The 72,089-nt window shown below is 34.6% G+C and overlaps 3 protein-coding genes across 11 annotated transcripts; 1 reads left to right on the top strand and 2 right to left on the bottom strand.

Moving 5' to 3' along the window:
* Nucleotides 1–20,032: 20,032 nt before the first annotated feature.
* LOC128203537 (uncharacterized) lies at nucleotides 20,033–58,742 on the bottom strand. 8 transcript variants are annotated; one of them, XM_052904985.1, is made up of 14 exons: nucleotides 45,048–45,253; nucleotides 43,582–43,625; nucleotides 28,492–28,641; nucleotides 28,133–28,190; nucleotides 25,230–25,506; nucleotides 24,666–24,950; nucleotides 24,286–24,399; nucleotides 24,067–24,124; nucleotides 23,817–23,836; nucleotides 23,502–23,581; nucleotides 22,896–23,044; nucleotides 22,281–22,315; nucleotides 21,693–21,730; nucleotides 20,034–21,365 (listed from the first exon to the last, which is right to left on the bottom strand). In XM_052904985.1, exons 6-14 carry the CDS (start codon nucleotides 24,832–24,834, stop codon nucleotides 21,195–21,197), a joined length of 834 nt encoding a protein of 277 aa, XP_052760945.1. In that variant the 5' UTR covers nucleotides 24,835–24,950; nucleotides 25,230–25,506; nucleotides 28,133–28,190; nucleotides 28,492–28,641; nucleotides 43,582–43,625; nucleotides 45,048–45,253; the 3' UTR covers nucleotides 20,034–21,194. The 8 variants fall into 8 exon arrangements, with proteins under 8 accessions (XP_052760943.1, XP_052760942.1, XP_052760945.1 ...); XM_052904983.1 differs by lacking the exon at nucleotides 25,230–25,506 and having other exon boundaries at nucleotides 20,033–21,365; XM_052904982.1 differs by lacking the exon at nucleotides 25,230–25,506 and having other exon boundaries at nucleotides 20,033–21,365; nucleotides 25,805–28,190.
* Nucleotides 35,952–41,702, top strand: LOC128245790 (heat shock 70 kDa protein 12A-like). Its single transcript, XM_052964020.1, has 8 exons — nucleotides 35,952–35,978; nucleotides 37,088–37,183; nucleotides 37,424–37,516; nucleotides 37,694–37,909; nucleotides 38,098–38,257; nucleotides 38,609–39,220; nucleotides 39,513–39,575; nucleotides 40,014–41,702. The coding sequence occupies exons 1-8, from the start codon at nucleotides 35,952–35,954 to the stop codon at nucleotides 40,418–40,420; spliced, it is 1,674 nt and encodes a 557-aa protein (XP_052819980.1). The 3' UTR covers nucleotides 40,421–41,702.
* LOC128203539 (heat shock 70 kDa protein 12B-like) lies at nucleotides 52,234–57,299 on the bottom strand. Of its 2 annotated transcripts, XM_052904992.1 has the most exons (6): nucleotides 56,157–57,299; nucleotides 55,904–55,997; nucleotides 55,440–55,630; nucleotides 54,933–55,092; nucleotides 52,686–53,298; nucleotides 52,234–52,313 (listed from the first exon to the last, which is right to left on the bottom strand). In XM_052904992.1, the coding sequence occupies exons 3-5, from the start codon at nucleotides 55,608–55,610 to the stop codon at nucleotides 52,862–52,864; spliced, it is 768 nt and encodes a 255-aa protein (XP_052760952.1). In that variant the 5' UTR covers nucleotides 55,611–55,630; nucleotides 55,904–55,997; nucleotides 56,157–57,299; the 3' UTR covers nucleotides 52,234–52,313; nucleotides 52,686–52,861. The 2 variants fall into 2 exon arrangements, with proteins under 2 accessions (XP_052760952.1, XP_052760951.1); XM_052904991.1 differs by having other exon boundaries at nucleotides 55,440–55,627; nucleotides 55,904–57,299.
* Nucleotides 58,743–72,089: the final 13,347 nt, after the last annotated feature.

Raw genomic sequence — 72,089 nt, forward strand, 5'->3', positions numbered from 1 at the left:
TGTTGATGTTGTTGTATCGGGCGCTCATATTTAGAGCTGAGGTATCTGAGGGATGCCTTAATTGTTGAATTTTCATTCGCCAGTACTGTGTTGAGTGATGTTAGAGTTAGGATTTCTATATTGAGAGTGTCATTGCAGTCGTGATTAATTGCCGTGATGTTTCTGCTCAATTCATTTACAAGGAAAAGGGCAAGTTTCACAAATGGCGAAAAGAACCTAACCTCTTCCTGCAACTGTTCAGCGAGCTCCTTCCATTCGTTGTAATGACCTAATAATTTCGCGAACTGTTATTGGTGTGAGGTTGTGACTGTGTCTGGTGAGTTGAACGGGGTTTACGTCAGTGTTTGTCTTGAAAGTGTTGGCTTCTGTTTGGCATTCTTTTTTCAATGTTGGCACAGCAAATGCTGCGATTTTCAAATGAGTTGAATTGTTTGTTTGATAATGGTGAAGACAATTATTATTTTTTTTCATCAGGAATTCCGTCATGCGACGTCAGTCTCGAGCAACTTTCTTAGCCCGGAGTAAAGAATAAGATAAAGTCCTTTTTGGATGTAACTCATTTTGCCTCTGATGGGTTTCAAACACAATTTCTTTTAAATATATATCCGGGCTGAAAAGCGTTATGACGACGGATGAAGTGAGGAACTCACTGATGATGGCCGCTGTGGTGCACTCGCTTTTGTGGATTTCCATAGCGGAGTCGGAGGTCCGTCCGCTGGTAGGCACACTCCGTGTATATCATCTCGCTTTGCTTGGTGAAAGAACGATATCGGGGCAGTTTAAAGTATATAAACAACCCGTTGGATGCTCGACCAACTGATGAGACGATGCAAACTTCGTGTTACGGGGTGTAAAAGCAATGACCGAAATACATGGTGTCGCACACTGTATTAGTCGAGTATGACGCAATGTTGTTATAACTGTAATTTGTCCAACGCTCACTGTGAAAGTCTCAATGAGAAAGTAAAACAGCATACACGTTTTAAGTGTGATAATAACCAATAACAGTGTTACCAATTCCCTTTTACTAGTTTAAAATGGTATTGCAGTATTTGGTAATTTTGATAGGAAATCCTAACAGTGGTTTATTCTCGACGTTTGTCAAAAACAGAATGTTTTATCAATATCGTTTAGTAAATATCTACCAAGTGACTGTCATAAGGCTATAAATCTGTTAATTTTGCATATTTTTCCATGGACCACCGCATTTAGAAATAAAACATTTTGACAACAAAATGCGCTAAGCATTAAAGATAGATATTATAAGCATGTATTTGTAACGTCGTAGAACAAAAGAACATTGTAAAATTAATATGCAATGGGCATTAATATATTGCAAAACTTGCACTTCACCAAGGCACCGTTGATTCGATTCATTTTATTTGCAACTTCAAATTAGCCCGGACATCCATTACACATTACGTCTGGCAGCCAAACCAATCACATCATTTACTTACCGATACCAATGCAACTTTTTGGTGCAAATCACAATCAGACAGTCCCGTAACCCGCTTTTAGCATACTTTATACACTGATAGAAAGGTTTACACGATGTCCATAATATTTCCATTTCTCATGCCGTTAATCTTGCTTTTCTCCATAAGTGTTTCTCCCCTTCACCCATAAAGAACATTTCACCCGACTACATTCACAGCATCACTTAATGTTAATATTAAACCATTCAGCATATTTACTCATAAATACTCAAAACTAATCGCTCAAGATGCAAGGGAGAAACTAAATCTTGACATAGTTGTAGCGGCGGCAAAAGAAGACCGATAAATTTACATGAATATAACCAATCTAATTCTAAGGAGTGCCATTTTTCTGATTCCTTTTTACCTATATTTGCAATCGGCGTATCTGTCCTAGCCCTTATTTCGTACATATACCTATTCTGCAGATTCAAAGTATTGGCTGCATAATTTGATATGATGGCAACTGTCACACATGCAAAGACTCCCCATTTTCAGCACTTATATATACACCAACCCACCTACCACCTCAACACCCCCTCCTTGGATATCACATCTTCACAACCATTTACCTTATTACAATACATACATTCTACTCGCACTTTCATTAATTGCAGTTGTTGTTGTTCGCTAATACCTTCACAGACTGCGAAAACCAGCATTACACTTTGCGATAAGTACTCCGTCGACATCTATCTTCTTCATAGTCATGTCATTACCCACATGTATTTCATCGTGCACCTTCCACTCTGACGCACGAGTCACTATCGCTTCACTGGAGGTAGGCGTTGTCCCTCAACTCCAGATTGAATGGAGCATTTTTTACATCCAGGTAAAACACAACACTCAAACACAACATCCAGCTTCCATCATCACCATTTCCTATATCAATGCTCTCAGATAAAGGTCCATACTTAAGGCAACCACAGCAAACATATCCCAACTTTGGTTTACACAATTGGCTTGTTCCTATAATTTCGAGTTTTTAATAATATTATTGCAAAACCTTTGTACCCTAAGAAACTTTGCAATATCATATTGAGTTTTTCGTTTTTCTGTTCGTCTTTGTTGTTCTGTGAATTATAATAATTCAGTCCTTTCTTATATATCTTTAGATTTCGATTGCCAAAAATGGGCTGAAAGGTCCCAAACCAAAAAAATAAGCAAAAACTGTATGAGCTATTTGATTACAATATTTTGTGTGAGAATTGCAGATGCTTTACAAATTCATGTTGTCGTTAATCAGATGGTATTGGATTCCACGAACGAGATTTCATCTGTTTTTCTGTTTAAAGCCCATTTGCATGCAACTGTTCAAGTTAAATTGTTTCACAATTGGCACACATAAACTCGGGAAAAGGTAGCAGGCTCCTTATTAGTTTTCTTACGTGAATAGGCACTCTTCAGATTGGAATGAAATGGCATTTTTTTAGCGTCTCACATTTAACGACAACCAAATTTCGTGAACATTGAGTTATAATCCAATTAATGTAAGCAATTTAGAAAATTCAGTCATTTGGAAGAAAATCACCGTCAATTGTACGTTTAATCAAGTAAGGCCGGAAGTAAAAAAAACCATTCTAATACAGCAAAAAACATCTCTGAGATATTATTTTGTTTCTTCCTAATGCAGATATTGGTGTGAATTCAAAGTTGAACAACTATTCATAATTTGCATAACTAAGGCTTAAACAATCGGTTAATAAAGTAGCATTTTCTATCGAAAATATAGATTTTGAATACAGTACCTCATCTGGACACTTTACATTTAGTTATGACGTACCACAAACTTTTATTGAAACTCCATATAGTGGCCATGTTGAAAACTTGCTGCGGACTGTTTGGCCCTAGATGTACATTTGTTTTATGTTAAGATACAGTTTTACTAAGCTCAAGCTGATTTTTATGTTTGGTTTATATTGATTAATCATTGTATTTTTTTTTGCATTTTTAATAACACAATTATGACACCACTCTTATGATACTTCATATTTAAGGGAAGTAATTTTTGCTGTGATAATGTAGCAATTTTATAAATTTGTTTCTTAACACTTAATGTCTATATAAAAAAGCTCTTGGTGCAAACTTTAAAATATTCAAATATTATGTATGGTAACTTTAAAACTTCACGAGTAACCTTGTTTCTATCAATGATGGCCAGATTATCTTAAAACCTTTAACGATATTCGTTATTTCGTGTTACTTTATTGTTTAAATCAGCGATCACGCTTTCACTTGTGCAATAAAAGAAATAATTAAATGTTCAAATTGTATGAACACGAAAACAACAATTTTAATGCTATTTTGATGGGTGAGTGATTTTATTTAACACATAATGATTTTAATGTGTTTTAAAGATTTATACTTTTTGTAGGATGTAGAAGGGTTTGTCTGAGACAGTCACTCTTGGTTATGTTTGTTATCTTATGGATTGGAAACAGCCATTTTTGTATTTGCTTGGAATGGGTGGAGCTGAAGAAATTCAAGAGCTAGTATGATTTTTATGCAGAGCTTCTCCGTGTGCAGGGCACGTAAAGGCCATGCGTAAAGCGATGCGTGTATTTATTTTGCTCAGGGTGGTCATGTGGATATATAGGGCAATAATACAAGAACATCCTAAGTTTGAATATAAATTGGACACAGGATGAACATAAGAAGAGCTATTCCTAGAGTCAATCGGCAGATGTTCAGTTCGTAAAAGAAATCCTATATTTGCTTTGTACATGATGGACATGTGCAAAGCCAGTCCAAGATGTTTGTGGAAAACTCTATTGATGTAAGAAGAGGCGGAGAAACCTGACCAATTAAGGATAAGTTTTGTATGGGAAAGAAATGACATTCAATTGGCAAAGAACTGACTAGCAAAAGGCTATTCCTGCTGAATTATGCGTCCCAGAAATAATCAACTATCACCGGTGTACCACTCTTGCATCAATTGTAAATACCAAAGTAAGCTTGTAGAACACTTTGAAGAGCCGTATCGACAAATACATTGTGCAAATGACATGTTTTTATGGTTGAGATGGCAACCCGATTCATAAAATGTAGTATCGTTTCATTTGTAAAATGGTATTAAAGGTTATATATGCATACTCTATAATAGATGCTCAAATAACAACACTCTCGAGATAAAAGAAGAAACATTTAAGGTGATCCAGCATCAGGCAATATGAGATCATATTACAGATAAATACCACTCCAAGGTTCATGCTGTTCTGAAGTATCATTGTGACAAGTCGGCTGCACAAGTACACGGAACTTCTGCACAAAAAATATTATAATAATTGAAATGATATATTATAAAATATACGAAACATCTGATCATTTGGATGATTGCGTCTGTTAATGGTATGCTTTTCGTTGAAATATGGACTTTAATCAGTGATATAACAGCATTGAGTATTTTCGTTACAAACGTCAACACTGTGTATCTGGATTTTGAAATTGAAAAACAACATTTTTATTTTCATTAAAATCATACGCTTTTTATTGGAAATAATCATAACTTACGACATATGATAATATTGTCAGCCTATCTATCAAACGTGTCCTTGAAGTTGAATGCTTGAACATTAGCTGTCGCACAAAATCATTACCAACGTAAAATAAAAATATAAGCAAAAAATAAACTTAAAGAAAATGAAACAGATGTTATATCATCTTTCTAATATATTCTCAAACTGGCTTTCTTTGCGCCGATTTAAGATCACTTCGTCGCACTTGCACTTTACTTGCACAGTTTTTAATCTGGATTGTATTTTTGCATTGATTCTCATAAACGTATATACTTGTTGGAATTAAAACGTACCACTCGAAAGCATGACTTGAGTATTCGGTTGACCTTTCTGAAGACAGCGATGTTTAAAAAAACTCAGCCATACATGTTCTGTTTGAAGTATTTTGAATGCACCTCTTTCTTAAATTTTGAAGTAAAATGTTAGCGCGGCATATTGTAAGGCATGAAGAGCGTCCTCCATAAATCGCCTGTTGGATATCATATGACACATTGGCACTCGCTTATAATTTTTACGACTTGTATTCGTCTATAAAACCTAAGCTTAGGACAATAGTTCAGCGTTGAGTGAATCAACAGACTGTCTATAAATCAGTTATTATTTCAGATAAAATCTAAGTAATGTGTTTTCTAAATACTCGGAAACATTATGTTACCGCTGCTGTTAACGAACATTTACTTATTCAACTATTAATGACCATTCTGTGCAATAACTTACAATGGAAAGCTCTGTCAATGATTTAATCGGAAACGTTTTAATGCTAGTTAACGCTGACGTTTTAATCAGTTATGTAATATATTGTGGATGGTGTAATCTGACAATAAGCATACTCAGCTACTTTGTAGGGAGAGTATTAGTTGTACCTAATATTGAAAATTCTCAATAGCTTTGTTATGAGATTATTGGGACGAGCTAACATTGGAAACAATCTGTTATTGTTTTTAACAGCTTTTTATCAGCTTGAATAAAAACGAGATCAGTCATTATATGAGCAGAGAGTATGTGCAGGTTAACATTTTGAAAACCTAGTCAGTGATGCAAACCTATATTGAACTGATCTATGAGTTTGCTTCATAAGGAAAATAGCTGTGCTACCTTACATTTTGAAACGTCGTCAGTAAGTAAACCCTAAGGTGGGCGTCAGTGACGGAAAACATAGCAGAATTCAAACCGTTGATTCATATTGACCGTTTTGGGGCAAGCTCACATTGGATAAGTATGTTGTCTTGGGTGACACTGTACGTTGTTTTTGCTTCCTTGCAAACATTGACTGGAAGGCCTTACCAATATGTAAGTATCTCGATCATTTTATGCTAAGACTCTTCTTTGTTCTTTTTATATACTACATAAAATAGAGCTGCATACTAGGTACGTTACGTGTCGAGATATATCGTCCCTTAATGTATTATTTGTGACAAAGCCTGTTAAAAGTGGTACAAAGTTACAAAAATTGACAATTGCAGTGTTTGGTTGTTATTTAGAGTTTTTCATAAAAAACATTTTGGCAATAATTTGAGGTCAAAAGTTGTTTCTTTGTTATTCCGATTTAAAGGAACGTCGATCTATTTTCGGTGAATTTTCAAAAATGATATTTTTTTTAGAATTATTACGAAACATTGTTTTCGTGTCTTTATATATTTTGTAGTAATATATTATACACAAACTATCAAATTATTTAGCAGTTGAAATAAAGCTAATTAAATTATGATAAAAGTATCAATGGCAAATAAAATGTTACCATGACAGCCACAATACAATGCATTACAATATGTAACACATCAGGGATGAAACATACAGCTCGTAAATTACTACCGAAATTGCTTAAGTATAGGCAATCACTTTACAAAAATGTTATTTTTTAAAAATGTCAGAATGATTAAAACTGTAATTGTTATGGGGATTTTAGTTCAAACTGGATCCATTTTTATTCACAAAAAGTCTTTAATATTAAAATGTTCAGAAATAGTAATACAATTAACATATCTGGTATTATGCCTTTTTCTACCTATGCTCATTATATACAATATACATTTTGTAATTTCAAAAATGTACAAAATTTAGTAAAATAACAATATACGTAACAAACATAAACACAAATTCTGCTATGGCGACACAAAAGTTAAACTTCGACATGCATATTATGTATTGACAAATCAGTTTAATACACAATTATCAAAATGCATTTCTGCCCTTTCGTCTCCAACACATTGGTGCTTGAAGTAGTAATGTAGAAACTCAGTTTATAAATATCTACAATGTACCAGAGCCCTCTGAAAAGTCTGAAGGCATTGCATTTCCATGGAGTTTTGAATTTGTTGGATCAGTCTGTTGGACATTTTCATGCGGAAAAAAAGTTGGCAGCTTAAAGAGTTGGTCGGACAAAGAACATGAATACTGTCCTTATAAGATATGATGAATATCAATATATTTGTCCAGTGCATTGTTTTCGGGAGTCAATTCATCGTCATCGTTATCAAAACTCATAATCACACAAATCAAAATATCTGCAGGTTGAGAGTTTCTAGAAAGTAAAGGTCCCAAATGATTTTCACAAATTCTGATGCTGCTACGAGGCTTACTATTCTATTTGAATGACTCCTTGAAACTTCCCTGCCAAAACTCGGCAACTCGGCAGAAACATCCTCGAAAAGGCAGCTTAATTATCACCCCATCTCAAGATCTGAACTTGACCTTTAAATGAATGATAAATACAAATGTACAATCTTCATGAGTATGATTTATAAAAGGACGATGTTGCTGGAACTTGCTGCAAATGACACTGACAATATACAACAAAAATGTGTCTAAAGGCATCTACTCCGTCAAATTAACTATAAAAAGGTAGAAAAATAAAATGAAAGTGCATGTCTTTGAAATTACTTTTGAGCATTGTCCTTTAAAATGTTTTCATATAATACAATGCACACTCAAGTGATTGTATATATGTCCGGACAGATTTTCTCCACCAACGTACACGTGAACGCAAATTTGTAATAATATTTGTTTGTTTATAGTATCAAAAGCTACTGATCAATGATAAAGATAGCGTCTTCATGTACATAGGTGGTTATTTGAATGTGCTTTTTTTAATGTTTCGCCTTATGTTTGAGGGAGAAAGAATAGAAACAGGTGATTCTGTTGTTGAGGTATACGATTTTAAGCGGGTAGATATGTTATTTAGAAGGGCATTTGAAGTTTGTTCAGCGGAATTGTTGCTTAAATAATGAAATGGAAACTATAGGCACAGGCGTAAATGTATATTTTTGAATATATAACTTAACCATGATCCTGTCTAACGGCACACTAATCAACGCTAACCGGCTCTAGGAATGTGTAATATTATCGATAAGTCGATATATTGCGATTCGGAGCAGAAGCGATGCATATCGATCAACATAAGCATACTATAGATATAGGAATGGTATTATTGATTCCATATTGAGAATTCAATTTAAAGGTTTTTTACATTGAGACTGATTGTCGCGGAATGTGGAAAAATTCTCATTTTCCACTAGTATAGTATAGCGTATATTTGTATGCTGTTACTGCATAGGCATACAAATACAAAATAATTCAAAACAATTTTCTTTTTAATCGATATAATTTGTTATCGAATATAAAGGAAGAGAACAAAGAGAAAAATATAATAAGCAAATTTTAATAAATCATTTATAACTACAAACTGGAGACGACGGATAGCAGACGACCACTTTCAGTATTTCTCACTTATAATGACTTTCTTCACTTACACGCTTTCGATAATTTTCAAAGTTCGCAAAGTTGTGAATGATTGTCTCTTGAGGTTGCGGTTTAATAATTCAAAATAATCTTCCACAACATAGGTATTTAACGCCATTTTTGTAATTTAAATAAAAATTAGCTGCTGCGGTGACAGTTCTCACACTATTCTTTAATAGACCGTCGTCTCTGAAGACAGAAACTATCTGATATGACACCCCTAATTACATTTCATGACTGTTCAGCATGGTTCTAATAACTGTTTATCAGCAATGGAGAGGTTTTTGTAAAATAATAAGTCTGAACACTTCTAACACCTTTGCCGGGGCAGGACATTAGATTTATTGCTTGAAACAGCGTGAGCAGTTCGCTGGTATAGCACATACAACATCGTTACAATAATATACATCAAATCAAATCGTTTTCTACGAAATATTTGTTTTCAATTAAAGCATTCTGTTAAACAACAAACTATATGAAAATATATCATGGGTCAGATTAAAAACCAGAGATAAACTTCGCCCCAACAATAATAAAAAAATGCTCTGGAAAACTGTTCCCACTATATCTTAAGACTCGCCATATAATAAACTTAACATACCACATACAATACGCGAGTATTATGGTGTCATGCTTTAAAACATCATTGCCATATATCTGTACATTTCTCTAACAAAATCATATCTAATATTGTAAAACAACATAAACTTGAACCTGATTGCCCGAAAAGTTGACCGTTCAGATCGCTGTCGAGCGTAGAACTAATCGCCACGAACATTATTCCGCCTAAACCGCCAACCAATAGCCATTGGTCACCTGACTTTTACACCCGATTAAACCGCGCACTAATATTTGCGCGCCAAAATGTTAAGACAAAAGTTCTTCACTATACTACGTAACGCACATAACTAGTAAGTCTGAACACTTATTTTACAAAATAACAAACACCTTTGCCGGGGACATGCGATATAATTTACAAATGTTAGTGAAGTCGGCAATCAAATTGAAATCGTGAAACATTTATAATTTTAGTTGTTTTGTGATGAACATTTTTTTTCTCTAGACAATCATCAACATAGCCATCTTTGGCCGTATCTGTCTTCCATCGACCGTGTCTTTTTAAACACCTGTCTGAAACTCCGTCACCATTTGCTGCTACAGTAGCTCCACTGGCTCTTAAAGAATGAGTCCCCAAGTTTAATATTGAAGCGACTAATTGCAACTTTGGGTATAACTGATATTTTTGTTCTTTTTTAAAAGAAAACATTTTTTGCCTGATCTGCATGTTGGCCTGAATAAAAACATATCTGAACCGACTACTAACCCGGCGCATTTCATATAACGCTCCAACATAAAAACTGGACAAGCCGATGTCGAACCCTTTGCAATTAAAACCTCTTTTCCACCACGATAAATGTCTGTTTTGCTCTTCTTTATTCTAATAACTAAGTGTTCGCTTTCAAATTTAACGTCATTACAAGTCAGTGCACTAAGCTCATCAAAACGTAAAAATCCAGCATAAGAGAAGAATCACGAGAGATCCCGTAGAACTATCACATCCGTTGATTCAATAAACATGTCACAAAGCTTTATCAAATGCTCAGAATTTACAACGTCTTTTTTCTTAATGGGTTTTGAATTTACGCTTTGCACATTCAAGCATTGATTTTACTACACTATTCTCGGTTGGATCTGTAAAATCACACAGAGTGGTACCACTTAATGGCATAAAATACTGCCGAAATTATGGCAGATTTGTTATTGTCTATCAATGATGATAAATACATTGCAATATGAAATGCGCTGGTCTATATTCGAATCCTTTCTCAATACAAAGGTATATAAATCCCTTTACTTGGTGGTGATATTTCAAAACGGTGTCATCTCTCCTAACCAGCTTTGCGTAAAGCATTTTATGGCTTCCGTACCTAGTACCCACCACCTTGAATTGAAACGATCACATTTATTGTTATAATGTCACGCAAACCTATCAACTGTTAATGGTCCCCATTTTGTGTCTAAAATTTTAAAATTATTATCACTTATTGACCAATCATCTGAATCTAAGCATCAGCTTAAATGATCTGCTTCTGCGATCCTTCCTCAGAACCCATTCTACAAACCAAATGATGTGGTTAACATCGCATATACGATGAATATCAAGACATAATTCGTGTAAATCGTCTTTATTGCTTCCTGAAATCAGAATGTACTTTACTTTTTTGTTCCTTGACTGCAACTATTATATGCTAGAGAGGGCTGCTATGGACCTATTGTGTCTACAAGAGACAATTTGAACTGCTTCATTATGGGGTTTAATGCGCTTTATGGAGACATGTTTTGGCTTTCGAAATACTTATTAAACTTGGGACAATATTTTGGTGTTGATTGGTATTTGAATGTCCTCAAAATAGTTCATATGCAGCTTGTTAAGCCCTCCATATGGTAAATAAGGGACAACATATGCTAAACTAGAGTTTAAATATGGTAAGAGGAATGAAAAATACAAAAAAAAATATTGAAAATGATCCATGCTATGATTTTTTTCAAGTAAATTAAGAAATAAATAATAACGTGTTCGATGTTGATAATATTTCCATGTTGCATTCAAATGTTTTTATCTGATTATATGATAATTGAGAACATTAAAAAGTTTAAAAAAAATCCAATAGCTTGTTTTGAGAGAACATGAGACATTATGATAAAGATATTATTACGGATACGTATGGTATCAATATGCGACTTAATAGCACACTTATTTACTTAGACATATTATGCTGCAGTAATTACAGGAAACATTATAACTAATTATGTGTCCTATTTAAAAGATAAAAAAAAATGTCATACTGTATAAAATTACTTCAACTGCACTAATTTACGTCTGATAATTTACGTCTGATTACTGAAAAAAAAGGTAGAAATACGAGTGCGATAACATTTCATTAACTGTACTTGAAAGTTTAGAATTCAATATAGTATATGGGTAAAGGTAGCTAACTATCTACTAGCCAGCTTTGTTTTCAGTAGGATGACCTACACCTTATACCAGAAAAGATTTCAGCGGGCATTTTGAAAAGGAATATAATTGATCAAATTAAACAACAAAGACCAATACCTTTTAATGATTATTTCAAATTTATATATCATCTGTGGAAAACATACAATTACGTGTGTGTTTTGTCGACAACCATGCCTTTGTACGCTACTGTTTCTGATTATATCATCAACATCTAGAAGTTTGAATTTAAATTTGAATTACATAAACAGTTAATTACCTCTTCTACGCAATACTTTCCAAAGACCTTTTTATAACAAGCTTAATTAATTATAACATTTATACTAACTACGCATCACTTTTAAATGCTGTATTTTTAATGTACATAATGCAACTTACAATATTGCTGTTAAATATGTGTACGATTATCCTTTTTTAAGTTTTAGTCTTAAAGGGACTTACTGTATGCGTGTAGACTGGCCGCACAGTCTGTAAAATTATTATTAAGTTATTATTGTATTTAGTGCTCTAATCCATCTTACGTTTTATAATTGTATACGAGAACCGTTTTATGCATTCGGTATAAATTTGCAAATCCGGTTTATTTGCGACTTTAAGATAACATCTTCCAAAGTGGCGCATAGTAAGTTAGCACGGTTAATATGAAATTGGCGTTACAACCTTTTTCTAAACAACTCATGACGGTGTCATGTCACATTTGGAGTTTTCATTTGGATAACAGCCTCTACCGTACGTTACTAAAACCGTAATGTATCATTACCATGCACAAACAATAAGCGGGAAACTGATGATTGATATCAATATGATAATTAATAAATAACTTACTTTTCATGTCTGAGACACATGTATATGTATAAATGGTATGACAAAGCATGTATTTAGAACTTCAACTAATTGTTATACAATACATTGTAACATCAGGTAACAACTATAACTTAAAATTTTGCAAAGAAGTAAACATGTGCATAACTTTGTACGCAAACACGGACTTTTATTAGTTGTTAAGCCTTTCAGGATAAATGATTGACAACTCGGTGCAGGGATTGTCGCATGATATGGTGATGTCTTCATCGAAGTTGCACGGGGTCGTGCAGGCAATTGTGTAGATTGTAATCTCGCCCCGTACACTCCACTTCGTCTAGCGGAAAACAATAGATAACGATTTGCAACTTTATCCTCATATGTTGCAACCCAACCAGCATGAACACCAAAGCTGTTTGAAAAAAAGAAAACGAATTTCTCCATTTGAACAATTTATGAAGGCATCTAGACCAATAACGATATCAATTATAAATCAAACATCTGCGTTCGTAAGAACATATATTAACATAACATCGCCAAGGTATAAAAGGTAACCAAAATATTAATATATGTCCTGAATTATATGATCTTAAGTTACCTTAATAACAATTGTTTCGTGCAGTGTAAGACTGTAATATATTTCATTGAGCGAGTACTAAAAGCTATATTTCACGAAATGCTTTTGATGTTACACTGAAACCAACAATTTCCTGTTTTATGAGATGCCTATAAAATATGAAATAAAGATATTAAATGCAAGTGCCGAATTGAGTACGAACAGACCACCATTTCGGAAATGACGTCGTTGAAGTTGTGTCCAAGCCTTGTGTTTTTTCACTGTTTAAAACATAACGCTCAAACAATGATTGTTTAGCGGTGCAATGTTAAATGCTTAATATACACTGTGTGAAAGGCAATGCCAGAACCGTACAAGAACGTTGAATATCAAGCCCAAATTTATCTAAATATATTAAACGTAACAAGCCAAACAACATACTTCAACTTAGTCTTAAAAACAAAACATGTGACCGTGTATTGCAATTTTCCTAAAGATAACTTCCCTTTAAAGTCTGAAATCTCTTCATGATGTGAATGTACAAAATATATGCCAGAAACTAAAACAAAGCGCAAGATTGATCCTGTAATAAGTGAGTGTTTGTGAATGTGGCGCCAGTATTTCTTTTCCGATTTTAGACATCTTATGTTGTTGTAATTATTGCAGTCTAAATGGATAATATTATCGAAGGCAGTCCTCAGCAACCGATCGGTCGTCACTATAAGTGGATGGCCTTAACAAGCTAAGATGATAAAACACGAGGAAAAGCGATAAATGCGTTTATTAATCATAATTCACAACATAATTGTCTGAAAGAAAGACCTGCTATTAATTAATTCTTTACCTAAACGCATATCTTCCAAAGCTCTCTTTACATGCTGTTCTCTGTCATATATTTGTTTTTCACTGAATCATTACGTATGCAAGCGGAAAGTCCAAGCTTCCAGCACCGACCGTTTCTTACCAACAGACGTTAAACTAGGTGGTACCGAAAGCTTCTTTGCCTTGCGCTTGTGCGTTATAGGGTAGTTTTGTGGTAAATGTGAGTTTGTGTTTCACTGACCTTTCAAAGGCGTTTATCCCATCATTTGTTGATAAAGCTATCTTTATGCATATTTAGTCTATTTATGGTGAGTGAACGCTTCGTGTAACACCGTCAATGTCTATAGGGTCCTCAATTTTTGCATTTAAACAGGGCTTATACTTGGTTTGTTTAGTTTTGTTTATTCTAGACTGGCCCCAGTAGTTCCCAATGTATCATTATTTAGGACTCTTGAAAATGTATTGCTTAAGCAGGATTTGTTAGGCCTTATCAGTGTTTGTATTAACCCTACTGCCAATGATAACTTTGAATAAGACCGAGACTGAAGTTTTTATACTAAGGTATTTCTGTACTACGAATATATGTCTTTTCCAATAATTGCAATGTACCTCGGTCGTCATCCTCCATTTGGCATTGCGGAATGCCATCACACTTATTTTTTGGCACGAAATATGGTTTCTCATTACAGGTTCAACTCCGCATACATTCCAAGCTGTTTGCCTCACAGCATTGCTCTGCGATAACGTTGAAAACACACTCTTTTTCTAGGTTTCCAGATATGCATAAAAATAATCGTGCAATACAGGGCAAAGCCGATCATATTCTATGATTGATCAAAATGAAACTTATCACACAAGTTTTCTTAACTTTGTAAAAACAGGACTTGCTATTATACAATAAATTACTTTTTACTTATGATGTCACGACAACAGTTAATACTAGTTTATATTAAAATTCAATTGATGACATAACATAGTATAGCAATCGTTATTTTGGGTTAACTTGTTTCATATTTGTCTTATGTATATATGGTATAGCTTGTGATGGAAATTACTTTATAATCGCTGCAACCTCTTTAGGGCTTTAATCTCGAAAGAATTTACTGATGTAACTAAACAGTTTGGTATATCCGTTGTACAGTGGTTAAAGGTTGAAATGTGGCAAGTATGATAGTGTATTGTTCTAAACCTGTTTTGATACAATGAAGTGGATATGAAAAATGTATGATTGATCATTAGATATATATCATTATATAATTACGATAAATGTCATCACCTAATGACACCAAATATGACATATCGAGTATTCCTTCATATGTGGACGAAATGAATGCGTATTCAGGTATCTATTGATCATTATTTATATGCTAAATATGTATTAGGCATGTCTACTTTACGATACATGTTTATATTTTATTTGGTTTATGATTTACAAGGAATCATATCAAAGCTTCCTGGTTAAATTTAGTCGATCATGGCGCAGAGAAAAAGACATTAATGGCAAATATACAAAAACTCATTCCTTAAAATACAATGATGATACATGTACCAACGATACTTCCGCGGTATTATATGAACTATCAGCCTTACAATGTTACTTGGGCGTGTTTATTCTCAGTAACGTGCTGTTTGGTATCGACCACAAACTATATGTTCCGCGGGAACCGCTCATATCGATGATTGCGTTTCGTCATTGTGTATGGGTCAGACAAATACTAGAAGAGACTGTCTAAAATGCTTTAAAATAGTTCTACATTTTTTATTCATTTTTACAAAAGCCTTAGACAAACAAAACGATTGTTTTTTTATAACAAAGGTATTTCATACTGACATTAGAAAAAAAGATGTTCCAAGCATGTTTAATCGCCTGACTATACCTTAATCGCAAAGCCACATATGTGTTCGTTCCCTCGCTTGTTTGTTTGTATATAGACGTTGACGTCGTTGACCTTGAACGGTAAGATCTTGCTGAAAGGCAGAAATAATTCTTATAGTATAATAACGTAAGTGTAAAATACGACGTCATGGTTTCAGGATTTTCTGTGTCCATAAATGAATCGGCTGTGACCTGTGGTAATGTGGTTTGATGCTTTAGGTCTTTTTAAGTAATGTTGTAAATCGCTTGTGAATAAAAAGGAAGCATTTAGGCACCAGTTCACCACAACCACTTATCATGCGTGTTAAACATTCAGTTCCAATAAAGAATGTTGGCGACAAATCAAAGTATGAGTAATATTTTGCGACGATTTAAGACTGTTATAACTTTTAATGGGTGTCGTAATTTTTTTAAGGTTTAATGCCGACAACACTTATACCTAAAGAGATCAGCTTAATTAAGGACTCATAAATAAACGGTGAAATACTTACTGCTTGCTTTATGGAAGGTGTGAAAGACCAATAATTATAAGGATTTACATCTGGTAATAGGAACCATTTCCTTCACACTACTTAGCCGATTTCTTTCACTATGGTCTTAATTAAGCACCAGTCAATTGTAACCACGCCCCGCCCCGGGGGTATACCGGGGATAGCCGGGGAAATGGGCCATGTTTTAACCTTTCGGGTGTATTTGTTCAAAGGAATGTTTTACTAATGTTGCAGTTAAATCGACATATTTTATGAAATGGATACTTTAGTCTTAATAAAGCACCAGTCAATTGTAACCATGCCCTCCAGGTCCGGGTGTATACCGGGGATAGCCCAGGAAATGGGCCGTGTTTTTTTCCTTTCAGTGGCCCCGGAGTGCCGGTTGAATGCGGTGGTTTTGTCTTCGCTTTAAATATAGCGGGGAATCGGCCTTACCTAGGGTCCCTGGGTTACGGGGGCATTTGGCGGGGATTTTACCATCTGTTCATACCCGCAGGGAGGGGATTTTAGCCGGGGTTGGCTGGACAGAAATTCAACCTCCCCGCTATTCCCCGGACCTGGGGGAGCCGTGGTTACAATTGACTGGTGCATTACTAATCAAAATACTAAGAGACCATGCAAAGTACAGTGTGCATATACCAGTGATGGGCAATCGGCTTGGATGTTCATAATCGATTAATCGTAGACCCTGATCGATCGATTATCCGATTAATCGGCTGTAATCGGACAGTATCACAAAAGCATCATTTTCTGATGTATATATCAATAAGGACCTTAGTTTTCATTTCTAATGCTTCAGTCAGAAAACAGGTATTATTTCTGGCATAATGAATAATGGGGGGAGTGCTTGGTTATAATTGACTGATGCTTTAATTAAACCAGTTTTGAAAATTAAATTGAAAAAAAAGACATAACACATTGGTTTTGGATGGCATTAGCTATTAAAAATAACAAGTAATTGGAAATTAAATAAGCAAAACTTTTCTCACGTATTCTCGGAGTTAGACAAACATTTCCATTCTTCAAACAGTTTTTACATTGATCTTGACGTTCATTTCAATATGTGAGCACAGCTGGGGTCGATCAAGCCTAGTTTCATAAGAATCTGGGCTTGAATGACCCTAACCATTTCGCTGGAATAATTTGCACTTGTCCAGCACCTGGACGACCGATATCCAGGGTAATCAAATATTTTTAGATCGAAGTCCCCCTGGCCGTCCGCCATCATAAAGCTATTTGAACGCAAAGAAAACTAAATGAAAGTACTGTTAAAACTCAAAGTATCGGTTACTTCCCTTAGCTTTAAGTTACTGCGCTATATAAAGTTGGAAATTTCAACTGAATTCGGGCCAACTTTTTTTTTTCTCAATTAATCGATTATGGAACGATGAGGTCGCCGATCGCCAAATTACGAATGTCCATCGGCCGATCACTAGTATATAGCACGTTATCAATTACGTTATATATATGCTTCGTCGGAAGGCAAAATTGCTTAAAATGCAGACTTAAATCAAAGATAACTTTTCATTAACAACACCATTTAAAATGAAACAAAGGGCAGCCTATGCCGCTTAAAGCGCCCCGCATTTGTTTTATTTCCAAATTTGATGAGGTAAAAATACTGTTTTGACAGTGCTCCGTCAGACGGCTGAAAGGTTTGTCGAAGTGTTTGAAGAAACTAAACTCGCAATCAAAATTTGGTTAAAGAACGAAGGTAGGGCTCCGTAATCGGCGTGGACTGCGCTTTGTTTCATTTATAATGGAGAGGTTATCTTTGTTTAAAGATTTTTTTTCAAATCAAAATATTGCCTTTCGACGTAGCATTTATGACGCAATTTATCACGTGGTATACACACACTGAAAGTATGGACTGTACTGGATTGTAGACCAGAAATAAAAGTAATTATACAGCTGAAAAACACATTCAAAAAAGCCTCTTCGTCCTTACCATATGAATATTCATAAATTAAGGCTCTGTGCTTAACTTGAACGAACATGTCGCGAACGGCCGCGATGTATTGTTCAACATGTGTTTCATAAAAAGAACTACGATTCCGGCAATAACACTCCAAGCCCGTAGAGGCAGCGCCTTAGTTCATATTACAATTATAAGAAAAAAACATTTAATGTTTTATTCGTTACGCATGGACTTTAATATATACAACCAGATAAAGTGTGCACGAGTATTCAGTTCCGCGTGTGTGCACCGGTGTTAAAAGATGCACTCTAACTCCCAAATGAGACTTACCACAATTAATAATAGTGTTTTAATATTCCAAAAAGATGAATAAATGTCAAAAACAATGGTTCTTATGAAGGATACCGAGTTTAATTTGAAACAATGACCATAAAACACGGTATGTCTACCTTATGAGACTATAGCAGACCACAGTAAGTCTTTTAACATTCACCAATCATTTGATATTTGTGTGGTTTCTGCTATTAAATTCACGGTTACGATCTTGTTATCAGTAATTATTATTTCCCATAAATGCCTTATTGAGTAATTAGTTACAGATTTATCAGTCAAAAATTATGTTTGTTATACATATGTATGTATTGATTTTGAATAAGAGTGTCACTTTAAAAGAATCCATTACGAGCAACATATGTATTACTAAAAGGATCAGTAGCTGTTGTTGGCCTCGCAGGTGGCATTTCATTTTGCGGTTTCACTTGCCTCCGCCTGGTACGTATACGTACTTCATTCATAGTTTGCCTCGTGGGAATTCCATGTTCCGGTGGTTTATGGATGTGTTGTGGACAAACAAGGCTTGCCGGCGTACATTTGAGTTATCTAGACAATGCTGAGTCAGTTTCGGGATAGTTAGTCTAAGGTTAATTTTTTTAGTTTCATATCGTGTTTAATATTTCCCATATCAAGCAATTGGCTTGTTTGTTGTTATGACTGCTATTGTTTAAGCTGAAACCATAATAGATAATTAAGATTGATACTTTGAAATATTTTCCTGTATCATGTTGATCATTGTCCATTGAATTAATTGTAAAGCAATATAAACATATTGATTAATGTGGTTTGCGGTCACGCCCTTTGGACATTTAACAGAACAGCAGTTTAATGACGGCTTTACTATTTGAAGGAGTACATATTCCCACTCTTATTCCATCACGTATCAAAAATCACCGCAAAATTAAGAATATACAATGTATTTGTTTTCTTTTCAGGTCGTTTGATGCATAACACAGTTCTTGTAATGACAACTGTTTCTGCACAACGCCCAGGTTTGAGGTTTAATGTGATAATTCAATGTCCAAGAGTTTCCGCTTGGCTTTGCTGATGTAGTAATTTATTTAATCCTTTTCATGTGCTATTATTTGTGCTTGTGTCATCATTTTTGCTTTGTTTGTTAATTGACCCTCGATATGTGTGCTAACGCACGAGTTCTTGTACAAGTCTCCGCTATTGGGCATTACCTCATGATTCTACTGAACCTCAAAACGTTTGTATTTTCTTTTTCCAGGAAAACTGGAATTATTTTTGTGTACCATGGCCAGACAAAAACATTGGGACCATTGCACAGAAGTCATGGGAATCAAACTATGTACTCCTTTATTGCATTGAAAGCGCTAATGTGAAAATAAAAAGCTAAAATGTTTGTTTCCAATCCTAGAAAGTAGCATTTAAAGTCTTAGAAAATCAACATTTCAGTATTTGTTCAAGGAATAAACTTGGCTAGTGTGGATGGAATTTAAAGAAGTGCAATTTTAAGTTTTCTATTTATTAAGTGCATAATTATGTTATCCCTTGTTTAAGCATGATAATGTTCGTTGAATTGACGGAGTTTATAATAAGAAGATATCTATTTTACAATATTGTTATTTCATACCATATTGTAAGTATTAAGTTACAATTGAAACCACAGGGAAAAGCCCAATAGCCCAGCATTTATTTTTTCCTGTTTAAAGGCTCAAGGAAAAAAGCGAAACAAACACAAAACAAGATACGTACGTATTAAGCTCCAAGAAAACACTAACGAAACTGGTTTAATCGTCATGCAGTAAATCACCATTTGCATTTTCTGCTTACAGGAAGAAAAAAAAACTTGGTGTACGGCAGGGCAACGGATGAAAGCTGACTCATTCGGCAGACAGAATGTGGAGGAAAACACATCATGATAGGTTCACGACGATGATATTGTATGGTGCAATTACTTCCTCTTAGAATTATTAGGTGTAGTTAGGTGTTTTCATTGGTGTTTTTCTTTTGTGCTTTGTGGTATGATAAGCTTCCAAAAGGTTCTGCATTTTTCGAACGAATTGGACGCAGTTAATCTTCAAACCTTTGAAAACAGTTCGTTTCAGAAGGGAATATAGATGTCAAAAGTCTTCTCACAAAATAATTTTAAAACAGTGAAACCGATGTGTGACAAGTACAGTTTTTGTAATTTTTGCTTAACTTAGACAATAAACATATGTTTAAGTACATTTTACACATATGTACTGCATAAACATAATCAAATATAAAACATGTACACTTCATCAATACATGATATTTGTAATGACGTATTTCGAACAAGTTTACATAGTTATACTCATTAGAAGTCAATTGACAGACGAAGTAATGCATACAACATCAAAAATATACAACAATTCATTATTCTTTTAAAAGAACACATAATTACGTTTGCATGCAGATTTTATGTATATGATATCAAATTATAATAGAATATAACAAACGGAAAGAAGAGACTGTTTATTAAATAGGTACATGGAAAGAGCAGATACACACACCAGAAAGCAATTCAGTACGCTTGACTTATAGCTTGTTTTTAGCATTTGTAATAACACCAATTTTATAGATACTCGTATAAACAACATACTAAAAACATATTATTCAATGGGACAGAAGGCGGACAACAGTTTATTGTCTGCAACACCTAAAATCAGTTGTCATTGGATGAGTCAGGTTTTACGCCGCAAGATTTATCAAACAAAATTGCAGAGTACTCTCTCCGATCTTCTTCATTGCATGCACGTTTTCCTACTCGAGATTTCTCCAAGTGCTCGACATGAACATCCGCGTACACAAGATTATTGATAGAACGCTCTTGCCTCTGTTATGATAATAATGAAAGCATATACAATTTACAACTCTTTTTACATTCAATACAACACAAAACATTGTTTGTAAAAATATTTTGAATTTACCTTATTGTTTAATATGGTTTAACTGTGATGCTATTTTATGATGCTTGTCTTTCTTGGCCATTAAAAAATCTCTTGAAGGCAATCCACCAACACTAAGAGGGCATCGCCAATATCAGCTATACTTTTAACCTTTCAATTAAATTAAAAGTTTCTATTCAACTGGATCTTTTTATTTCTTTCACGCTTTTTTATTTCATGCATCCGAAAGATAAATCTAAATAAAAATAGTTAACCTTATCAGTTGGTGCGTCTCGGTTGTCTTTTTCTTTATCTGAAAACAGAATGAATCCATATCTTTCAACTGCCTCATATTCGTATAATAAATGTCTTAAAGTTTCACGGGACTTTAAAATATTTTGGTATTCATGAACATACACGGTCGGTTTTTATTTTTAAGACGTAAGAATATTTTGTTTTAATCTAAGCGCATTATCATGTTAATTTTTATTTTTGCACGCCAAAATTATTAGAAACATTATTTATTTTAAATACGCATTACCTCGGGAAATAGTTTATCATTCTTTCGATATGATACTGTAAGTATGCAACAAAATACACATTAGACAGACGTCACCATCCGGCACAAGATTATGGACATAATACAAACACTTCACCAATGGCTGCAAACTATAGTTTCCTTGTAAATAAAGCTATTTCCTGATTGGAATTTTCAGATGCGTTGAGACCTTGAAACAGTGCATAATCCTTTGTGCCATTATAACACCTTTTACGGCATAGATTATGGCTGATAAGTTGTGTCTCGGTATGGGTACTAAATTAAATTTAAAATGTGCGCGTTAGAAAATAAGTGTTCACTATACCTGTTGTGTAACTATCGTCTTTGCTTTGAAGTCCACTGTAATGTATTGATAGAGCTGATTTATAAAGTTTATGTTACACATTAAAACAAGAAATAAATATCTTATATTACCAAACTATAACGATAGCCCAGCCATATCCACATAAAGGTCATTAACATATTCATGTATTACACCTTTAATCAAACAGTGTCATTTGAAAAATAGTAAAACTGCATCGTTTTACCGAGGGTTAAAATCGAACTAAAAATATTCATCACATATATTGTATATATTTTTTATAATTATAAAAGATACATATTCGATACATGAGCTAAATTATTCATAACCAAGGTACCAATGTGTTTACCTAGCCTTTTGTTTTAATATTAATATCCCTTATTACATCTTATTTCAAGCAGATTTTACGTACAATCTGACGTAGTCAAGGTCAACGTCTCGCTTCGGATACCCTGACATGACCGTGTTTTTTTTTTATAAATTCCGTAACAAACAAACGTATTTAATGAAACTTTTGATACTTGCTCAAGAGAGTTTGAAACTGTTTTGCTTTTTTGTAAATAAAGATCATTTGCATGAAAAGTCGACGACACTTATTATCAACACTTGAATACCTACCTATCATCACGTTGCGTTGAAGGACCTGATTCCAATGCACCTACACAATATTCGATTGATGGCTGTTCTACCTGCACTAAACTTTCCATGGCTGCATTTTCTACGCATTTAGTCTTAGCCTCACATGACGGCATATCTTTGCTCGATGGCTGTAAATAGATGACAAGAATGTCGTTCATATACTCAGAAAATTCGAAATACATTTTACATAAACTGACCTAAAATAGTTGTCGGCAATAGTATGTTACAAACCTATGTTTAGCTCGATATAGTTGATATATTCTATCATTAACATACAATCAATATTTTTTACAAACCAAGTAAGATTTACACTCTTTTTGGTTCGGTTTCACAAATAATATTATGTCCTATATTTGACTAAGCAGTGACGTTTTAGTTATAGTATAGGATTGTTATTATCCCTGTTTTATCTAATGGTAGGATTTCAAGCGAAAATATAATTATTTGTCTAATATGTTCATCACATATACTATATTGCTCGCAAAACAAGCCCCGTAGACATCCTTAATAGTCTTGACTAATAATACATGCTGATGTACAGTTATTGTGTGTTTTTTATTTAAAAGCGTTAAAGTAATGTTTTACCAGAGCAATGGTTTCTGGAGCTCTGTGTGCCTTGTCGATGACAGCATATTCAGCGCCGTCAATATGTGTATGTGTAACTTCTATATTATGTTTCATGAAAGATAGAATGAGACGGTTCACTGACACTTATAAGATGTTTCATATTTTCGAACACAATGACATGCACTCACTTCGGAACAAAAACATATCAGGGATGAACTGTGTTGTTTAACTTACATCTACTATTTGAATGTGTAAACACCACTAGAATACCACCACAAATTTTTAATTAATCGTTAAAAGGAACAAGATTATTCCGTCATATTATGTATTTACCATCTCCATCTGCAGCTGTCCTGGAAATAAAATTTACATTTATTTAAGCTCTATTCTAAAACAGTTGATATACATATGATGTAATTTGAAGAGGCTTATAGTAAAGGACCTCGAACCTACGATCTCTGGTGCGCAAAGCAGACAACAACTTTTTCTGCAGCTGACACCCTCCTAAATTGTAAAAGTTACGTTTACATTTATGATGTTCTTCATTTAACAATATTGTTGATATTGAAATTGGTATACGAACGGTGGCTGAAGCTCCGAGATTTCGATCTGATTATCCTCTCTCCATAATTGTAGCTTTGCTATTGAAATTATATAATGAAGAAGTCGTAAATATATCAAGAAAATGCATGAACGTTTTATTTTTTATAACTTCAAACAATGCTAAAACAGTTCTTAAAAATACCAATGCCGGCATTGAACAATCATATTTTAGATATTTAGAATGAAACTTTTGTCATACCTTGTTTTAGACGTCGACATAAATACTTTACAGCTGTAGCAATAATAAGAATTTCTATTCCGCCAGAAATGCCAATTGCGACGCCCAAAATGACGGACTCTTTACCAGTCAGTTCTAAAAGGAAGGATATTCTTACTATGGAACTTTGACATTAATCAAGTACGACATTAAAGCATGGTTGTTTACGGTCGATCATAAATGTAAATAACTGCAATATGTTTAATAACACACTTTTAGAGTTCCTAATTTTCAAAAATGTCAACCAAACGGACATGTCATGTAGCCATCTATTGAGTTCCTGTTAATATGATCATTGTTAAGGTCTAACGGATACTAAACAAGAGCCACAAAACAATTAACATATGTTTCACCATCTTTACCTGCACGTTGACGAACAGGTACAATAATGGACCCGTTGTCACTGCCATGTATGTTCTTTGCAATGCACAAATACTCCTGTTCAACGTCAGATGTAGTCATTTCATAAGTGCATGTTGATGCATTTAAACACATCTTTGTATGTAATTGTGGTGAATTCGACGCTTTCATCAACGTCCAAGTGATATTGCCATCAGGATAGGCATTTGCAGAACAGGTGAGCGCTAAGTGGATGTTTCGTGGAACTGGTAAAACGGATGATGGTTTAATTACAACTTTCGGCTTTTCTGTAAGGGTTAAGAAAGAAGACGTCATATAAAATATGTTTATCAGAAGACATCCACATTAATATTCTACATTTTTGTTACGTCTTTAAACAATTGTTTCGATGAAACGACTCTTGTAAACGCGTGTAAGGAAGGTATTTTATGGTATGAAACTTCACATGCGAATTTATATACCATATGTTATGATATATTTCGTTATTGTGTTAGAAGGGAGAATGCTTAAATCATGATCCAAGGAACATCGACCCTATAACTAATACCCCATTGTTAAGCAATTACTTGCGAAAATAACGGTTGTTGAGTTTGAGGCAGCATTCACAGAGTCTTGACATTCAGCATTGCACCTTATTTGTTTTCCAAAATCGACATTAGTAACGTTGAAATAAATTGTTGATTGGTTTGACTGTTCCACTAACGTATACTTAAAGTCATCAATACTTGATTCCCATTTAATTTTACACGCTGGATTTGAGTCCAGTTCTATACAAGTGACTTTTTTTTTCTCCTGACAAGGTTTCTTGGCCAATAAACTCAATAATAAGTCGGGACGGGGAATCTAAAATAAAAATATGTTTACATTATACAATAATCACTTAAGTAAAACCCTTTTCATTATTTTAATTATATATAACATTACCTTACACACATAGACAATAATATGTTCTTGGGACAAATGCGTTGCATAAAATAACAACACAAGCATCTTCTGAAAAAGCCTTTTTCGAATAAAATATCCGTTATACTTTTTACACAATTATTCCTTCCATACACTTCATATATACCCATGCAACTGATACCTAAATAATATGGGAAAAATAAAATAAATGTGTTATAAGAAAATATATAAAACATACCAGAACCTTCGCAATAATTCATCAAAATATATGTCAGTATCCAGATATGCATTTTGAAATATGTTCATAGTCATGTTCATTATTAATATAATATCTTCCTTCTTTCAACAGGACGAATATTGAACATGCGGTTATTGACAGCGAATCAGATTTTATTCATCACATGCCTAAGTTTCATTTAAATCATTCGTTGTGCAAAATAGCTTGACATTTCACCGATCCGTTGACGATAAAATTTGTTGTTTGTCCCATGTAAATTTGATAGCATTTGATATGGTATCGCTTGCTGACTACTAATGTGTAACATCTGACTGAAATTCCAATACAGATATTAATTGCCGTTTGCACGTGGTTTTTATTTCAATTGATTTGGGCGTTAGCTGGCCTCTTTTACAATCATTTAAGAACGAAAAGAATATTTTAATATTTTTTTCGGTATAATGTCGCCATTAACATTTCAAACAAACAATTTCAGTTGTAGTAGCTGCCTTGTTTTCCTTGATGTGCATGCTATATTCACAGTCACTCGTTAAAAAAACTCGATTCGTCAACATATGCATATTACATCATTTCAGCATCCACATATAATTCAATTGGAAATAAAATCATTTAACGTTTTCCTTTCCATGCCCTTATCTATGATCGATCATAAAAATACAGCAAGATAAATGTCTAAAATATGGTATTTTTCCTATTTGTGTTGCTCTACTAACACCAAGTTTTTACAGCAAAATGGGTTTGCCAGGTAACGTGGTTTGTCCACTGGAATATTAATCAGGATGTCAAGAGCTCTATCCCAAGTCAGCATATGACGTTCCATGACATTCGAAATGGGTCTTTTGTCTCATTCCACTTATTTTTACATGTGGAAAGTAGACAGTGACTTAACGAATGGTAAGACCAAAAATAGTTATGGTAAGTTACATAGAGGAATGGTCTAAACATATGACATCTGTTAATAAACGTAACCGTGCTTTACCGACATAACACCGAAAACAAAGAAAATTCAATACGATAAATTGATGTACGTTTGTAAATTATTGTGAAAATCATTTGAGCTTTGTTCTAGAAAATGCGATGACGACTTTAAACTAAATATCATTCTAATAATCAACTGACTGTGAACAATTATTTACCTTAGCAGACATTGTACTCAACCCTATAATGGCCCACCAATAACCGCTACAATTATTAAAAACATCTGATCACACGAGATCTGCCTTTTGAAGCATTTAACTAAAGGCCGGGATGAGGTTTGTAATGATGGGTATTAGAAAATGGGAGGCGGAGATTCCTTTCCGCTAAAGTGTTAATAATGTCCCAACTGCAGACTGTATCGACTAAGCACCACAATTCGAAAAATTGACCGGTGGTTAGCAAGCTTTTAAACATGCTCCTTTCTCGAACACTATTTCATTTTTAGGCTGTTGTGTTTAACCTTATAAGCATGTTCAAGTAGTTTGCATTTGAAGAGAGTTGCCGTAGAAAATGTTTTTTTAAATATAGTTGGTAAGGCCATAGCAACATTTTTATTACACATCAAGAGCTTGATAAAAAAAAACCCACTAAGGTTTGAGGACGGAGTACATATTATAGTTTCATAACCTCAGGGTCCGTTTTAAAATGAGTGAGGACCCGTTTTACTATCATCAACTGAATTTTAATGGCCCGTTTTCAGAACAAGTTATGTTTACTGCCATCAACTGGTTTCTGAAGGCCAATTTTCAGAGCTAGTTTGTTTAAGTGCAAACATCCGATTTCTTCAATGAATTCGATTTGTTGTTTATCTTCAAACATCAAACAAAGTATTTCTAATTGAAAAAGAGAACTCTTATTCATTGCCCTAGATTTAACAGTTTTAAAAACGCTAGACCTAACGCCTTTCAGTCCTTTTTACTTGCATTTCCAAGACGGTACCTAACCTACATAGTCATTTTATACTGTTTTATAAAAAAAAAATGTTTAAAAACAGTTCTCATACTGGGTCGCTTGGGCTTATACCGTGTGCATCTAAACCTGGTTTATGTTTGAAATCCAGGTTTGTAATTGTAGTTTTCATCATATTGTTCACCACATTCATTAAACACTGCTCTATATTTAACAGCAATTGCAGTTATGTGCAGCTCTTGCTTTAGTAGCTGCTGGAACCATAAAAACACGATTGCATTAAAGTATTCTTGTAAAACTACACCCACAAATATAAAACAGGCCTTAAAGGTATCGGCCTTAAACGTAGGCAATAATCGAACAGCGGTAAGACAAAACAAAACATGGCATATTAAAGCAAGACTTCCTCCAATAACTTTAGCTGCGGGTATTTGAAGGCACCTAACAATACACCGGAATTGATCATCTGTGTATTCGCGCCGGATTTGACACCATACCCCTGGAATGGTAATAGCCATGTTATAATATTTGCAAATTATATACATTATTTTCCATACCTGATTATTCTACACATTGACAGTGCCAGCTATATATAAGTCCAATTTTAACAAGTGTGTGATTTTGTCGTCGACAACCATTTCAATATAAAACGATTAAAGTAGTTCAGGATGTTGGCATAAAGAATAAGTTTTTTTTAGTCAATAATAGGTGATGATGTCATGGTCACAACTTAAGAAAACGGAATCCTGTTTTTCATAAACCAAAAAGAATCGGGCACGCTAAAACATTATGAAGCTTACTTTCACAGGACATACATCTAAAGGGCAATGTTGCAAACATTGAGTCTACACGTTTGTTTCGAAGTGCAGTACGCATGTGCAGGACACACGGTTCTATGTTCTCAATCCATAAATTGATTCAGCAACGCAATTCAGCAACTCGTTTATACTCTGTAAAATAAATAAGTAATGAACGGTGTCATAATTGCTTTAAACATAAAGTAATATGGAAAATAATAATGTCGCATGATGTTGGCTGATCCTTCAGAATAAAATACTCGATATTCTGTCCGAACATTGAATTGGCTCGTCGTAAATTTCAAATGTTGAGCTTGGCCTACATTCAACTCGATATTTAAAATCTAGCATTCCATTACTCCAGCTTGCGTATCATACGGCTAGCATTTCAACTTTGTCGTTTCTAATGGTGAATGAAAAGCCAACAAGATATTTCGAAATTTGACTCTGAAGCCAGCTGTTGACCTTATTGACGAGCCTGCTTAATATTTGGACTTAGAATGATTTAGTCGAGCTGATTAAAGAACTGTCTTGTCATTCTGTATTTGTTATTTAAAAATAATGTTTATTGAATTTAATGTTGATATTGATATACCCAATTTCACACCGCCTTATGCTTAACAATTTTATATATTGACAGCAGTTTCCAAATATCTCACTGTCCACTGAAATTATTCTACACCCTACACGTGAGTCATTTGATAACGTTTTTGTTTCGAAGTAATAATACAATTGATTATTTAAAAAAATCAACAGTATATTGTTGCTAATAGCTCTAGAAGCCATCTTACGTGCACATTTCTGGCGCAAGGCTTCCTGCAATGTTATGTTAGTCGTGTTCAGACTTAAAAGGGTCCATTGTATCAATGCTAACTCATAAACAATAAATATGTTCATACCACTTCTTCATTTGGATACAATTACTTTTTCTAAATTTCAGAAAACTATCACCATACAAATGTAAACTTTTTATTTACACCTGTGTCGTTATGCCATTTGTTCTTACACTTGTAACTATGCGTTTGTATTTGTCTACATCTTACGCATGTGCCTTTGTTGTGTGTGTTGTATCCTTATGCGATTGTGCTTGTCTAAACTATACCAATGTGGTCTAAACTATACCTTGTGTACATCGTACCAATGCGATTGTGCTTGTCTACACTATACATATGTGCTTGTGCATTGTGTACCTTATCACTTAATGATTTTTTGTTCCGTACATTGTCCTTATCTGACTGTGTACTTTGCAATGTGTTACAGTGTGCATGTGCCGTGTGTACTTCAGGCCTTTGTGACAGTATCGTATGTATTGCGTCCGTAAGAAGCAGTGTCAAGTGTACCTTGTTCCTATGCACTTCCGCCGTGCCTTGTTTGTCTCCGTGCCAATGTGTCTTTTGTACTTTGCGCCAGTGTATTTTTCTTGTGTTCATTGTCCCCATGTAAATTTGACAGGTGTACATTGTCCATGTTCTTGCCTTCTGCAATCTGTAGTTACGTGTTTGTGATTTTTGTACTTTGTCTCCATGCAAGTTTGCCTTTTGTTATTTGCCCCTGTGTATTTTTATGTTCTGTACTTTGCCTCCGATTAGATGCGATTTGTGTACATTGTCCCCATGTGTTTGTTACTTCTGTTATTTCCAGCCCATCCTATTATGCTAGTTTATTGTGTTCTTTGTTACTATGTACTAGTTTATTGTGTTCTTTGTTCCTATATGCTTGTGTCTTGAGTACTTTGTTCATATATACTGTTGTCTTGGGTACTTTGTTCCTATATGCTTGTGTCTTAGGTACTTTGTTCATATATGCTTGTGCTTTTAGTACACTTTTCATATATACGTGTGTCTTGGCGACGTTGTTCTTATATGCTTGTGCCTTTGGTACTTTATTCCTATATGCTTGTGTCTTTGTAATTTGTCCACAAATGCCTGTGTCTTGGGTACCTTGTTCATATATGCCTGTGCCATTAGTACTTTGTTCATATATGATTGTGTCATGTGTAATTTGTTCCTATATGCTTGTGTCTTGGGTACTTTGTTACTATATGCCTGTGCCCTTGGTACTTTGTTCATATATGATTATGTATTGTGTACTTTGTTCCTATTTGCTTGTGCCTTGGGTACTTTGTTCATAAATAATTTTGCCTTTGGTACTTGTGCCTTTGATATTTTGTTCATATATGGTTGTGCTTTGGGTACTTTGTTTCAATATGGTCGTGTCTTGGGTACTTAGTTCCTAATAGCTTGTGTTTGCTGTACTTTGTTCTTATATGCTTGTGCCTTTGGGTACTTTGTTCCAATATGCTTGTGTCTTGGGTACCGTGTTCCTATATGATTGTGCCTTGGGTTCCTTGTTGATATATGGTTGTGCCTTGGGTATTTTTTCCTGTACGCTTGTGCCTTTGGTACTTTGTTTCTATATGAGTGTGTCTTGGTTAATTTGTTCTTGAATGCTTGTGCCTTTGGTACTTTGTTTCTATATGCCTGTGCCCTTCGTACTTTGTTCATATATTATTGTGTCTTGTGTACTTTGATCCTATATGCTTGTGCCTTGGGTACTTTGTTTCTATATGATTGTGTCTTGGGTACCTTGTTTCTATTTGGTTGTGCCTTTGGTAGTTTGTTTCTATATGCTTGTGCCTTGGGTACTTTGTTCCTATATACTTGTGTTTTTGGTACTTGTTCATATATGCTTATGGCTTGTGTTCTTTGTTACTTTATTATGCTTGTGCCTTTGGTACTTTGTTGCTATATGCTTGTGCCTTAAGTACTTTGTTCGCATGTGCTTCGCTATTGTGTACTCGATCGCCCTGCGCGTATTCTTTGTGTTTTACTCCTGTGAGTATGCCTTGAGTTCTTTATGTGTATGTATTTGTGAATTGTGTATTTTATGCTTGTTTCTTGTGAACAATGTCTCATGGTGATTGAACATTGAGTCACCATGTGAAAGTGCCTTGTCACTATCCTTTTATGCTTGTGTATTGTGTTCTTCGTCCAAACGTCCCATTACCTACATGTGTCTTTGTCTTATGGACTTTTTTCCACATGTGCTTGTGCATAGGTTACTTTGTCCGTATGAATTAGAGTATTTAGCGATTTGCTCCTATATGTTTGCGCCTTTTGTGTTTTCGACATGTGCTAGTGCCTTGTGTACCTTTTTCGCAACAATTACCTTGAGCATTTTGTCCCTTTGCCATTGAGATTTGTGCATTTTCACAGTATGTTTTTGCACCGTGTGTAGTTTGTCACTTTGTGCTTGTTTCTTGTGCTCTTTGTATCTTTGTTTTTTAGACTTCTATGCTCTAACCCTATGTGTGTATTCGTGTATTTCTTCATGTGTAATGTGTCTTTTGTTTCTTAATGTTCGTGCATTTTACATTGTACCCATGATGTCCTCAATTCATTGTTCCACAACGACTGTGGCTGCTGTACATGTGCCTTGTTTACTGTGTCCCCATGTGCCTGCTTCTTATGTTCTCTTTCTCCAGTTTGTACCAGTTGTTAACTGTGCGCAAAATGTGTTTAGCGTTTTTTTTTTCTCATGGGTATGTTGTGTCCATGTGCTTTTGGCGTGTGTATTTTCGCCATGTGCTTGTGCCTTGTATACCTTGTAACTTTTTTGTTTGTTCCATCTGCGAGATTTGTACCTAGTGCCTTTTGTGTGTTTTTTTTCTAAATGAGCTTGTGTATTGTAACATTTTCGCTATGTGGTTGTACCTTATGTACTTTGACCCTATGTTCTTGCTTCTTAAGTACTAAGTTGATATAAATTTGTGATTGTGTTTTGACCCTGCGTGATTGTATTTGTGAACTTTGTGCCAATGTGCTTGCGCAGTGTGTAATTTGTCCCGGTATACTTGTTACTTGTGTACTTTGTTTCCATGTGTTTGTTTATGTATACAATATCACTGTATCCATGTACCCTATGTTCTTTGTGACAACGTTCTTGCGCAGTTTGTTCTTAGTATATATGGGATATTTCCTTGCTCAATTTATCGACATATATTTTCGACCTGGTCTGTTTGGTATGGTATTGCACTTTCTGTCTCTATTTGTATGTAGCTTGTGTACTTTATCTCTTCATGTTTGTGTATTTTTGTTCCATTTGATTGTGTCATGATGATTTTATTTTCTTATATTTGTGCCTTGGTTATTTACAGTTCAACAGTTTGTTCCCATGTGTTATGCCCTATGTGTACCTTCAGTACTTTTTCTTGTACCTTGTGTTATTAGTCCTCATGTAGTTGATATATGTGTACTTTGAGCTAATGTGCTTGTGCAGTTTGTACTTTGAATCTATGTGATTGCTCCTTGTTCATTTTATCGACATGTATTTTCGTCTTGTAGACCTAGTCCGTATGGTATGGTTTTGTGCAAAGTATAATGTTTCGATATAATTATGCGTGTACTTTTTTTTGTATTTTGTACCTATGTATTTTTGTCTTGGGCGCTTTGAAAAAAAAATTGAACTTTGTGTACCCTGTCCCTTTGCGCCTTTTCATTAAAAAGTGTACTTTGTCCCTATTGTACTTCTGCCTGGTTTCCGTACATATTTGTTTGTGCGTTGTGCAAGTCATCCCCACGTTGTCCCTAGGTGATTGTTACCATGTGCTTGTGTTTCGTGTAGTTTTTCCCATGATGTTTTAAATTGTGCACTTTGTGCTCATGTTCTTTAGCCTTTTTTTACTGTTCTCATGTGTATAGGTTGTTCGTATGTGTTAATTGTATATACTTAGTCGCAGTAGCTTGTGTCTTGTGGTCTTTGTTCCTTTGTGTGTGTGCCTTTCGTACTTTTTCTCCATGTGTTTGTGCATTGTTTACTTTGTCATTATGTGACTCCGATTGTATAAATATTCTTAAGGTGCTTGTGCATTGTTCATTTTTTTTCCTTCCCTCTTCCATGTGTTCGTTGTTGACATATGCTTTTGGCGTGTGTACTTTCCCCTTTGTACTTGTATCATGCATTCCTGCGTGTTGTGCCTTGTGTATTTCGTCCCCATGGTTTCCCAATGTGATTGCCTCCATGTAATTGTACCTTGCGTACACGTGATTTGTCCAAACCTGTTGTTTGTGCAATGTATACTTTTACCTATGTGCATGTGCTTGTGGACTTCGTGCGAATGTTGTTGCGCATGTGTCAATGTAACGTTGATTCCATCTTTGCATGTGTACTTTATCCTCATGTACGTCGCCTCCATGTACTTTTTCTTTATTTGCTTCGTCCTTTTGTGTTTGTGCTTTGTGTAAGGTGTCCCCTTGTCATTGTGTCTAGTGCATATTATGAAAATGTTACATATATGTGTCTACTCGTAATATTGCCATTCCAACTTTTGTAATTTTTAATGTACATTGTTTTCTTCTCTCACGTGTACGATATGTCCTTGCACCTCTTCTGCTTTTGGCGTTAGTATCCCCTATTCATGTGACAGTTCTTTATGTACTTTTCACCCATTAGTTCGTGTCCTTGAGTAATTCGTCAATATGTGCTTGTGCCGTGTGAACCTTTTCCACTTGCTAATTATAACTCGTGTATTGGTTCATTTTGTAATTGTGCCTCGTTAACTTTATCCATATGTTTTTATGACTAGTTCATTTTGACGATATGTATCAGTGCCTTGTTCATTCTGTCCCTATATGTTTGTGCTTATTTTATTCTGTCTCCATGTGCTTGTGCCTTGTAAGTTTTCCTCTCTTTTGCTTTTGCCTTGTTCGATTTCTATTGATATGTTTATTTTGTTCTTTGTCCCCATATTTTACGCCTTGAGCATGTTGCCCCTTTGTTTATTTTGTGCCTTGTATACCTCTGTCCTAATTGTTTATGCCTTGTGTACTTCTCGCATGTGTAAATGTCTCAACTGATGTTCCCATGTAGCTTGTTTATTTTGTCTTCATGTGTTTTTACCATTTTGACCTTGTCCTCTAGCGTTTCTGCCACTGGGTATTGTTTACTTAAGTAATTGTTCCTATATACTTTATCCCCGTGTGCATGTAATTCGTTCTTATGTATGTTTGCCTTGTGTGATATGTAAATATGTGCTTGCGTTTTGTGTACATTTTTCTGAGTTTGTTTCTTGTTTAGTTTGTTCCTATGTGATGTGGTTTTGCCTTATGAACTTTCCCTAATGCGATTGTATCATTAGTACTGTATATCTATGTGTTTATGCCTTGTGTATTTTTCCCGTCATTATTTGTGCCTTGTGTACTATGTACCGATATATTAATGTCCAGTGTACGCCGTCCTTATGTGATCGTGGCATTGGTTCTCTGTCCCAATGTGTTTGTAAACGTTATCTCTATGTACCTGTGCGTTGTGCCCGTTGTCCATATTTGTGTGTTTCTTGTGAAAGGGTGCCCTGTGTATTATACACTTTGTGCCTATGAGCCTGGTTAGCCTGTTTCTCGTGTACTTCGTCCCTATGTTTTATATTTATTAAAAACATGTTTGAACATTAATTTTTAGTGTATTATGTGTAATTTCGAGCCTCTCAAATTGTATTCTGCATTGAGGTGATACCGCAAGGTTACAGTAAATACACATTTTTTGAAATGTCAAGCATGACCTTATTTCACAATTTTCAGAAAATATAAAACATGCCATTGGAGGAAGTAATATAAAGATAATGCCGAGTTATTATGTATCTTATATTTTACAATAATATTTGAAGAACTGGTATTCAAAAGGCTTTATACAGTTTTGTAACGGCAAGATATGTTACACATCAGGAACATCTGATTAAAAAATGTACATCTAAACAGGAGAATATAACGTTTATAGTGAAAGTTAAACTCAGTTAAACAATCATAAAGTTATAGAAAAACAATCATGCTGAAGGCCATCCAACCGACCATATTTATTTTAATTCCATGCATTTTAAATGCAGTTTAAAAGTGAACGGACGTAAACATTGAAAGATAAACAAAGTTACCAAGTTAAGCAATTTAGCCTCTAAACAAACCTAAGAAAGAATATCATACTTAAACCCATAACACCGACAAATAAACCTTATCTGCACGATAAAGACATGAGTACAGCGTTCATGAATTGTATAAATAAAGTGCAACCCATGTACTGAACAAGAGTCGAAATAAGGTGTCACACTGACTCAACTTCACAAAACTTATAATGATTCAAGCATTAAAAGGGTATTTATTCATTTAAACAATACGCAATGATACGTGTAGATTATAGTCTAGAAAAATATGCCATGTAAATCGTGAAGTAGTATCTTTGTTATTCTTAAAATATTGAAATATACACCACACAGGAAAATATTGCAATACAAAAAGCCTCAATGTATGCCATTCAGAACATTACTTCTTAACAAAGTAAATTAATAGCTCGGATTAAGTTTCACTCCTGTGATTATACTTTTGTTGTGTTAATGTAAGTGCTGAGTTCTACCATGTTCATCAACGGTTTTAATTAATCATTTAATTGTGCACACAAAGTCAAAACATGAACTCTGAATGAATGCAAGTAAACCGAAATTACAGGTAAATCAAATGTGTTGGAAACGTTAAATGGTTTATAATATGTCCTCAGTATCAAGTTGTCATGCAAATCTTTTAAAATCACAAATAATATAGATTTTCGAGTAATACGTTTCAAGAACAACGGACATTAAATATCAATGAATTTTCCCATTTTGCTAATGCTTGTTTTAAGCAACTGTTGGTATATAATATACGTAAGGTCCTGCCTATGCTTCCTCTTTTATTGCATCCATGAACTAGCCTTATATGTATTGTTTAAAACATGTTTTTTTCATCTTGCATACATCTGTAAAGGGATAAAGTCAGAAATTATTAATCTCATTATTTATTAAACCTTTCATAAAAGTAACAAAATATCACAAAAACTATATATGCATGTATAACATATACAATTGGTAATCTACATTAAAGGCTAAAACGACATGTGGTTTAAAACAGTGTTAAGACTCATTTCACATTTTTTTTAACATTTAAATAGTAAATAGGTTTGTGGAAGAAGGTATTTAGTTAAACAAATGGCCTTGAGCTGTTTTTGGATTCAACATTAAGTTACGCTTTTTCATCAACAAAATATTTACACAATATATGTATTTGATATAATACATATACAAACTATATATTTTATGATGCACGGGGTGGAGGATGGACGATCCTAAATTTGTGAAAATGAATATATATATATATATATATATATATATATATATATATATATATATATATATATATATATATATATATATATATATATATATATATATATATATATATATAGTAATTTCGTTTCCATAAGTTTATGTATTCGAATTCCAATGGAACTATAAGTAGCCAAATATTATATTTAGTACACCTCTTTCGTTCAATTTCAGTATTTGTCTGTCTTTTATCGCCGAAAATTATTTGTTTAATAGGATAAATTGATCGAATTTGTGAAAGGCTTTGACATATTACCTGACATGTTGAGGGTTCAAGTCTTTCTTATAGATTCTGAAACTCGACTTTATTACTAAACTAAACTTAGTTGGCATAACATAAGCAAATCTTACAAATGTACATTCACGTATGTTGTATTTTTAAAAATTGTTTCACTAATATTTTTTCTGTCTTTACAGGTATATGGAAATCGTTGGGATGGCGAGCTTCTTCCGCAGGCCCCCACTGTAGTATTGTTCAGCAACGATAAGAAGGAATCCTATTTTGGATTTGAGGTGAGTGCTAAATTGGTGATTATTGATTAGACAAAAAAGGATTGCGTGTCATGATTTCTTTTTAGTTTTTGCAATCGTAAATGATTTAACAGGATGACCTTCACAAGAACATGTGTTGTTAGAAAAGTCATCGTATTAACACCTATAATCATACTAGACATACTCAAATAAGTACTTTCATTTGTAAACATTAGTGTACCTGTTGGGTTTCACTAAATCATTGGTTAAATTGATTTACAGGCGGAAAAGAGGTACGCGAAACTTACAGAAAATAACAGAAATGAAAACTGGAGATATTTCCAAAGGTTTAAAATGGACCTTCATAGACAAAAGGTACGCTTGAACAATCAGTTGCACATGAACTTATTTAGTTACGTGTAAAGATAATCCTTGACAGTGGTTTAAACTTCGTATCTGGTTACTAATTACACAATTATAATACTGTTCATGATCCTAAAGGTACATGTTTTACTCGGACATAACTTAGTTCTGGTCTTGACCTTTTCACAGAAACTCACACGGACAACGACTGTAAATGATGCACAAGGAAGAGAGATGCCCGCGGTAGAGGTTTTTACCACTGCCATCAGACATTTGAAAAATCATTTCTTGGAACAGGCCCAGAAGAGGGTAGAACTCAAGGAGAATGAAGTTCGATGGGTAATTACCGTCCCTGCAATCTGGAATGACGATGCCAAACAGTTTATGATAGAGGCGGCTAAAATGGTAAAAGTGATTTAGTGGCTTTTCGTTTATTGAGACTAGACACTATTGATATCGTTTCATGCTTTTGCCGTAAGAAAATATGGTTTCGATACAAAAAATAGCACATGTACAACACTAATAAATATTCAAAACTAGTGCATACTTTTATTTTAAAATGACAAGAGAACAGTTCAGTTTTTATATTTTAGGCAGGAATAAAAGAAGATCAAATATCACTGGCGTATGAGCCGGAAGCTGCAGCCATTTTTTGCAAACAGAGCAGACTTGCAAAGCTTAAACATGAAGGGAAAGATGCAACAATTCAACCTTTTCCTCCGGGATTTAAATTTCTCATTTTAGACCTCGGAGGTGAGTTTAACAATATTAATAGGTACTGTATGAATTCATTTGAGATACTTTGTCAATGTCTAGTCATGGTCTTAGTTTCCTTGACAGCGTTGTCGTCGTCGTTGTATATAACAAACGGCTAAATATACTAATATAAAATAATCACATGGTATCGAATACACTTGTAGCAAGATATATAGATTTTTAAAAGAATTGTTAATATATGCCCCTTGATATATTTATCAACACATAAATGTTTGCACTGGTCTGGTTCGAGGGTCTGTGTCTTACAATTTTGGTTTATTCATTTCATGATGTAAACAAGTCAGCTTGGTAAAAATGGCATTGCAACATTTATGATTGTCTTTCTAGGTGGAACTGTTGACATTACTGCGCATGAAGTTCAAAAGGATGGCACGCTTCAAACACTTACAGAGCCTTCAGGTGGAAAATGGGGAGGTACTCTTGTCGATGATGGATTCATAGAAATATTTGAGGGTCTGTTTGGAAAAGAGGTTATGAAAAGCCTAAAAACAGATCCTAAAAAAGCTGATTATAAACGGGAACTCGATGCCGAAATTGAAATAAAAAAGAAGACTGTTGTTGTTGAAAGCAACAACACAACGGATGATGACTTTATTTCGATTAAACTGCCATTTGCTTTGACAGAGGAAACGAAATCCCCTCAGTTTCAGAGCGCATTGGAGGGCCAAACGTTTAATGGAAAAGTCATACAGAAAGGGGATAAAGTTCAAATTCACAATTCAATTGTGATATCGGCATTTGATAGTTCGGTTAAGAAAATTGTGGCACATCTTAAAATGTTGCTCAAAACGGCTGAATTGAAGCGATTGAATGCTGTTGTAATGGTGGGTGGATTTTCAGAGTCGAAAGTGGTTCAAAAGGCAGTCAAAGACGTGCTAAAGAATAGCCCGGCAATAGATCTGATAATACCTGAGGATAGCAGTTTAGCCAGTGTTCAAGGTAGCTATGTTTCACAAATGTGCATTACTTAGATGATCCGTTGTGTGGTATTATATGCATTAAAAATACTTTGAACAAACATTCGGCCAAGTATTTTTGTTCAGTGTGGCGGTTTAACTGGGCCTTTCATAATCCCGCCTCTCTGGAATCACCCGCTGCTTAAAATTCCTTTTTGACCACAGCAACGACTCTTTTCTGGGGCATAACATAAATAGGTGCATAAGCTGTTTCTAAAAATTAGATATAAACTATCAATACGCATTTTATTGTATTCTTGGTTGCGTTATTCTAGGAGCCGTGTCCTATGGATTCGACCCAACTATAATATCAACCCGGATATCAAGTTACTCTTATGGTAGGTTAACGTTGTTATATCAATACGATATCTTTTCATCCTTAAGTCGATATGAATATCATTTTGAGAAATGCAAGTAATATATAGGACGTATTTTAAGTAAAACCTAATTAAATCAAATCTGTTAATATTTAATGTTTGAAGTATTAATTAACGAAAAACAAATGTTTCGAAAGAATTAAGTATCAAAAAGCAACATGTTATTTAACTATAAAACAGTTTTGAATACTAATGCATATATATATATATATATATATATATATATATATATATATATATATATATATATATATATATATATATATATATATATATATATATATCGTTTGTTTTCAGTAACGCTTCTGAATCACAACCATAAACTGTTTGTAATATATATATATATATATTATTCCTGACAGTAACTACCTACAGTAAATCTCATTTGTTTTATTTCAGGAATTACTTCATCGGTTCCGTTTAATAGCCAACTTCATCCTGAAGTAAGTCGTGTTAAAAGGAGTGACGGATCCTACAGATGTGATGACGTATTCAAGTTATTTGTGAAGAAGGGTTGTAAAGTGATCCCTGGACACACCACGGCTTCTCACGAGTTCAACCCTTCCCCATCAACTAGAGAGCATCAAAAAATTGAGGTTTATAAATCCGATAAAGACGAACCGCCACTGCTTATAAACGAGTGTCAGAAAGTCGGGAACCTGCGTATTAATTTACCCTATAGTGATTTTACCGGAACGACTGTTACAGTAAACATGAAGTTTGGAGGTACACAGATGATTGTTACCGCAGTCGTGAAAGGGCCGAGTGGAATTGAATCAGTGGAAGCCTCTTTCGATTGGCTTTAAAACATATTTTTGATCATAGGATGTGTTAATGTACATAATATATTTCAAACTTTTGATGTATTTCGACAAATACTGCTTATGAAACGAATCTTACACTGCGATTTGAACAGTTCAAAATTTGTTTTGATTGGAAACGATGATTTAAAACTATAAAAACAAGTACTTTGATCAAATGATGTTTTTTTCTTGTTCAATGTTACAAGTATCAGAAACAAACAATTAGTATCAGGTCTATAAATGATTTGCCAAAATTTTGTGGCAACATTGTTTGTTCTTATTTGGACAAAAAATAGTGAATATAATAAAGTGACTTAAGGGTTGTGAGCACTATACTGCAACAATCGTCTACTGCTTAAATAAAAATCGATATTATTCATATAATCATGCAATTTAAACTACTGTCTAAACGACTCATTCACAAGCAAAACATCTCATGTTTTCGTTTATCAAACTTATGTTTATTATCATTATTGTATTATTAATAATGATGTTAACACATAATGTTAGGTATATGTCCTAAACATGATAATGTTACTGTAAGGGTTTGGGTTTCTTGGCTTGGAAAATTTGGGCTAGTAAGCCGTTTTGTCAGTGCCGTGTGGAAACTGTAAAAAGTCGCCCCGTTTAATGTTGTCATAATTTTACAGACACTGAGAACGGTAGTCTTTAGTTTGCGAGTGAGAAAACTACGTGTATGACAGTCAATGATAAAAAAGCTTTTTTTACCAATGATCGCTCAGATAAATATATATATTGGACGTGCACAGATGTCATTGAAGTTTTAAATTTTGTACTTAATAATTCCTTTCTAAAATTCGGTAATCTTTTATATAAGCAAACAATAGCCATTCAATGGGTGCCAATTATGCACCTTTACTTGAAGACCACTTTTTATACTGTTTTGAAAGTGAATATATGTTGAAACTATCTAAGTCTGGAGATCTAGCCCTTGATGATCAATTTAATATCACTTTTAGATATACAAATGACATTTTAAGTTTGGATAATCAAGTTTTTGCAGATAATATTAAATCGATATACGCTTTACAATTGAAACTTATTAAATCTAATACATCCAATTTAAAAGCATTCTATTTAGATCTACAACTAGAAGTAAAGGAGGATATATTGAATATCAATGACAATATAATGATGATTGTCTAATTTGTGCAGTAATGTAGCGCTATTTCTCTTGTTTTGTGTAGAATGTATAATGGTCGACCTTAATCCGTTAGCTTTTAAAGAAGATCTTGGTTATATTGAATGCTACTGCTATTTAGAGCGTAAATATTCCCACGTTAAAGTTTATTATTAAAGGTGTCAAGTTGAAAAAAGCCTATCAATTTGCAAATGTGTTTTAACATTTTGCCTTTAACCATTGAATAAAATGTTTTGTCTATTTAAACACCTTAGACCCAAATATAAAATAAATGTTACTGTTATGAATGCCAATAAGGCAAAAATGTGTCATTTTATTTTCTAACAATTACAACATATCAGAAAACAGTAACCTTATCAAGTTGATTTACTATGCAGACTTTATGAGGAATTGGTTATTATTTCACTTTTTATTCATTATAGTATGTATTTGTTGCTCTGTAAAAGCTTTATGATACTTCATTTCTTGCATGTGTTTCAATACGTTGAATTTGCATTTAGGGTATTTATATGTTTACTGCATTAAATGGAGATCACTTGAGTTGAGCTATCGAGGTTCTGTGCTAACTTTTAGGCTACTGGGATTGTCCTTTTAGATTCCACTAAATTATTTAATAAATGATTAAAAACACTTTGAAAGAACAATTATTGGCGTAGTAATTATTATTAGTAATTCAATTGCTTATTTTACGATATACATTTTCGCACTAGACTATTAAATTACTTTAGCTGGTGAAACATTACATGTGAACCAGTTTACTTCTTATTTGTTTACTAGGGCGCAAATGGATTCACGTGACAAATGATGACATTTGGAAATACACTATCATAATCTCTTTTGTTGCGTTGATACATTAATATACAAAGACCCATACTAAAAGGTAAATACCACTTCCAATTCATATGCCCAAATTAAGACACAAATATTAAACAAATGCAAAATATGTTGATAAATTATCTGACATTTAATGTATGATATTTGGAATAATAAATTCATCTATTGTATCAATGTGCTACCTTTTGTTTTGTTTGTTTAAACGGCGAAGGCTTAATTATTGTTGAAATACCCATACTTATCGTAAGGGATTTTAAATATCGAAAATGTGTGTCTTACCCTGTATTGGTAGTTAGCATGCTCCTACTGCGTTCAAATGTGATTAATATAACTCAAGGTTATAATCCGTCTCTGTTTCAATGCACATCAGGCACTTTAATATTGATATTTGATCAGTGCGTTTTCAACAAAGTTTTTTATTGAGCGGTATGGCATTGCTTATAATAAGAAAAATATTTTCATAAAGTATGAGATAATTTCCTGTAAGCCATTCTTCAATAAAAACCCTTTTTTTATTGCATTGTATGGTACAAAACGACTTGGTTCACTGGGTTTAAATTGAATCGGGCACTCATCGACATAGAGAGACTGAACACTTTCGAGCACTCTTTCACTTGATGGGGATACATTTAGAACACTGCTCAATCTTAATAATTTCAGGTATTAACTGAATTTAATGGGCGGTATATCATTCTGCATTCATTGATCTTGAAGGGCATTTTCTGACTCTGATAGTCGATAAATCCTTCCTGAAATGCCAATTTCGTGCACTTTGACTTTGATAAGCGCTGTATTTTCGGTCTTCGTTGCAGTTGAGTTAACCGGGTATATATGTAAAATTTCCTCATACATATAACCCCTTTGAAAAATGCTGCCTTAAACAACATGCGTTATTCTTTCTGTTGTTCATGATGTTACTCAAGCATTTCAACAGTTGCGATTAGTCAATGAACAACTAATGGACAGTCGATTAGCTTTTTATCAAATATAGGTATATACTGCAATAGTTTAGAATGGACACACTCTTTTTAAATCCTATACATTTGGTTAAAAACCGGTCATCAGTTTGCAAGTAATGGGTACATAACAGGTTAACAAATGTAAATTCACAATTATCACATTCAATGAATTAACTGGAAACATTCGCAATAATTGCTTAATGATTTACCGGTAATGACGTCAGTCTGCCAACAGTAATCAGAAAGCTACACACTGAAATCGGAATACTGTAATGAATGATATGAGAATAACATAAGAATGATACCAATACAAATGTCAACTTGTTTCTGACATCATATCGAGCGTACCAATTAAACATCAGAATCAGTGCGTAAGCGCGTCATTCGGTACAGTCAAAAGCGTAAACGTTACATAAGGTATCGTTAGAAGCAACAGGAAAGCGCAACCTTGCGTATCCTCAGAAGCAATTTAAATCGCCATAATGTATAACGTCATAAGTAATTCATAAGCCCAACATTTGTCAACTTCAAAAGCAATCCGTTAAGCTATATTGTGTGTCACCAGAAGCCATGCATAAGCGCTACATTGTGATGTAAAATGGAATAACTTGTTGAATTTTACATCTAATAATAAATTTTCACTTTATGAGTATATATTGGTTAGCGACCCCTTTTCGGCCGGAAATGGAGGTTTTTCCTACGTTACTTTTGACACAAGATAGTTATTACAATAAAACTTTACACTCAGATAGGTTGGCTCTTCCGACAAAAACTGTGTAATTTGTTTCTGAAAATAGCTAGGGATTCCGAATATTCCCACGCGCAAAGTACCCCTATAATTTCGCTAAAATAAGCACCCTACTATACCAATTATTCGCCCACCCCATTAATTCGCTATTCTTACGATGTTTTTCATATATTTCTCTCTAAACTATATCTTCAAACATTTTTATTTTATTTGACCAGTCTAGCCACCGTTTAAAACGACAATTGATCAATAAGTATAACATGTTTACTATTACATACTGTTAATGTATGTGTAAAATGATACAACACCTACTCGGTAATTCCTCTCTTAGCAGAAAATTTAAGAAGCTGCTGGGATTCCTTCTTGAAACATTACCCACATAATGTATGCATATTTATAGACTTCCGAAGAGGGACAACGCATGTCGGTACAAGAATGTCACCGTTTTGAGGTTTTACCATCTGCCTTTTCGAAAATTCAACTTAAAAACAGCAATTTATGGTATTTGAATAATTTATCACCGATTTCATACTTTATAATGACAAATCAATATTGTCGTCTGATAGTGCAAGGTATAAGGAAAATTAAAGAATCCTTACAGGGCCTCATGCAAGCGAGCGCGCGCGTGATGACGTCATCCCCGCGTGCAACTAACAAGGTTAAAAGTGTAAACAATGTTTATTTGGGTCTAATTCCACATACTACTTACATTTTTACGCGGAAAACAACTGATATCTGTCAAAAGAGATGACGCAATAAAACGCTATACTTATTTGTGTAAAATATTTTGTTTTGACTGGTTTAAACTGGGTGGGCGAAAAAGTGGTACGGGCAAATAATAGGTCGCTAACTAGTATATATATAATATGTTTATATTATATATATATAATTCGTTTTCACTTTATAGTTGCGTGCAAACTAACAAACCTTGAATAGGTCATGTTTGTAATCGTCCGTGTAAGAGTAGGCGTATCCAGAAAATGTCGTTCCAAAATCTATCGCCGCAACAACTATTTCTTTTATATCCGTAACACTCATTTTTTGTAAATCATTTACTATTAATAAATTCCTTTTCTTTGCGAAAACAGTTCAATAACTATCCTTTTTGCATACTGGGCGATTTAAAATATACTTCCTTCTCTCCTCGATACAATACAAATGCAAATATCAATGGTTTGATGTTTACCTGTGCGTATGGATACTGTCATATCACTGTATAATTGTGTATTGAACGGCTATTGCGTGCTGTTTAAAAACATCAATTATCTTATATGGACTCGTTCTAAGAGTATAAGTCGGCAACACTTTTTTTAATTGGGCTATTTCACTTACTTGGAAAGAACAGACTCCAAACAGCAACGTTCTTAACGTTTATTCTTTCCATAGCTAGCCCTATAAAACGTGAACAAGTCCCTTGTAGTAACTTTATTTAAATGCACATTTAACGCATTACACAAACAAATGATCTACAAATCTACACATCAAAGGCGTTGCGGTAAAAACATTGTACAATCGATCTGGCTTACAGGTTTTGTTAAATTTGAAATACTAAAATCGGTTGGAACTACTGTGATGTTGTAATTACATTAATAAGTTTAATCCCCGTGTGAGTTCCTGGTACGCTGAAAATTTCAAGGCGGTTACTCCAACATGTCTTATAAATATATGTTGATGCTTGTGTGGTCTGTCTGAAGTGTGTTGTTATGTATTATGTTTCTCACTCGTTTAAGTATCTGTTAAATCTTAGGCTTGTGCCTTAAAACAAAGCCTGCGTAGACATTTGGCTACTTGGCTTGTCTGGTAGTTTACAGTATATTATTGTATGGTTTTAAACAGTTTTAACTATATACGTCGAGTGAACATTTGAGCCAAATGTTTTGAAAAAAAATGCTCCGTTGTGGAGCTTAAGACGACAACATGTATTTTAATGTCAAGCCCGGTAAATTGATATACCTTTTCAGTAATAATATTATTAGGCTATTGATAGCGATCCAAATGAATATGTTTAGGTGCCTTTTGGCTTCACAATTACTTCAGCAAACCACATGTGCGAAGATAAAGACGATATCGTAGTCTTCATTGCGAAAATACCCTCATCAGGGGATGCGAGGTAAAGTCAAAGAGAATGTAGAGCCGGAATGGTTGTTTTGTTACCACGATGAGTACTATATAAATCATGAAACAACATTTTAAGAAGAAAGAAAGAAAGCAGGGATAGCCGCGGTTGAATGAATGCTGGCCAGTCTCTTTACACGTAACAATGGAAAAGGGGATAAAAAAAGAAAATACAAGAAAAACAATTAATCAATCAAACCACAGGCTCTATGACAAACACTTTAAATTATGTTGTTTTCCTCAAAATTGATGGGAAAATGGAGGAAATAAATGAAGTAATGAGAAACAAGAAACACTCGAGAACGCGATCTAGTTCGTGCGTACAACACAATATTCATATAAAAATACTACATGAAGGTATAGTAACATTTAGTTCGATAACTGTTACATGCTGCGTGGAAATGCGACCCCCCCCCCCTCTTAAATCGTCTGAGTGTCCTTTTTTCAAATATCTGTCATCAATGTAACTGTTCGTTTGTGTCAAAATATCCCATAATAATTAATTAATAATGTGTTGAGAATTCTTGATAAAATATTTTCAAATAAGAAAGATAGTCAATACAAACAATAAAAATAAAGAAATTGTGGTTTCAATTTATGTTTTGGTTACATAAATGTAAACACCTTTCTTGCATTAGCCACAAAATTCAATACATTGTTTTTGGGAAGTACTGTTTATTTGAATCAAAACAAATTCATTTTGTATAAATACAAATGCGTATTGGTTAGAAATTTGATAAAATCTTCCGTCGTAAAATTTGCTCAACTCGTCATTACAGCTACAAATTTTGAAACAAATATAGTTATTTGCTTGCTAAATTTGGAACCTCAAAATTCAGTAAAAAGGGTTCTTAAAAGTATTTTATGTTTTCATACTTCAAACAAATTTTGCAAGACATACACTAACGAATTAGAGAGAATTTGAATTATACAAACAAAAAACTTGGTTATGTTGTAAAGTACAACAACTTTTTTTTTCAAAATTCATTTTGATAACAGGCACACTATACAGCTTAAACTCTGGTTGAAATACTTCATTTACCATATAGCTTTAATAGTTTAAGTTGAATACTTTGATTTATTGAGTTCACTGATGTGTAATGTTAAAATGATAAATACAGTAGAACATTCAAATGGAGGGCACAAGGCAAGGGACCAAATATTCTAATGTAGGGCACAAGGCAAGGGACCAAACATTCAAATGGAGAGCACAAGGCAAGGGACCAAACATTCAAAATGAGGGCACAAGGCAAGGGACCAAACATTCAAATGGAGGGCACAAGGCAAGGGACCAAACATTCAAATGGAGGGCACAAGGCAAGGGACCAAACATTCAAATGGAGGGCAAAAGGCAAGGGACCAAACATTCAAATGGAGGGCACAAGGCAAGGGACCAAACATTCAAATGGAGGGCACAAGGCAAGGGACCAAGCATTCAAATGGAGGGCACAAGGCAAGGGACCAAACATTCAAATGGAGGACACAAGGCAAGGGACCAAACATTCAAATGGAGGACACAAGGCAAGGGACCAAACATTCAAATGGAGGACACAAGGCAAGGGACCAAACATTCAAATGGAGGGCAAAAGGCAAGGGAGCAAACATTCAAATGGAGGACACAAGGCAAGGGACCAAACATTCAAATGGAGGACACAAGGCAAGGGACCAAACATTCAAATGGAGGACACAAGACAAGGGACCAAACATTCAAATGGAGGGCGCAAGGCAAGGGAGCAAACGACAATGAACCATTGACACAATATATTAACAACACATGCATAGATACAAACACCAACAAGTTTACACCACTTACACAAATACAAACACCACAAACAAATATTACAGGATATTTTATATTTAAATTGCTTTCTTAAAGGCAACTAAATCTTGCAAATTGTTAATGACCTGAAAACAGTGTGCTAGAATTTAAACTTTCACAGGTAACGCGATATATAAATTAATAAGAAAGCATTGAAATGATGAATTAGTAAATAATTTGGTTTACAAAGCACGTATGGATTGCATTCTAAAGAAGACCATAATCGGAACATAAAATACAATTAAGCTTATGATTCGCTACCCACTCATCGCAAATATGAATTGAAAAACAACTCAATTGATTTCAAATCTTTCTAGGTTACAATACAAATTTATAAGTCGTCAAATGTTTAACAATCATTATTTCTTTCAAAGTAAATAATTTCTTCATTAAGTAAATATTTCAGTTCTTTTCTTCAAACATAAACAGACAATAATAAATTATCAAGTATGTCGCTCAATTGCAAACTTTTGAAATGCATAAGATGTCAATGGAAAATTATAATATATCATATTTCTCAATTATGTGCTACTCAAGTGTACAGTTTAAAATGACAAATGGGTTTTGTCCGTGTAGACTTCGGCAGTCTATCAGATTGCTAGATGATTTTATCAGGGTAATCATTTTATTGTAATACGTTTTCAATTCTTTATGTATTATAATGTCAATAATTTACCTGTAAATCATCAAAACATTCTTCAAGAAAAATAATTGCTACACTATACTTTGCGATCAAAGGCGATTGTCCCATAATTGATCGCCTGGCATCTCCGACAACTTTTGTTTGCAAATAATTGAATTTCTCGATACCTGCTGCGCTTACATTGTTATGAATATCAATGATTCAAATCAATCCAAAATTCTCTCCATTTCAATATATCATCAGAAGAATATTTCGGCTCTACATTTTGTAATATGACTGTGCACTTATCTATTTAATGTGTATTTTTCCTTGATTGACGTTCAAGATATTTTTCTTTCTGTCGAAGTTGTCCATTTATAAAAGGCAGCATTTCTGTTAGCTTCACTTCAACTTTGTATCTTCCGCTTTAAGTTTTTCAGCCATAACGACATCAGTGTTTTTGTCCAACACAATTAGATTTTTATTACTTTATAAAGATTATTTATTTCTCGACAAACTTGGAAATATTCAAGGATTATAACGTAAAAACGAGTTTTATAGTATACTTTAAAGATGCCCTCTCACAGATTGAACGTTTTGACAACTTTGTTTTATACATGGATACCAGTGATACAAAGAATAAGATCGCAGATTTTTGTATTTAAGTTCAAAAGTTGATGTCGTATGCAGTTTTTTTAAACCGTTAGTAACGGTTTAAGCCATAAAACATTAATTTTCGAATAGAGATATGAAAATCTGCGAGCTGATCTTTTGTCAGCAATCTTATATCATATTTACGCCTGAATTTGCTCTTTCCAAGACAAACAATAACAAAGTTGTCAACACGTTCAATCTGTGAGATCTCAGCTTTTAAATAATCAAAACAATAAAATTAAATTCATATGAAAACTACAATCATGACACATATTCAACGTGATGTCAACATTTTATAGCATCATTTTAATATATGAATAATCCGATAGTTTGCTCTGTTCGTGACAACACCCCAGACATACCACAGAGATATCAACATAGACATTGTTTTGTTAATAAGGATATGGGTTACCGCCTTTGAACGGTCAGCGAAAAAGGACCTCATTGTTTGCTTCAAATAATTAATGTTACCTTAGAGTAGTTTTGACAAATATCAGTTACTGTAGTTTAAAGCATAATACATATATAAGCATGAACGATGATACATACGTAAATGTTTTTATTCCACACAATCTTTGGTAATTTGTTGAAGTCATAAATTTTATTTTTTTTCAAAACAAGTGCATCAAACATTGTCAAGTCCATTCTGTTGTCAGTGTATTTTATTCGCAGTTAATTTTAAACAACCGCATATATCAATCATTTGACTGAAACATTGTTTGTCATAATCGGGAGAATTTAAATTTGTTGTTATTTCTCTGTTGTTTTAATCTTCATTAGGATTGTTTAATGACCCATACGACTTTGATACCATTGTTATACAAGGACTTAGATTTTTAAAATATATCAACGTAAAAACAAAGGCAATGATTGATTTGGTACCTTGTCTTTTCTTTCGCATAATGCTTAATCAAACTTTCGAAAAGTAAGCCTTACGTAAACATAGGCTAGTATAAGTTCACTTTCACATAGTCATTTCATGGATTTATAAATTATTCCTTAAACTTGTATTGTTATGTTTTGATTTACTTCAATTCAATTAATTATATTAATTCATAATACGTCATTATTTAAATATCATACAGGCTTGATATCACATAAATTTCTTAATAAAAACACGTCTATTATAACAAAAACATACAGTATACACATGACATGTAACAGCTGCTGTAATGAGTTAATCACTAGAGGTGTATGCATAAAAATCAATCTGACCAATACTTATGCTGAAATACATGTAAAACAATTAATGATAGTTGAACATACTAGCAAGGCATGGTATATTATTGATAATAGCCGCAATACAAACAAAACATTAATGATATTTAAACTCAAATCAAATTGAACGTCCTTGGCTGCACGTAGATCTGGATTAGAGTGTCCCGGGATGCGCGCATATTTAGATCGGAGTGTCCGGGTTGTACGCATATCTAGATCGAAATGTCCCGAGTTGTACGCATATCTTGATCGAAGTATCCCGAGTTGTACGCAGATCTGGATCAGACTGTCCCGAGGTAAATGCTAATCTAGATCAGAATGTGCCGAGTTGTACGCAGTTCTGGATCAGAGAGTCCGGGATGTATGCAGACCTTGATCAGAGTTTCCTGGTTTCTACGCATATCTAGATCAGAGTTTCTCGAGTTGTACGCAGATCTGGATCACAGTGTCCGAGTTGTACCCAGATCTGGCTCAGAGTATTCCCGGTTGCATTATTCTACACTTGTATAAAACAGTTGCTCTATTAGAGCCTTATTTAAAGCCATTTAATAAAATACGGTACGTTCGTTCGTGTTTTTCTGTGTTGAATTGAACAAAATCATTGTACGATTTTTCCAAATGGAATGAAGTTGCATTTGCTCAAGTTCAACAAGTTAAAAGGTAAATTTTAAATTCATTTTGCGGTTAAACATATTTGTTCAACAATTCATCTTCTCTCTATTTATTCACTGAAGACCGAAAATGGCTAAAGTGAGTTTTATCAAAGTCGACTGTGATTTGGCTTCGGCGATATTATCGAATAATTGGACATCTTGGTGCACAATCCTCGGTTTCAACAGTTGTTGAAAGTTTCAACAGTTAGTGAAAGATAAAAAAAGCGTAGTGTACAAATAGTTTGTTTTTCAGTAGGAAATGGACAAATGATGCACATATTCACTGCGACAATGTTTTATAACCACTCAAAAGAAGCTTCCACAGGTTTATAATCACTTGACGCTTTGATACCTGCGGTGACCTTCATCTGTGTACCTCCGAACTGCATGTTTACTGTGACACGCAATGCTGTAGTATCACCAGTTGGTAAGGTTAAACGGACGAGCCCGACCTTCTGACACTCTGTAACAAGCATTAGCGGATTTTCTTGTTCAGATTTGTATACCTCAATCGTTTGGTTGACACCTGCTGACTGGGACGGGTTAAATTCAAAGCTAGTTGTGGATTGTCCAGGGATAACGTCCTCACCCTGCTTCACAAACACCTTGAAAATGTCTTCACATATGTAGGATCCGTCTCTTCTTTGCATACGATGTACAACCGGATGTAATTTGCTGTCAAAATACGCTGTACTTATTCCTAAAATGAGACAAACGCTATGTACTGGTTCTTACTGTCGACGGTGATTTGTATCGGAAATCTCAAATATTCGAGGTCAAAGATCTATGATTATGATACAGAAAATGGAATGAATAAAATACTTCATATACATGCATATTCGAAACTACTTTCTCATATATGGAGTATGGTGATGTATTAAAGCAATTGCAATTATTTCAATAATACTTTAGATCTCTTACTGTACTGACTTTGTTTAAGTTAGGATTTTGTTAAAAACATGATATGTGTCTTTATGCATTTTTCATAGATAATACAAATGTGTTTTTAAATAATAGTCTAATCTGGATTAAATAAAAAGTTAACTTGCCATAAGCGTATCTTGGTTTCCGGGTTGATATAATTTTGGGGTTAAATCCATATGATACAGCTCCTGGAAAAAAAAAACAGAAATAGGGGATATAAAAAGACATTTATTGATATCTTAACACAAAAATTTCATACTTCAATTATCGTAGTTGTTTAAGAGAGAGAGAGAGAGAGAGAGAGAGAGAGAGAGGGAAAGAGAGAAAGAGAGAGAGAGAGCGCTCGCTCGCGCGCTCGCTCGCGAGAGAGAGAGAGAGAGGAGTTGGAGAGAGAGTAAGAGGGGGTGGAGAGAGAGAGAGGGGGTGGAGAGAGAGAGAGGGGGGAGAGAGAGCGAGAGAGCAAGCGAGAGAGAGTTTCAAATAATAAGGATCTTACAAAGATAGCAGGGATTTAAACACATCGGATCTTTTAAGAAATGCACATTTGAATTGCATGTTACCTTGCACAATAACTAAACCACCATGCTCAGGAACAATCAGCTCTATTTCGGGGTGTTTTTAAGACTTTCCATGACTTCTTCCTTTACTACTTTCGACTCTGAAAATCCACCCGCCATTACTACAGCATTCAAACTTGCCAACTCGGTTTTTCTCAGCAGAATTCGAAGATGTGCTACTATTTTTGAAACTGAATTTTCAAAGGCAGACAACAAGAAGGAATTGTGAATCCGAATTTTATCCTCTTTAAGCTCAGCTTTCCCATGAAATGTTCGCTAGCCAGAGCGCTTTTCAACTGAGCAGACTTTTTTGCTTTCTTCATTGCATGTGGTAGTCTAAATGTAATAACGCCTTCAGCCTTGAAGTTCTTATGCCTTTTTCCAACAATTGTTTTCTTTTTTATTTCAATTTCGGCATCCAGTTCACGTTTGGAGTCAGCGATTTTAATATTTGTCTTTAGGTCTGTCATAAAATCCGTCCCAAAGAGGCCTTCGAATATTCGTAAAAAACCATCATCGACAAGGGTGCCTCCCCATTCACCGCCTGAAGGTTCAATCAGTGCCTGCAGAGTGCCGTCTCTTTGCACTTCATGTGCGGTAATGTCAACAGTTCCACCTAGCGATACAATTTTTAAATTTGACTTTGCAAAGTCGTCAATTGGTGATTTAAAGTTATAAAACGATACTATTTAGTGGCATTATAAAGGCTTTTTTCGATTCTCTACATGTTTCTGTACAACGTTCGTGACTTGCCTCATATGTACCGCTAACGACGACCCTGACAAAACAAGAGATTTTTGTCCCCACCCCCGACCGCAATATTGGCAAGCATATTTGGATAATTTAATGAAATTTGCATGGACCAACATGACAGATGACTAGCATTAACATTTGATGCCTTTGTCGCAGTTTTAAGATTATGACTATTCAAAGGGTGAGGATGGACGTTACAGTTTTTTTTATCATGTTCAGATGATAACTGATATTTGCAGATAAACATGTATCCTCTTAGAAGAAGGAAATAAGTAAATATGACGTAATTTTTATGACCAACATGAGTTGCGACCTTGACCTTTGACTCTATGACCTTAAAATCGAGTCACCCAGGCCTAAATGACAAGTTTGAGGACCATAGGCACAGGCATTGTCGAGTTATCACACATACAAGCTTTTTGCTTTCAATGTCACATTGGCCTTGACATTCGACAATATGACCCATGAAATCAATATGGGTCATCTTTGGTCAAGCCCAACCTGCAATTCAAGTTTGAGCGACATGGGTGCAGGCCTTGTCAAGTTATCACTTGGACAACCTTTTCGCATATAAGGTTACTATGACCTTGACCTTTGACCCGATAACCCCTTAAATCAAAAGAGGTCATCTACTCGTCAGGTCCAGCCTCCATAAAATATTTGATGACCATAGGTCCAGGCTTTGTTGAGTTATCACTCGGATAAAATTTGTCAACCTTTTTGCTTTAAAGGTCACTGTGACCTTGATCTTTGAACAAATGACCCCAAAATAAAATAAATAGGGGATATCAACTGACTAGGGCAAACTTTCGTGGACACTGTGACCTTGACCTGATGACCCCTGAAAACAATAGAGGTCATTGATTGATCTGGTCCAACATTCAAGTCAATGTTTAGGGCAAAGGCATTGTCTTGTATCACTCGAAAAACCTTTTAGCATCCAAGGTCACTGTGACCTTGACCTTTGATCAAATAACACCTTTAATCAATAGGGGTGATCTACTGGTCAGGTCCAGCTTCAATATCCAGTTTGATGAGAATAAGTACAGGAATTGTTGAGTTTTCACTCGGACAAGCTTTGACAACCCTTTCAGGTTAAATGTCACCGTGATATTTACCTTTTTCTCGATGACCCCTAATATCATAAAGGGTTATCTACTGGTCAGACCCTACATTCATGTTGAGATTGATGACAAAGTTCAGGAATTAAGGAGTTATCACTCGTACAAGCTTTGGTCTACTGACGGACAGACAGACGGACCGACTGACGGACCGACCGACCGACCGACTGACCGATTGACTGACCGACCGACTGACTAACATGTACACAGCAATATAACCCCTCTTTTTCGAAAGGAGCATTAGGCATCCGACAAAACCGGTACGTTAAGTATTTGTAAAACAGACGGCGTAAATACACTAGTGTTACGTATTTTTGACTTTGTTAAAAACTGTTTTCATAAATCAAAATACAATGTAATTCAATGCGAAACTCACCTCCATGATCGAGAACGAGAAACTTAAATCCCGGCGGAAATGGTTGAATTGTTGCATCTTTGCCCTGTTCTCTAAGCTTTGCAAGTCTTATTTGTTTGCAGTAAATAGCCGCAGCTTTCGGCTCGTATGCAAGTGTTAATTTATATTTTCTTATTCCAGCCTTAATAAGACAAATGTATAAATATAATATGTATGTGTCTAACTCGTAAACTATTATACGTACATTTTAAAATAGATATTTACATATTTGTATTCATATATATATTAAGTGCCAAATTATCATATTTGCAATACATATGTGTATAACGGACCCCAGATATCAATTCAGATTAGGACCAACAAGCAATCATGTCATTTTGTCCAATACATGAGATTCGGAGAAGGGGACTCATACACGAGTTTAATTAGGGCCCTACGCGTTATAGAAAAAAAAAACGATAAAGTTATGAGAAGTTCTTGTATCTACGATTTATATTATGACATTTCATAGTATTTATGATCACATACCAATTTAGCCGCTTCTATCATGACTTGTTTAGCAGCATCGTTCCAGATTGCAGGGACGGTAATCACCCATCGAACTTCATGCTCCTCGAGCTTAACCCTTTCTTGAGCCTGTTCCATAAAATGGTTTTTCAAATGTCTCATGGCAGCGGCAAAAACTGTGTTCGCAGGCATCGTTTTACCTTGTGCATCTGCTATAACCATTGTTCGAGTGAGTTTCGAAAAACGTATATAGTTAGACGCAAAATAAAATTATGTTTGGTTATTAAACGATAAATGTTCCGACCATAAGCCGAGTATCAAGAACGCAAATGGTGAATATGGTACAAAAGGAATGTTCATATTATATTTACAATAAAATAATGAATCTTAAATGTATTACAATATAAATAAATAACAATTAAATGTCACCAAAAATAACGTCATGCAAACATTAATGTCTAAAACACATATACAAGTCGACATACCTTCTTTCTATGAAGATCCATTTTGAACCTTCGAAAATAATGCCAATTTTTTATGCTCGTCTTCTTCTATAAGTTCAGCGTATTTATTTTCTGCCTTTAAATGAATAAATATATGCAATGTAACAACACCTTGCCTCTCCAACTAGATTATATCATAGTGACGGTAAATAACAATCATCTTTGATCGTATTTTTAAAAAAAAATAAATACAACATCAGAAGGCAAGAATGCGCTCTAAATTATTCGAACAAACCTCAAATCCAAAGTAAGATTCCGTCTCATCACTTTAAACAATACTACGGTAGGTGCCTGCAGAAGTGTCTCGCCTTCCCAACGATTTGCGTAGATCTCTTTGCACAATTAAGTATTCTTTCTTTCATGCTTTACGATGAAATATGGGGTTTTAACAGTGAAATAACAACAGTGAAAATATCAATTTGATATTTTCACTGCAAAATAAGGAGTGAAAATATCAATTTTCAGAACTACTTTTAAAATCCTTTGTTGTTACATGTACTTGCCTTGGTCAAAACAGAACACTGGACTTCAGTAAATTATGTCAAAAAATGTTTAAAAAAATAAAGAAATATTTTATAAATTTAAATAAATATATAATTGGAAATTAACAACTTACCGTTTATTACCGGTTATCCCGTTTATCAAACATTTTACTGATCTTTGAAGCCGAATGTTCGAACATTTGCTTTCATTCCAAACAAATTACAGACAAAAACAACTGTTCGAACATAAATAAAAATTTTATATCATCGTTCAAATGTATTTTGAACTGTTAACCGTTGTAGTACGTAAAATGAGCTTCCTGGAGAATTCACACAACAATTTATAGATAGATCCGATATTTTTTACCCCACCCACATCTCAAAATGTGTCAACAAACTAGCGTGGCATTTACTCTTCCGGAAAACAAACATTTTAAAGCGAAACAGACTGGTCTCTGACAGTAAGATGACTGAATATTAACTTACTTTAAAAACACGCGTATATCCAGTCTTAAATTAAGAAGAATGGTTAAAATCCAATGAGTATCCACATTTGTTTTGCTAACACATTTGACCTTCCAAATTTTCATTCTATAAATAGCGGCGTAGTAATTTGGTTAAAATAAAAAGTGTTTTCATTATTTTTTGGAACATTAGTGCACTAATAATACTTCATGTTTACTTTTCATAAAGCTTTGCAATAAAAAACGAGCGAATATTAAGCAATAAGAATGAATAGCAGAGAACTATTTCTCAGCAAACCGAAAGTAGAAAAGTTGACAGCTATAATTATGCATGAGGGGCGCCCCACGGGTAGCGGCGTAAAGCCCACCCTTTTCAAAAAAGGGGGTAATTCATAATTTAAAAAAAAACAAATAAAACTCCGAAAATAAGCATAAAAGAAACAGAAAATTTGTTTATTTCAGTGTAAGATCGTATTTAATTTCACTCGTGATCATAAAAAAACTACATTTTCACTCGTGGCTTCGCCACTCGTGAAAATATGTTTTTCTATGACACTCGTGAAATAAAATACGATCTTACACTGAAATAAACAAATATCCTCTATTTCTTAATAATCCATGATATTGTTCTCCGGTTTATAGGCCTTGATTCACATCCGGGTGCCATATTTTCTACGTACTGTTAATTGGCTATTTGCCAGTTAGGATTGAATTCAAAGGAAAAGGGGCTGAACAAGTGTTAAATATCTTTATGAAGAATTTACTAAGTTCGCTAAATGTATCATGATTAGAAATTGATATTGAAGACGGTACATGTTCGTCAGTTTTCATGTATACATACGATGTATTTCTTCTTGCAAAGTTAAAACATTATATACAAACTATGCTTAAATGTTTATGTAAATAGTATAAAGACAATCATATGTTGATAAATATGACCGAAAAATAGGCTATACATTTTGATACAAGATTAATGTCAAGATCTTAAGGTGTTTATTAATGTAATGACCAAGTTTTGGAGTATTCTAAAAAACATAATTATTTTGGTGTGTTAATAAATGAATCTATTAATTATAATGCAATAGTAGAGCATAATGCTTTGGGTCTTCTAATCGCGAAATCTAAAAATAAAAACATGATTCCAAGCAATGTGTAGATAAACCTTGTAAAACGCTTTAAGTTACACAAAGTGTACCGCAGTTCAAGCAATGCAATTGCAATACGAAATGCATCCCGTCCAAACGCTTGTAACGTTATGTCAGAATAATTGAAGATTAATAACACAATTAATTGAAAGACGATTTGTGGAAAAAGCTGATAACAATGTTGAAAAGTTTTGTTTTCTCCTACAACATTATATAAAATGTTTTGATTATTTGATAGATTCACGATCATAGAGCATACAGGTCATAAAATACATGCATAAAAAACCTAAAACATAAAAATAAAATAGTACACATACTTCAACTGCATGTCCTCTTAAATAAGGTTCATTGATAACAGCGATCAATAAAAGTAATTAAAACTTTTTTTCTGCAACCGGTTACACCCTTAACATAGTGAACTTCAGGAATGTTTAAGTAAATTTGAATTCAAAATCTGACTTATTGAAAAAAGCTGTTTGAAATACGGGAAGCGAATCTACGAACAATCTTGGATTTGTTCACATACAGATTATGCCTACGGAAAGCAGAACTACGAACCTTCAGTGGATCTTGTAAGTACTCCTCCCTCCAAGAGTAAGCGTAACCGGAAAACGTCGTTCCAAAATCTATCGCCGCAACAACTATTTCTTTTATATTCGTATCACTCATCTTTTTTCAGTTAATTTTATATTGAATTTATACGTAATCTTTGCAAAATCAGTGCAATAACCTTCCGTTTCGCATGCAGGTAGTTTATATTATACTTCCTCCTCTACTTCATAGAATTAAATTGTAAATTTATAAATATTTGCCTGTACCTATAGGTACTATTATGGCTTATCACTATTTAATTGTATATTGAACGGTTATTGCGTGCTGTATAAAGATATACACTATCTGAATCATATTTTTTAAGAGATTAAATACCGGCAACATTTTTTTCAACTTTGTTAAGATTGAACTATTTTACTTACTTTAATATACAATCATAAACTGACAGATACGATTACAATTACGAATATTAATAAGAAATAAAAAACACCCGGTCTAAAACATATATTCATTGTTATGATACTACTAAAACAACTTCTTCATCCATTATAGTTTTAAGGACATAGTATAAGAACAATACACAGTAAAAAACAAAGTAAGCATTTTAGATAAAAAGTATTGTATAGAAAATTCAATACTGCCATGACATATATATAAACCACGGCAATAACTCACTATATGTTCAGGTCTGTACGAAAGTATTTGATTTAGACAGACAACAATTTGCCAGATAAAACAATATTGCCAAAGGCAGATCCTTGAAAGAGTAAAGAAAGATCGCCATCACATAGATATATATGTTTATGTATATATAAATTTATTGTCAATTGCCCATTGCTATATTTCACGCAGTCTTAATAATCCTCATTAATAAATATCATATCCATAATGATACCATTACGTTCAGATAATAAAGATAATACACATTACTAAAACGAATAATTCAGTAATATGATATCAACCTATAAATTAGATCTCTGCAGTCATTAAACAAGTGCATTTGCTATCAGGATTATCTGTTAATGAATTGTTAATGCAATGGGAAACAATTCCATTTACAAAATGTGTATGTAGTAAACCAGTTATCTTATTGTGGGTATCGTCGCAGTGCTAAATATGCAGCTGTTGTAGTTGTTGCTGTTTTTGAAAGTGTTTCTGATGTTTGTCTAGATGATATGGTCGACACATCATTATCAGTGTATACGTTTTCCGTTTCCATGTCCATCTTCGGAACGTCCATGCGTACGATTTGATAAACTTGACGACGTATCCAGTTTCCACTTTCAATCGTATTAACATCGTTAATTTAGGGTCCTTTGCGATTTTGAATGGTCGAATGTGTCCATTTGTTTTCATTTCGAAAATCCCAAACTATTTTATTCACCCCTAGCTCAAACGCTTGTGTCTTTCTGGTGTTTTGGACTGTTTATTTTCAACCGTATTTTAACGAGGTCTAGACGAGAAAGCTTGCGTTTGTTTTAGTGCTTTGCTGTGTATTTCTATATGCCTACAGAAAAGAAGCAAGCTTCCGGTGAAACGAAGCAGTTTAACGGGCTGCTGATTTCAAAGCACTACAAAGTTTTAAACTTTAAACAAAACATTCAGCTTGGCCATTTCTACTCAGATACGCAGACGTTTCATGTGTTGTTTTTACAAAAAAGATGGAAATATTTACTCTTGAGTTGAGGGACCGTTGTTGCTGTCAATCTGACACAATACGCGATAACGTCCACATAAGGTACGTAACACATCAAGATTCAATGTTGAATACAGCTATTTCGCCCTTTCTCAACTATGAGCTGATACCCAGAGCCTTGAGAAATTTAGAAACCACTAAAATCTGCAGAGCTGAAGGAAGTTCGTGAGTCAATCAATATAATAAACGATGATTTGAATTCGCCTTTGAGTATTAGCGAGCTGCTCATGCTTATGGTAATGTTATAATATATTTTCTTTAAATTGGTAAACAACTAGTTTTCTATCAATCCTATACAATTCAAAATAATTAAAGTGGTCTCTGCTTCGTGCTTATCCTCATGTCTTTGTTAATACTATGTTCCTGGATATTAACATGCTACTGGTGGCGTGAGTGAAATAAGGTACTGGCATGTTCCTAAAATTAGACAGATTTTACCAATTATTTTTGTCACGCTACTTTTAGCGACGCGTAAGTAGTTCATAGACTACTAACTGGGCTAGCATGGACGAAAGTATGGTGATACCCTGATGTCCTATATTGTTTAGTAGTTTCAAAATAGTGTCAAGACAGTCGAGCTGACTTTCATATCACCGTAAGATCCATATATAAACGTTGATGATATGTAAAGTAGCGAATGCCATCCAACTTAAGGCCGCCTTGGGGTTCTGCGAGAACAGGAGAGGCGTGGGACAATCGAACGAGAAAATACCGTTTCTACTTAAATATCCTAGTCGCAAGTTAATTTTAGGCTTCTTGTCAGCAATTGGTCTACAGTATACTTTTGGATAGTAATAGGTCGCTCCTAAAATAGTTTCAAATTAGCTGATGACGTAGAGTGTAGCAATAAATACTATATTTTACGCAATTCATATATATAGTGCATTTTTATTTTAAGTCCATTTACTTTGCTTAGCAATTAGTGGTTTCTAAATTGTGGACCTTGGGTTCTGGCTCGATGATGTTGAATGTACAGGTCTTGAGTCAAATCTAAGTGGTGAGTGCAATCAATTCGTCAGGGTTATTGATGATTGCGAAACCCTAAAGTACGTCGCAGTTTCATTCAGCAATCCATTCGCCGATGTGTATTTTTTTCATTTTTCAAGAACTGGATAATGTATAGAATTGCTAATTGAAGTACCACACGCAGGATGTTTTCGACCTTATCATGGCTTAAAATTGTCAGTTGATGCAATTATCAGTAATCTATTTTACTTTGATTGGAATGGTGTATGACTTTAACATGCGAAAACATTTTACTCGCAGTTACACAAAAAAGACTGATAATTCCAGCTATTGGATTTTTTAATGAAACCAATATCTGATTCTCACAGCGAAGTAGATTAGGTTTTTTGAAGAAATGAAATACGAGTGCACGCTTGTTTGCATCCTAGCAAGTCGTTTGAAAATGGACAAATAGGATTTAAATTGTTGTGGATTGAGTTTTATTTGTTAAATTTCTACGTTCTTTGTAAAATAAAATTAACTTTTTTCCTGGTAAAACTAACTTTTGTTTGTTTAAAATACGATATAACATCCTTGTGGTGTCCGTTACGCAAAGCTATTACCACGCATGATACAATTTAACCGGATGACAAATACATAATTTAAAATAGACACTCGATATGTTTTACAACCATAAATAAACAACCCAACTTCATTGATGTGAGAGCAAAGCGTTGTATATTAATCAACTATCACCAGCTCAATTTTGAGACTCAATTTTTGAGTACTGTAAGAATAATATAAATATTGTTTTTTGATGGTTGATTTTTCTATGGCTTATACTTATAGTTAGTGATACATTATAAACTTCAGGGACAAGCCATGTAACCAAACATTTAACATCAACTCTGTTTAAAGACACAAGACTCAGGCTAAAAAAACACTAAACTTAATGCATACAGCGTATAAAAACACTTAAATAAAAACCATATATTAGAGCTAAGTTGATGCACGTAATTGTGACAAAGCGGATAATTGTTTATTTCAGAGCAAGATAGCAATATATTTGACCAAATGAGCACCTAAAGCTATATTTCACGGTCGGCCAATATTAATGTTTTTGATTAATTAACAATAAAAATAAATCAATATATAATTTCAGAATCGTGCAAAACTAAAGCTTTTATGATTTTTAATATTTTTTTTAGAAAATTTAAACAGGCGCTGAGGTAAATAACAGTATTGACAATCTGCAGAACAAACGTTACAGCTGACAAAAGATGGACATTTTCAGTATTATTTCATTTCGGTGGCGCCCTAGGCTGGCTCATTCGAAACAAAGGCATTGTATTAAAGGTTATGTTAACCTGGAGATTATAGAGGTAGAATAGTATATCAGTGGTAAAACTAGGAGTTACACTGGTAGGGCGGGTCACGATTTGTACGCATATCTAAATCAGAGCGTTCCGAGTTGTACGCATATCTGGATCAGAGTGCCCCGAAATTTGTACGCAGAAATGGATTAGAGTGTACCACCTTGTACGCAGATCTAGATCAGAGTGTCCCGAGTTGTACGCCAATCTAGATCAGAGTGTCCCGAGTTGTACGCCGATTTAGAACAGAGTGTCCCGATTTGTAGGCCGATCTCGATTAGAGTGTCCCGAGTTATACGTTGAACTAAATCATAGTGTACCGAGTTGTAAGCAGATCTTGATCAGAGTGTAACAAGTTATACGCCGATCTCGATCAGAGTGTCACGAGTTGTACGCAGATCTAGATCAGAGTTTCCCGAGTTGTACACAGATCTAGATCAGAGTTTCCCGAGTCATACGCAGATCTAGATCAGAGTGTCCCGAGTTGTAAGCAAATCTTGATCAGAGTGTCCCGAGTTGTACGCCGATCTCGATCAGAGTGTGCCGAGTTGTACGCAGATCTAGTTCAGAGATTCCCGAGTTGTACGCAGATCTTGATTAGAGTTTCCCGAGTTCTACGCAGATCTAGATTAGAGTGTCACGAGTTGTACGCAGATCTCAATCAGAGTGTCCCGAGTTGTACGCAGATCTATATCAGAGTACCGAGTTCTACGCAGATCTAGATTAGAGTGTCCCGAATTGTACGCAGATCTAGATCAGAGTATCCCGAGTTGTACGCAGATCTGGATACGAGTGTCCCGAGTAGTACGCAGATCTAGATGAGAGTGTCACGAGTTGTACGCAGATCTAGATTAGAGTGTCTCGAGTTGTACGCCGATCTTAATCAGAGTGTCCCGAGTGGTACGCAGATCTTTATCAGAGTGTCCCGAATTGTACGCAGATCTTGATCAGAGTGCCCCGAATTTTGTACGCAGAAATGGATTAGAGTGTACCACGTTGTACGCAGATCTAGATCAGAAGTTCCCGAGTTGTACGCCAATCTAGATCAGAGTGCCCCGATTTGAACGCCGATCTCGATCAGAGTGTCCCGAGTTATACGTTGAACTAAATCATAGTGTACCGAGTTGTAAGCAGATCTTGATCAGAGTGTACCAAGTTGTACGCCGATCTCGATCAGAGTGTCCCGAGATGTACGCAGATCTAAATCAGAGTGTCCCGAGTTGTAAGAGTGCCCCGAATTGTACGCAGATCTAGATCAGTGTGTCCCGAGTTGTACGCCGATCTCAATCAGAGTGTCCCGAGTTGTACGCAGGTCTCGATCAGAGTGTCCCGAGTTGTACGCCGATCTCAATCAGAGTGTCCCGAGTTGTACGCAGATCTTTATCAGAGTTTCCCGAGTTCTACGCAGATCTAGATTAGAGTGTCCCGAATTGTACGCAGATCTAGATCAGAATGTCCGAGTTGTACGCAGATCTGGATACGAGTGTCCCGAGAAGTACACAGATCTAGATGAGAGTGTCACGAGTTGTACGCAGATCTAGATTAGAGTGTCTCGAGTTGTACGCCGATCTCAATCAGAGTGTCCCGAGTTGTACACAGATCTTTATCAGAGTGTCCCGAGTTGTACGCAGATCTAGGTTAGAGTGTCCCAAATAGTACGCAGATCTAGATCAGAGTGTCCCGAGTTGTACGCAGATCTTTATCAGAGTTTCCCAAGTTCTACGCAGATCTAGATTAGAGTGTCCCGAATTGTACGCAGATCTAGAACAGAGTGTCCCGAGTTGTACGCAGATCTGGATACGAGTGTCCCGAGTAGTACGCAGATCTAGATGAGATCGTCACGAGTTGTACGCAGATCTAGATTAGAGTGTCTCGAGTTGTACACCGATCTCAATCAGAGTGTCCTGAGTTGTACACAGATCTTTATCAGAGTGTCCCGAGTTGTACGCAGATCTAGATTAGAGTGTCCCGAATGGTACGCAGATCTAGATCAGAGTGTACCGAGTTGTACGCAGATCTGGATACGAGTGTCCCGAGTAGTACGCAAATCTAGATGAAAGTGCCCCGAGTTGTAAGCAGATCTAGACCAGAGTGTCCCGAGTTGTACGCAGATCTGGATACTAGTGTCCCGAGTAGTATGCAGATCTAGATGAAAGTGCCCCGAGTTGTAAGCAGATCTAAATCAGAGTGTCCCGAGTTGTACGCAGATCTGGATACGAGTGTCCCGAGTAGTACGCAGATCTAGATGAGAGTGTCACTAGTTGTACGCCGATCTCAATCAGAGTTTCCCGAGTTGTACGCAGATCTTTATCAGAGTGTCCCGAGTTGTACGCAGATCTAGATTAGAGTGTCCCGAATTGTACGCAGATCTAGATCAGAGTGCCCCGAGTTGTACGCAGATCTAGATGAAAGTGCCCCGAGTTGTACGCAGATATAGATCAGAGAGCCCCGAGTTGTACGCAGATTTAGAAAAGAGTTTCCCGATATGTATTTAGATCCTGAGCAGAGTGTCCCGAATTTTACCCAGATCCTGATTTGAAAGCCCCGAGTTGTATTTAGATCCTGATCAGAGTGTTCCGAGTGGTACGCATATCTGTGTCAGAGTTCCCCGTGTTATACGCAGATGCTGATCAGAGTGTCCCGAGTTGTACGCAGATCCTTATCAGATTGTCCCGAGTTGTATTTTGATCCTGATCGGAGTGTCCCGTGTTATACACAGATGCTGATCAGAGTGTTCCGAGTGGTACGCATATCTGGGTCAGAGTGCCCCGTGTTATACACAGATGCCGATAAGAGTGTTCCGAGTGGAACCTAGATTGTTCCGCGTTGTACGCAGAACTTGGTCATAGTGTCCCAAATTGTACGCATATCTTAATAATAGTGTCCCGAGTTGTACGCAGTTCTGATTTAGAGTGTCTTGAGTTGTATGTATATCTTGATCAGAGTATTCAGAATTGTACGCCTATCTGAATTCGAGTGTTTCGAGTCAAATCATTTATCACAGCTTCTTTGTTAATCATCTGGTAATCGCACAGATAAAATAAAGGGTCCTTTAACGGTGTTTATTGCTCTTTAAAATAATTCAAATTTATTTCCGTTATGTCGTGAAATAAATATTTTATATATCTGAATATCGACTTTAGAAATAAATAAACATTCTGTTTACACCTTACTAAATAGCGCTTATATGTCAAAATAAAAACAAATACTTTGCAAAGTATAAAACGATGTTTTTTTAAACAAAAAATGCAATCCAATATCACTATTTCATCATACGGAGTACAGCCCCTTTAAGTATTTGAATTCTATAATTCAATTTATGAGATTTAACTCTGTTTTCATAAAATATTCATTGTGGAGGCTAGCGATTTTGATTAAATATAGTTATTAGCCAATAAGGGTATTCATTGAATTGATACACTTTTGTCTATAAATAGTGTGCCGACAAGAAGATACGGTCATAGACAATGGCTCCGTTGAAGCTGGTACAGCTCCTTTCGTTGAAGTCTCACCTATACTCTTCAAATGTAACGTAGGGTTTATCACAGCAACGTTATGCAATGGTACGAACTCGTTAGTTTGTCAGGAAGACGGATCGTGGAAAGGAAACGCAGGGTGCAAGCCTCAACGTACGTGACATAGTTATATGACTGCTTTGTCAACACGTAGTTATTTAAACATTTAAGTCAAAGATTATCCCACAATGACAACTTCGATGAGTATTTTAAACATAAGAACACGCGTCGGCGAGTACCTAAATTGGAACAGTACCTAAATATGGAACACCCATTATAAAAGTGTTTTTCCGATCCAGATCAGTTTATTTACGATTTTATTCAATAAAGACGCTTGTTTCAAATAGAAGTTCCAAAGAACACGATTCTCCGGTAAGTATTTCAAATACTGCGATCATTTAAAGTTTTTCATGTTCAAATGTCAATACATGGCACGCGGGGGAAAGATTTCATGCTTGCCACAATCACAGCATACTGGAACAGCCTGTATTTTACTAAAATCATCAAATTTTACTGACAAAAATGACAAAAAAGACAAGGTGGAAATAACATAAATCGCACTTCCGACCCCCCACCCTCAGTTAACAGAAACAAACTCCTAAAGTTTGTATATTTTGCCTCGTCTCTACAACAACCAATGCAAAAAAATAAGAATCAGAAACAAACACTCTATATCATACCGATATCGAGAGTGGTCGAGTGGTAAAGGTGTCTGCCTCTCGACCAAGAGATTGTTGTTTCAATTCCAACCAGGTTTATCTTCTCTTAGCCTCGCAAAATGACACCAGCAGCCAATTGTATAAACAGATTTACCCAGGGTAATATTTTACCGGCGGTAATTTTTCTGGTAAATTGGCGGTAAGCAATTGTATAAAACAAAATTAAGATTTTACCAAGCTATTTACCGCGGTAATATTTACCCTCCTCCAAGAGGTGGGTAAATTGATTTACCGTCTCAGTTACCAGAATCAAGATGGCCGACAAGACATAAACAAACGCTCGATTCACAACTCATTTTGTCGATTTTAAAGACAAATTGAAACTTCGTGAATAGAAAACTGTTCCATTACATCCATATCAATAGAAGACAGGAATTCAGAGGTAAGAAATCGCCAATAACCACTGTGTGAACAAATTAATGCATAAAAAATATTCCCATGAACATGTCATGTACAAAAACAGTGACACAAGAAATCTGAAGTTTAAGAATGTAATTACCTTGTTTCGCGTTTAAATAATTCCAAAATCTTTCAAAATTCAATGCAATGGTTCGAGACCAACACTTGATTGCAGGTCTCGACCTTACTTTGTTGAAATGTATCCCACTTTGCACATATTTTGAGAATTTTGCACATAAATATTTACAATCAAATTGAACCGCCTGTAAACATTGAACAGTAAATGACACCTACTGTATAGATGACGTCATTTTCTAGGAAAAATACCTCAGTCTATAGTCTATTTCTACAGTTTTCTTTTATATAGAGGCACACAATGGGGTGATTGCTAACCAAATACTGTATTTTAATGTGCATTGATAATATAAAAGTTTACTGTATATTTGACAAAAACAACAGCTGTGGTATGACAACATACCCAAGTATGATATTTTGAGTTTGTTAAAATGTATATAGTTATACTGTTACATATACAGTTCTGTGATAAACATGTTTATGTTCAATTGCACACAACCATTTCATAATTGTGATAATGAATAAAAAATAATCATTTTAGGCTTTTCATCAGCGAAAGCCAGCAGAGCCAATGTGATGTTAGAACATATAAATAAGATGTTTTTTTCTTCTGTAAATTATCAGAATACTGTCATTATAGTGAAAGCAAAATATTAATAACTGGTTTGTTTAATGTGAAAGCCATCATCTTTTACCGACGCTCTTGTTAACTTACCTTTCAAATTTATAGAAACATTGGCCTCTGGGGAACGCCGTCACCCCATCCCCCCCCCCAAAAAAAAAGAAAAAAAAAGAGCATATTTCCATATCCGCGCCCAATATTCATTAATCAGCCATTTATGATATGAAGCTGATTATCACAGACAACATATAATTTTAATGATTACAAAATAATTTTGCTTTTCTTTAGATTGCTACCAGTGGAGGCCCAAGGTTATATGACAAATGTGCCGTCAAGAAAACATTACAAAAAGAACTTCATGGAGCCGCTAGTGTATTATATGCTGTTTAACATTGCTGAATCTGGTTATTGGTATCTACATAAGAATTGACTTTGATTCTGAATTTAAGACCATTTATAGTTAAATGAAAATAGAAAATAAATGTTACACTCCTTGTGTATTGACTTTATGCTCCTGTAAAATGGAAATATGGTGACTATATGAGTAAGTACTTCTAACCCTTAAATTTGACATCCACAATGGGACAGCTTAGTTTTTAAATAGTTAAAAAATATTATTAAATAGTGCTGACAATAACTGAGGAGATCATGTTTCATTCTATTTTAAACAGAAACAATGATGACATAAATAAGCAGACACTAAAAATAATTTCATTAAGTTTATTTACATTATTGCACTTTTAGTGCCAAGTTGGGGCTACTGCAAGCCTATGGGTAGGAACATAATTATACAAACATATATATATATGCTACAAACAAGATCAAAGAAAAAGATTCAAGATCATTAGGTCATTAATAATAAACATAACGGATATACAAATGTCGCATGTAGTTTAATAAGCTTATGAATTTGCAAAGTGGTTGGATGCAGCATTTAATAAATGGAATTCTTCAAGAAATGACATTTCACATAGGAGATATAGAAAAGATCAAGACTTAGAACATTTACAATATGTGTCTGTATTGACACTAAAAGCATCAGTGGTGTTTGCTGACATATATTCTTAATTTCAGCAATAATTCAGTTTAAAATATAACAATGGACCCCCAGCTTTAATTAAGAAATACATGGAATACTGAAACAATGGTACATATTAGATTAAAGATATGAATTATTGATCACTTGAATGAGAATCAATTCTATGAAACTAAGTGCATCATTTCTATTACAAGTTGAAACTGACTATAAATTCCATAGGTGTCAGCGTGAGAAAAATGGACGATGCCATTAAATTTTATTCAAAGATATTTTTTTTGTATTTTGTGTAAGTATTATTTCTTGTCAGTTAATTTCTGTTTTAAAATTATTCAGATATATTGTGTCATTGTGACTTGCAATAATGTTCGCATTTCTGCGGTATTCGTAGACCGTTTTGTATGAAGTAAAGAGTAACACCCCTGAATTCAGAATAAACCTACCCCTTGAAGTGTTGCATGGGTTTTATTGATCAGCCACGGGAATAGCTTATAAATATTTTTTACTGTTTTGTTGAATATTTACCATGTAACTTGTTGGACCGATTTAATGAATTTTGTCATTAAACCTGCCTTTTAGATTTGAAATGGAATGTAGACGTTCATTTTTTTTTATAAAAAAAGATACCTCCAATCTGACAGCTGTGCGGGAAAATGACGTCACTCTATTGGATTATGGGACATTTTGGTAAAATTAACCCTGGTAAATTTACCGCCTTGGTAATTTCTTTTATACAACGTATTTACCGCCATGGTAATATTACCACATAATTTATCGGTGGTTTAACTTACCGAGGTAATTATTTACCATTGTCTATACAATTGGCTGCAGTTTTGGTTTTTTTAACCAGGAAACGGACTCGATAGAGATTCACATCAGCTTTTAGCTGTCTGATCTTGCTTAAATTAATAAATATAAACTCTACGCTTGTTTCCTTTTCACCGTTTAATTCACTGTTAAAGCTAATACCAACCCTTAAAAGGGAGGCCATTATGACTCGAAAATTAATCGTTCTTGATTGGTTTCTATATTAAAAAGACCAGTTTATTTAAGATCACTTTTATTAATCCTTGCAGTACCTCTAACGTGTAGCGGTAAGGATCCATGTACAAACGCTGTAGCTAGTGGAGGTAGCCAATAGAGACTGTGTTACGGAGCGGCCGACTATGGATGTCATCCCACTAAAGGCCGTCTGGAAGTACTGCGAGATGAGAAGTGGCGAGGTGTTTGTGAGGACAAATGGAATGATGACTACAATTTCCATAGAAATCTACTAGTCGCATGCAGATCTTTGGGCATCCAGTAAGTTATTGGCTTAAAGTCTGGCAATTAGCTGTTCATAAAAATAATTTACAAGTCGAAAGCAAAAATATGATTTTAAAGTAGAGTCTGGCAATAAATTTTATGGGCTAAATAATAACAGTTCCTATTTACAGTTTACTTTAATTTCAATAGAACATTGTCCTCATTTGTGTTTTGGCGTAGTAATGCGGAAGTATTTTTGTTCATGCGCAATGCGCTTCTGTAAGATATGTATAAGTAAAACACATTGTGCAATATGGAAAATATATCCGGCTTTTCATATCTTACGGTTGAATTCATGCAAACTTTAAGAAGAAAATTAATCAGAAATGAAGGAATAAGAGTACATTAAAGAAAATAATACGTAATTATGTGTTACAGGTACGGTGTTGAATGGATAACGATTTCAGTGAACGACATCATTGAGGACATTGGCTTCTGGCTCAAAGAAGTGATATGTTCAGGTTTTGAGTCAAATCTCAATGAGTGCAAACAAAACCAATGGGGAGTTAATAATTTCAATCCTACCAAGTACATCGGGATCTCATGCGGCAATCCATGTTCCGAGCCGTCCACGTTTCCTCCACCAAGAAGTGGATAATTTTAACAAATGATACATGAAGTGCAACATGCAGATATAGATCTTTATTTATAGTTAAAACCATGTGTAATACATCTTTATTTCATTGAGAGAACTCGAAATTTAACATCGAATAGTGTAAAACTTTAACATGTCAAAATATTACGCAGTCACACAAACTATGTCTGATTTAAGCAAATTGATAGTGAAAAAAATACTAACTTTTGCTTGTTCAGTTGATTAGGATTTTGGAAAATAAAAGACACACATGTATAAATACTGGCAATCCTTTGAAAGGGAAGAATATGTTAAAACAGTTCTTGGTAGAGGTTATTTGTTTTATTTCCACGCTTTTGATATATTCCTGGTTAAAAAAGCCTACTTTGATGTAAATTACGCACTGCAATTACCATACATGGTGCAAATAATTCCTAAGGATTGGAATAAATGTCTTACAACGACTTTCGTTATGTTTTATGGCCATAGAAAACAAAATATTTTCATTGATGTGTGACAAAAGCTTTGAATATTATGCAACTATTGCCAGCTCAATAAGCTTACTCGTTGAGAGTGAAGGTTTCTTAGCTTATTTTAAAAAGGGAATCTACAAGGACAAGTCCACTAGCAAACATTTATCAAAGACCCAAGTTAAAGGCACAAGGCTAAGTCCGAACAGACAATAAATGAGAGAAAATCAACATTTAAAAAGAAGAGAGATTAAAAATTCATCAGAGCTGAGTTATTGTACTTATATGAGAACAAATGGTAGAGAGGATAATTGTTTCTTCAGTGTGAGATATATATATTACACCGAATGAGAACCAAAAGCTATTGTTAACGAGTGAACTTTTACTTTTGGTGTTCACGTGGTGAAGTATATTGCAATCTGAAACTGAAGTAAAATATATATTATTTTCTATACTTATTTACTTACAATGATCGTCAATCTAATTAAATTGCAAAATCTCTTAAATTTTAAGCAACTTATGTCATACCAGAAATGACGTCATTGATTTTTCTTCCAAGCATTAAGTGCGTTTACGTTGTCTTTTTACTTGCTTAAGTAACAGAAGCTTTGAACTCATGTTTCGAAAAACTTTGGATTCAAACGGTAAGTTTTTTTTTAACAAACAAACGCAAAGCAAGAAAAAAATCAATTTTCCGCCTATTCATCTTCAATAAAGCGTTTGCTCGCTAACAACACTTTTTAACCCGTGGTCTTGGAGTTTCTATAGATTGTACATTGTTGTTACGTGTGTAGAG

This window comes from Mya arenaria, chromosome 9 (genome assembly GCF_026914265.1).
Source record: "Mya arenaria isolate MELC-2E11 chromosome 9, ASM2691426v1".
Classification (NCBI taxonomy): domain Eukaryota; kingdom Metazoa; phylum Mollusca; class Bivalvia; order Myida; family Myidae; genus Mya; species Mya arenaria.

What these genes read in the sequence shown, in the direction of transcription:
- LOC128203539 (XM_052904992.1), bottom strand. Translation starts at nt 55,610, where the DNA reads ATGCCTGCGAACACAGTTTTTGCCGCTGCCATGAGACATTTGAAAAAC. An exon ending in TGATAGAAGCGGCTAAATTG is followed by an intron (nt 55,093 to 55,439) that starts GTATGTGATCAT and finishes TGTCTTATTAAG; the next exon opens with GCTGGAATAAGAAAATATAA. An exon ending in TCTCGTTCTCGATCATGGAG is followed by an intron (nt 53,299 to 54,932) that starts GTGAGTTTCGCA and finishes TTGTATCGCTAG; the next exon opens with GTGGAACTGTTGACATTACC.
- LOC128203537 (XM_052904982.1), bottom strand. Translation starts at nt 25,856, where the DNA reads ATGCATATCTGGATACTGACATATATTTTGATGAATTATTGCGAAGGT. An exon ending in TCAACGCAACGTGATGATAG is followed by an intron (nt 22,316 to 22,895) that starts GTAGGTATTCAA and finishes AATACATTACAG; the next exon opens with TGGACTTCAAAGCAAAGACG. An exon ending in GAGACGCACCAACTGATAAG is followed by an intron (nt 21,366 to 21,692) that starts GTTAACTATTTT and finishes TTATCATAACAG; the next exon opens with AGGCAAGAGCGTTCTATCAA.
- LOC128245790 (XM_052964020.1), top strand. Translation starts at nt 35,952, where the DNA reads ATGAATGCAAGTAAACCGAAATTACAG. An exon ending in AATCCTATTTTGGATTTGAG is followed by an intron (nt 37,184 to 37,423) that starts GTGAGTGCTAAA and finishes ATTGATTTACAG; the next exon opens with GCGGAAAAGAGGTACGCGAA. An exon ending in TGATAGAGGCGGCTAAAATG is followed by an intron (nt 37,910 to 38,097) that starts GTAAAAGTGATT and finishes TTTATATTTTAG; the next exon opens with GCAGGAATAAAAGAAGATCA.